We start from the raw sequence: 61,550 nt of genomic DNA, 5'->3' as shown, positions 1-61,550 counted from the left end.
TGGTCCTCTGCAGCAAGACGGCTGGTCATTTTTAGACTGCTGGCTGTTTGACTTTCTGTGGTTACTACGCCGAGGTTAGCCCGGTGCACACTTCATCCATCATTTGTCATGAAGGTAGATCTCGAATGTGTTGTCAGTCCTTGGAGGATCAGTGTGGATGAAGCACATTAACTGTAAGCCGGGCAAAGAGGTGCAACGTGTTGCACTGAAAATTAGAGCTGACACCTGTAAGCCACTAAAGTTTGCCTCCAGGCGAAATGAGCGAGCAGCTGAAGTTTCACTAGGCGAGAGACCTCCTACATGGGCCTAAATGATGTGTAAGACTGTTCCTCTGAAGTTGTTTTGTGGTTTCAAATGTTAATAAAAACTATGTAGAAAACTCAAAGTCATTGTTGTATATTACAGTAGTCAAAACCTCTAGGAAAAAAAGTTTGAAAACGGAGACATTTGATTGATTTAAAAGAAAACAATGTCAGTTTTTTAGTTGGATTATAGTCTATAATCAAAAAGTGTTTAAAAAAGTGTGTTGCATCATCTCTTTTAAAAGCACGCTGCAGCTTTCAGCTAAGGAGACAAATGTCTGCAGACTTGCTTGCTCCTCAGCAGCTGGGGGTATTCTTTGACCTGTTTTTGCATTTCATATAGGCCTATAATAAAATGCTTTCAGTTTCAGGCAGGCCACTTTCATGCCGTTAGGGTAAACTATGAGCAGAAATTGGCTTTGTGTTCTGGCTGAACTAGAGAGACATCCACCGGGTGGTAGCACACGTTAGTGCAGCAGCATCTTCTTATATTTATATATTTATTTTTCTTTGCATGGTAACATTTCAACATACATTTTGAAGATGCAGCAGAAGTTTTCACTGTTTCAGAATAGTAATGACTTCCACCAGAGTCATGTCTTATATTCAACACAGTGCTCTCAGGGACTTAAGGTCAGGACTAATCCATGCTGTTTTTCACTTTTGTAGCTTTAAACCGTTTATTAAAAAGTATCTAGATTTTTTCTTTATTTTATTTTTTTTATTTCTGCCATAAGTTGTAGGGACTTTAATTGGTTGGGAAAAGTTATGTGGAGTTTAATTTGCTCCAGGGTGTCCCAGTGACAGCAAGAACGTTCCAGGTTTGAGTCTTGGCTGGAGTTTGTTTCCTTGTTCTCTTCATGTCTGTGTGGGTTTCAAGAACGCTGGCTTCCTCTTATAGTCCAAAGTCGACTGTGATTTCTAAATGGTTTTTTAGAAGTGAGTATGAGCAGAGCATACACCGTTGTTGGCCTCGCTTGTCTCCGCGTGGCCCTCTGACAAACTATAGCAAGTGGTCATGGGTGAAGCTGCAACCCTGAAAAAGGCTGAAGTAAGTGGAAAAAGGAGCAGGTGGACGAATCCACAACTGATGGGAAACTGCAATTTTCTTCAATTGATGCATCAAAGAAAAGTGATCCGGTGGTCTCATCTTTTTTGATTAAATAAAACTTTGCTGTTCTTTACTTCCATTTTTGTCTACATGTATGATCTTAGTGCATTATTAAATTTAGTGTGAACTTGCAAACATTTTTTTAAGTGTACATAACAAATATAGACACATGGAACATTGACTCTGTTTAATTGGCCCATTATGGCCAAAATAGTCATTTATTTTCTTCTTTAAAAAAATAACAGACAATAAAAAAACATTATAAATTATCAACACAAAGCAGCAAAAGTATATTTTTAAATAATAGAACATCTACAATAACAATGAAAAAGATTATTTTACACCAAATCAGTAACAAATATATTTCTGAAACATATTATTTACAAAATGATGCTTCTCAAGAGTCAATATGACTTCAAATGATCAGAATCTCCACAGGAAAATTATAATCTGCGAAGAATAGTTTTAGTGTGATTCAACATTGGTGACAGAAAACACAGTATATTGTCTAAAAGGCTGGAATGGTCACTATTATCAGTGTTTACACAGTGTCTGTATCTGAACTTAGTTTACAACAACTCTACATACAGTTTTTAAACACTAATCTCAACACAATCTTGAGGAAAATTACTCTTAATTAAGTTACCATTTGGTCCCCAGCTTTGAGTTTGAAAGGTTTGCCTGGTTGGACTAAACTCACTGCTACATGCATCCTCTGCAGAGTTGGAGCAACCGTTGGGCTGCTTGGAGTTGAACGTGTTGTCCGAACCCCACAAAACAGCACGCAAACTCGGTAACGGCCCACATAGTTGACACCTGCCCGGTGAGGAGTCACAACTAGTTGGAAAATGCCTTAAGCCTCACAGCACGGTGGACAAGCTGGGGCTCGCTCTAGGACGCTCTCTTGATCAGGGCCTCCGGCTTTATACCGAAACAAGAAAATTGCATTGCCATAACAGAAACATTTCCACTGCACTCTTCATTTAACGTGATCTCTCTTCACTTCTGCTATGAGGACCTTGGCTCTGGTATGAGGTTTTCCTCATGGACAGACACGGAACGTTTTACCCCATAAATCATGCACAGTAAAAAAAGAAAGAGCATCCAGGATCTGGTTCCTCCCTCTCTCTTGTTTTGTTCTTGACCTTGGTCGTTGTATCTTTGTGCTTCTATGATCGATTCATTGTGATGGGGGCGATCATCATCGTGCTGGACTTCAGAGGGTAGTAGCGGCCTCTCCAGGTCTTCCAGAATATACCTTGTTTCCGCTGGTGCCGCTGCTTGGGAGGAGGGCTCTGGAAATATCTACCGTTTAGGTTTGAGCGACCGCAGTTACTGAACCACCAGCCACCTGTAACGGACAGAATGTTCATAGATCAGACACAGGACTGTTGTAGGACCTTGTGTGAGCAATGAAGCGAGTGTTTGCAGATTATTTATCATTGGCACTTACCAGAGAGGTGTGTGGCACAGTTGACGTCCACTTTGCGGTCATTGTCTTGGTCACGTGTGGTAAAAGGGAGACCGGAGACGGCGTCCATCCCCAGGGAGCTCTCCAGGGTGCTGAAGGTGCCAACCTCCTGAATCTGAAGCGAATACTTGGTTTCTGCTCCTCCAAGCTGGATAGGAAAGCTTACGGATGCCAAGTCCTCCCCCCAGTCCGAGAGCTTGATGTTGAGGATGTAGCCACCGTCTTTGGCAATAGAGTGGATTTTTTCAAGCCCCATCCAGAATTCTCCTGAAAGGAACAACGTGAGAAGAAAGGAAAAACAATTAGAATACAATGCAGTGCAAAGAGGCCTTCTTTCTGTTCCTGTTTTGATTTCTGCTTCTCCTTGATTGATTTCAATCTGATCAGTGGCAAAAATGACCAATTAATACCAGATAACGAGAGGGAAATATTACTCTAAAGAGCATTTACCATTCAGGTTGCCAAAGCCTTTCTCATAAGCCGGCCACAGCCGGTCAAAGTCCACCGAGCCATCTTGGCGCCTTTGGATGACTGTCCATCCACCATCTGAAGAGAGAGACGTGGAGCCGTTGATCATAACATACTTTTACAGACAAAACAGCGTATCAGAAACTGCACTGGGTTTTGCTCTCCTTACCAGTTGTCATCTCACAGAAGACTTCAAAGGGCTCGGAGTTCAGCGGCTGGATGGTGTAGACCGCGCTGGTGGTCTCTCCTCTCAGGAATAGTTCATGACAGTCCACTGCCATCACTACAAGAAGAAGAAATAGTAGCGTGGTCAGGTGTGGGAGGAGGACATCTGCATTAGTGCAAAGGAGCAAAGTCTGATCACCTTTCCCTGCTCTGCTATCCTTCAAGTGTTTGGTTTTTCTATTGAAACACCAAATCAGTTATTATCTGTTTTCTTTGTGTATATTTATTAATGCAGAATACTTTTTTAGGCCAGTGTAAAAATCAAACAAGTCATAAGATCATCCTTATTTTGTGTTTTCTGTTTCTTTTAGATGTTTGTGTATGCCGTGCAGAGTTAAATCATATCTGAAAGTGTCCTTTCTAAATCTTAACTTGTTTACTCCACCACGCTTTCATAAGTAGGTCAGTCACTGTTAAGTAACTTTACAACCGGTTTTTGGGAATAACAACATTACCAACGGCCCATGGGTGAACAGTAAGCTAATCAGACTCAGTCTGGAGGCATAAATAAAGCTTTTCAGCCAGCTTTATACAGTCAGCGTGTGCAACAATGGTTTTTCTGGGTTAGAAATTGACCTTTCTCCCACTTCTCAAGCAGAGTCGACCCCCCCGTCCCCTCCTCTACAGCTGCTTGGCCTTCCAGCCTATTGAGTTACATTCCTCGCCCCCCCCCTCCACTCCTTCTCCGTGTGTCTGATCCCCATCCCATTTAGCTAGTCATACCGCCCTCGCGTGCACAGCAGCCAACCGGTGACGTAGATGTGCATGGCTGCCACATGCATAGGGAGTGATCGGTTGGCGGGGTAGGGGGATGGGGTCTGTTTGGTTGTAAAGGGAGCTCAAGGAAAGCAATGACACGTTGCAGGGGACTCCGAGGCTCCAGTTTGAACTGTCATTTATCAAATGAGGTGCAACACTAATAGCACCTTTCCATGAATCCCCTTAATAAGTACGATATCACGTTCTGTGATGTTGAACAAGGCGTTAACATAAAATGCTAAAATAGACCATTGATGCTTTAACTTCTTTAGCTGTAATCCACCTTGTGATTACGGTGAAGAAAGCTCATCAGCTCTTCAAGGAATGAAAGTACCTTATCAGTGAGAAAAGGCCTTCCAACAAGAGCAATAAACTCTCGATGGATAGTTGTGGCTGCAGACTGTTTATAGGTTCAAGGGGTTTCCCTGAACTTTGGCACACTTCTTATTCATTACAATTGGACAAAGGGTGGAGAGCTTTGTGTGAGGATGGGGGAGGAGAGGATGCCTCGAGAGGAGAAGGAGGGATGTCACCGAGAGGGGGAGGAGGCAATGATCTTCAAAACAGTGGGGGGAATATGTCGACTTCAGGGATATATTTAGACTCCCTTCCCCTATTTTATCAATGAAAACACTGCATGTGAGATGTACAAAACCCTCCCCAGACCGATCCAGACATTTGCACATTTGCTTTCTCTCTCCACACTGAATTGATCAAGGTGAGCAGCTAATCTAATCCAGTTAAGAGGTATGACCCTGACTAAATGCCCTCACAGAGGTAAACTTTCTCCCAGTTGAAAGTTTGCCAATGAAACCTGTTATTTCTCCCTCATTCCTCAAAGCCTGCTGATGTCAGAGCTTTGAAGCGTTATTGTGATGTGTTCTGACTGGTGGACCTCAAGTGTTGCCTCGGGCACTTTTCACCTTTCACCTAGTTTGTTTCTGCAGCGATCTGAACCTGCAGCTTCACTTTAACTGCACAGTATATCCCCAGCGTCATTTATTTATAATCACGACGGGTGAACAATAATGTAGCGATTCCAAAGTGCAATGGACCAAGTTAAAATAAGAAAAGAAAAATAAATAATAAATGAAATCTGCTTTCCTCCATTTGAATCATATCCTGTTCAATGCACTCTGAATGAGTGTAGCCATTCATACCGTCCCCTCAGAGCGGCAGGGATGATGCTTACTGTGGCTAAAGATTCTCAATTACTGTAAATCATAACATGAGGGGAAGTGACTAAAATGAGTCACTTTGACAATAGCAGTTAACTCCCTTCAACTCCTCCAGCAGGTTATTTACACGGTTCCCTCTGGAGTCATTCATTTAAATTACACTCTAATCTGATCTAAATCAGTGTTGTTGTTTATAAAGTGATGGAATCAGGAGTATTTAACGTGTTATTGTTTATTCATAACACTTAATTGTCTAACCTAATAGGAGATATAAGACTAGGGGACCAAAAGGGCATGTAGAAAAGCCCGCTTGCTGGTCCTGCTGATGGCCCGCTGAGCGCAGCCATGATTAGGTTCACTGACTTTAATTGTTAGTGATTTAAGCTTCTTTATAGTCTCGCTTAACAGATGGTTCACCACTTTTTGCGTCAGATGTTGTCCAGTCCACTTAAGTAAGTGTCATGAAGGGATCTTTGTCGCTGTGCGACTTTACTCACCTATAGGCGAGTCACCCTGCTCCTCTGCTCTCTCCTGCGCGCCCTCGCCGCCAGTGCGCACGGAGGAGGATCTCTGTCTGGACTGCTGCACCTGAGGAAGAGGCCAGGCATAATCAGACACCACAACATGTGCAGGAAAACAAACACCTTATAACACTGTTGAGGAATAAGTACAAGCTGTTTGCTTGAATAGATGTCTATACTCACTTGACTCTGCAGTGTCCTGATGCGCACATTCTGTTTATCCAGCTTCTCCTGCTGGAGTCTGATGCGCTCCATCAGGTCATCCACGCGTCTGCTCTGAGCTTCCAGCAGGAGCTACAGGGGAAATGATAGAGAGGGACCACGCATTAGGCCGTGGACCAGCTTTATTGGACACATTGTGTGTGTGTGCGTAAAATGGAAAACACTTCAAAGACAAAAGCTCTGGCTCCTTATTCCAGCCAGTTGTAGTTATGTAACTTTCCCGGGACTTTCCCACCTCTCTTTCAAACTCGTTTACAAGCTTATAGGCTAATACTGAAAACCTGGATTTCATGAACACATTCAACTTTGCCACGAGGCTTTCCAAGTTATAAAATGTCACATCTGCGGATAATTATTCCCACATTATCGCAGCTGATTCCTGCAGATTTCCTTTTGTCAGCCATGAGTCTCCTTGCACGTACTGCACGCTCCCCTTTCATGACTACAAGCTGGCAGCAGTCGCCACCCACCTCACCTACTCAAACTGTGAGTTTGAATTTAGTGCAGGTTATATGCAAAATGCCATCACCCTACACAGCCAACAATCTAGTACATTCACAGTTTTAAATAGTAACTTCTGACCAGTTGAATGAAACTTTGTGGCAAGTTAAACATTTGAAGAGTTGGTAGTGTTTTGTATACTGTGGAAAACTTTCCCCAACAAGTGATCACCATCAGAGCACAAACACATTAAGGCTGATTTATGGTTCCGCGTTACACAAACGCAGAGGGTACGGCGTAGGCTCAGCGTCGTTTTAACGCGGAACCATAAATCAGGCTATAGGTTTAGATCGTGGGTTGGCAACCCGCGGCTCTAGAGCCGCATGTGGCTCTTTAGTGCTGCCCTAGTGGCTCCTGGAGCTTTTTCAAAAATATTTGACCTTTTTTTTTCTTTTTTTCTTCTTTTTTCCTTTTTTGTCTTTTTTTTCTTCCTTTTTCCTTTCCTTTTTGATCTCGACATCTAGAAATTTTGACTTTTTTCTCAACATTTCCACTTTTTTCTCGACATTTCCATTTTTTTCTTCACATTTCGACTTTTTTCTTGACATTTTTACTATTTCCTCAACATTTCGACTTTTTTCTCAACATTTCCACTTTTTTCTCGACATTTTGACTTTTTTTCTCAACATTTCTCCTTTCGCCATTTGCCTTCATTCTAAGGCTTATACAAGACGTTTCATTCTTTGCGGCTCCAGACATATTTGTTTTTTTGTGTTTTTGTTCCAATATGGCTCTTTCAACATTTTGGGTTGCAGACCTCTGGTTTATCTAGATGCTGACCTGGATGTTGCGCGCATCGCTGAAGTTGCTGGCCGCGGCGTTCATGTCCGGCAGCACCGCGTCCCCCTGCAGCATGCTGTCCACCCTCTCCTCCAGCCGGCTCATCCTCTCACTCATCGTCCTCCTCTCCTGCCGCATCTCCTCCGCCTTTTCCCTGAGCTCGGCCGTGACATTGAGCAGCGAGCCCTCCCGGTCCTCCAGCCCGCGGGCCCGCGCCCTCAGCGCTTCCCCCTCCGCCCGCACCCGCCGGCTCTCCTGCCCCAGCTCCGTCACCGTGCGGTTGAACACCTTGAGCTTGGTGAACACGTCCCTCATCTGCAGCTTGGTTTTGTCCACATGCTCCTTCAGCCCCTGGCCCAGCTGCAGCAGGCCGTGGGCGAGGACGTTCACATCATCCCACGCCGCGTACTGGACGCGCTTCTCCTTGGGAGGAGAAGACGCTCCTTTCCTCTCAAAGGGAAACGCCGTGGCCATCACCAGCACCAGGCACAGAGTCACAGTTGCAAAAGTAGTCTTCATTGCTGCTGCCTTTGGCTGAAAATAGATGAAATCTCGCCTCAAACTGTGCGTAATTTTGTTGCAGAAATGTGTCCAAGCCGCCTTGAGTCGTATCTAAGGTGTAATAAGCAGGCAGAGCTCTGCCATTATATACTTTCACAGCCCTGAAGTGTAAGCTTTAAGTTGGCTACCATTGGCCGGCTGAGCAGAGGGAGGGGAGCAGGGATTCTCAGGTTTCTGTTCCTCCTCCACCTCTCTGTCTGAGCTAAGGAGGGACATGATATAACAAAAAGAGCTTTTTTTTCCCCTCCTCTATCTAAATCTAATATCAGGCATGATTGCGCATGGAATCTAACCAGCTGATGCAGAAGTCTTGGTTTATTTTCAGCTTCTGGTTAAACAGTAATGGACTGAATACAGCTGATGTTTGTTAAGGCAAGTTAATCCATTATCCAGTTAGTGAGGTATAAAAGTAGAAACAGCGGTGTGAGGGCTGCTGGACGGGGACCACACACAGTGTTGCCAGTGGAAGATGAACCCATCCACACACACACACCATCACGAAGTCTGGGGCCTGATCGGAGCCTTTTCTTTTTAGTTTATAAGTTTGTACAATCAAAAAGTGAAGTTTCTACATCAGCTAAAATTCATCTCGATGAAATCTCTTCATTCAAGATGGGGATTGTGCAGTTATTGCCTTTTCTGCGTCTTTTATTCTCTCATTTTAGAGAATAACAAGGTGAAGTTTTATCCTACCTGTGGTGGACTGGTGACCTGTGAAGGGTGTACCCCATCAGGAGCTTCAGCAGGCCCAGGTGACCCTGGAAGAGGCTGAAGTGGCTAAAGGAGGTGGATGGATTTTAAAATTGAAGATTCCAGTAGAATCTCAATATTAATAGTTTTAAATGGCTCTTTTGTTATTTTATTAATTATGTGTTTCAGCTCTGAAATCTGAATGAATGAGGACCACTTCAAACACAATGAAACGGTGACTGGACAGCCTGTACGCGAGGATTTCTTCCCCATATCTGCTTGGATGTTAGAGGAGGACTGGGCCTGATTGTGCCTGAGGTGCTACTTCATAAAGATCGACTTTTTTCATGCCTGAGGACTGTGAGAATTAGGGGAAAGTTCACAGCACAGAGTAAGAGCAGGAGGGTTTTCTAACAGCCTCCGCCTGGTAACTTGCAGTCCCTAGTCTACGTGATTCATGACCAAAATACACACACAGACACACAAAAGCTTGGTTAACCCTATCCTGCCTGCAGTCTGCACTAAGTGGGTGAAAGGTCCCCGGGAGACAGCAGACAATACTGTGATGGAGATGGGAAACAGCCTGCTCATTCATGTATGTCGAATGTAAAGGAAAAAACGGCTTATTTTATATCAAAGCTTTGCGCAGAGACGGGTTTGCACTCAAAGACCACTTTGTTCCAGTTAAATATTTTGCCCCCCCTCAATCTATAGGAAAACTATGGCTAATGGAGCCAGATTTACTGTTGTGTGTTCAAACTGACAGACTTGTGCATCAGCATCAGGGCATTACCACTTATTCAATGTATTTATGTATTCAATGTCGGTGGTTTAGATGTATGACTGTAACACAGGTACACGCGGGATTACGGGGTGAGTTTGTGACCGGGTCGTGGTCACCATCGCCCTTGTGACGTTGCATAACTTCCCAAGGATGCAAGTATCCGTGTACCATTAGAAGGCAAGTGAGCATCCGTACTTGTGTGTGGCATACCAAGAAAAGATTTTTTTTAAAGGATAAAAGTAAAGGTCCAAAGACCCCTCTGATGTCAGCTTTGATCTGACATTAAAAGCACTTTGTGGTCGTTTAAGTAAGCTACAACCGCTTGCAGTCAGTTTGGGACCTTGTCTACAAAATACTGGAATAATACAACTGGTACTTGCTTATTATTGTTAAGTTGCAGCTGGCAGGTCTGGATATTCTATTTTAAGATAATAAAGGTGGTAAGGCTCGATCATTTTGTCTAAAACGTCACAAAAAGTGTTTTATTATTCTGAAAAGAAAAAGTCATACAGCTGCTACTTGTTGTATTTCTGCTTGTGCAGCATATTTTGTGAGATCTTGTGTTTTGTATATAAAATGTAATCTGAAAAGTGACTAAAAAGTGTGAAAGAATACTTTCTTGTTGAGGAAAGAGTTGCATCAAATGGACATAATATGCAGTATTAGTACATGCAAATACACCAAAATTTTGAGAGGGCTTAAGATTTGTAGGAATCTGTCTCCTTTTTATCCTCTTAACCAGTTTCTCAAGTTCTATGCATCTGATCATCACCGGATACGGATCTCGCCGCAGCTGCTTATTCGATTTCCCAAAGTGGCCACTCCCATCTGCAGTCAGCATGGCGACCTTTTACCCAGATTCCAAACACTGAACATCTGTAAATCCAACCCCCAGACTTAGTCATGTACAAGGGGATGGAAAGAAGAAGGAGTAAGAAAAAGAAAACAGGTGTTTAAAGCATTAAAAGCAGTAAGTCTGGAGTTCCCATAGTTACATGCAGATCTGTGATTTCTTTCCATTTTGGACCATTTCATGAGGTTTTAGGGAGTTATAGTTGCAGATTCTCCCACTTGTGCGTGCCAAGTGAGGAAACACAGAACAGTTCTGAATAAGATTAAAATAAAGATTTGGACCAATTTTGATAATCAAGGATAAGAACCTAATAAGATTATAAAATAACAACAAAAAAGAAAGATTTTAAACCACAAGCTCAGTTACGACACAGTTGCATCACATTTACATGTTTCTTGTTTCCTTGTTTCTGGGATCCAAAGATATTACTGAAGACTAGACGAGCTGTAACCTTTTGAGTGGACTTCCCAGTTAGGTAACAGCAGTTATAACTCTGTGACAGAGAGGCAACGTTAGTAATCAGTCACAGGAAGATGAACCTCGTTGAGCAGCAGGTTTAAACACAGAAGCAAACTGAACATCACACACTGATCTGGTCAAAGGAGTTTATTTTTCCGGGCTGGGGTTTACTAAGTATATAAGTCTGTTTTTACAGGTTTTTGCACTTGAAGTGTTCAGGTAATCCGTGTTAGTGAGTGTGATTGGAGTAAAAAAAACCCAGCAGGCATCTTGAAGTGCTATTTGATTCAAATGAATGACACGTATGCGTTCATTGCTTGTATAAAATGTTGCTCAGAGACATGTTTTTTTTTTTAAACAAATGACATTAAGCAGACTAGCTGTTACAGAGAACATTACTGCTTAATCAAGCCAAGACCTGCTAGCAGATAAACGCGGTCTGATTCATCCTGGCGTATGCACATAAAGAGGAATTATCTTGAACCTGCCTCTCACTTCCTGTATTGTACATGGGACAGCAGCCAGCCAGGAAGACACATCACTGCCTCCCAGTGGTCCACCTCGTGGGGATATGGCTTCTCTGGGTTCAGCCTTGCTCATTTGTCCAGGGAGGCCTCGCTCCTGGATATGCAGACTGACGCCAACACTGCACTACTGAATCAAAACCTGTGTTTCTTTGCTTGTTTTCTAGCTCCCAGCTGTTATTGGAGATGAGGTATGGCTTGCTTTCCTTCGGGCTCAGCTCACTGCAGAGTTGAGAGTCACACAGTTGACTCTTTTATTTGCATCTCCTGGCTGCTCCACATGTACAGACACATGCTGCACGTCATCTGTCAACGTCTTCCCATAAATACCTTTGCTTGTGTGACTGCTATGAAATACTTCAACCTGTCCGACCAGTTTTATAAATATACACGTATACATATATATACCGTATTTTCTGGACTATAAGCCGCTACTTTTTTCATAGGTTTTGAACCATGCGGCTTATACAAAGGTGCAACTATTCTGTGGATTTTTCTTCCACCACTCGGGGCGCTCTAACCGGAATTAGAATAAAAACTAAGACAAAATAAATGCAAAGAAGAATACACTACTTCTTCTTTAGCAGATAGAAGTAGGTAGAAGCAGATTTCAAACAGATAAATGGATAAATAAATACTGGTTATTTTCTCTTGGTTCTGTCCCGTTTTAATCAGCAAAGTTGCTGCCCTGTTAAAATACACTGTTAGGAAAGGATCTATTTAGGTACAAACATGTACATCATTTACAGTTCTAAATCCTTCTGTACATGTTTAAATATCTAATCTAACAACATAAATATCTGCGGCTTGCATATCTTTTTATTTTAAATAGAGCGGATGCGGCTTATATACAGGTGCGGCTTATAGTCCAGAAAATACGGTATATATATATATATATATATATATATATATATATATATATATATATATATATATATATATATAACAGTTGGCATTAATAGATCTTTAAATACGAACCGCCTACACAAACAAAAGTTATTTTATCACGTGGGAGGGTTCAACGCCCAAGATGTCTTAGGTGTTGTTTTTTTAAGATTTTTTTAAAGAGGAGGGTTTTAAAACTAGTAATTAGGTTAATAACTGCAATGTATTATATGAAATAATGAGAGATTTATAACTGTAAGCATATTCCCTCTTGCTAAGACTTTGATGCACTGTAAAGAGGCATTTTACATACACACATACACACACACATGTATACATATATATAAGTATATATATGTATATATATATATATATACACACACATACATACATACATACACACACACACACACACACACACACACACACACACACACACACACACACACACACACACACACACACACACACACACACACACACACACACACACACACACACACACACACACATACATACATACATACATACATGTGGGGCAAAAAAGTATTTATTCAGCCACCAATTGAGCAAGTTCTCCCACTTAAAAAGATGAGAGGGGCCTGATTTTTACTGAATTCATTGTTAAATTCCTGGGTAAAATAAATATTTGGTCACCTACAAACAAGAAAGATTTCTGGCTTTCACAGACCTGTAACTTCTTCTTTAAGAGGCCGCTCTGTCCTCCACTCGTTACCTGTATTAATGGCACCTGTTTTAACTGGTTATCAGTATAAAAGACACCTGTCCACAACCTCAAACAGTCTCACTCCAAACTCCACTATGGCCAAGACCAAAGAGCTGTCAAAGGACCTGAGGAAACAAAATTGTAGACCTGCACCAGACTGGGATGACTGAATCTGCAATAGGTAAGCAGCTTGGTGTGAAGAAATCAACTGTGGCAGTAATTATTAGAAAATGGAAGACATACAAGATCACTGATAATCTCCCTCCATCTGTGGGGTAAAAATGATCACAAGAACGGTGAGTAAAGATCCCAGAACCACATGGGGGACGTAGTGAATGACCTGCAGAGAGCTGGGACCAGAGTAACAAACGTACCATCAGGAACACACTACGCCGTCAGGGACTCAGATGCTGCAGGGCCAGATGTGTCCAGGCCCGTCTGAAGTTTGCTAGAGAGCATTTGGATGATGCAGAATAGAATTGGGAGAATGTTATATTTTGGTTTCATCTGACCATATACTCTAACATTTTCCCAATCCTTTTCTGCATCATAGTGTCACAACACTATTTTCAATGACAGTTAAAGAAACCTAACAATTAATTTAATCAGAGCATTTACTTAAGTTTACCACATCAAAACTAAGTGCAAATTGTTGCACTAGTTGTATCAGTTAGATTCAGATGCTTTAATTTTACATTGGTTAATATATAAATAAGGTGTCTTAAACCTTTACTGGACAAAATACCATATTCAGTAACCTAAGTTGCCATATGTAAAACGAAAAATAAAGAAAATCAAAATTGTAAAAATGTCTAATATTCTCCAATGATGGTAAAAATTAGGCATTTCCAAGTATTTCATTGGATGTGCCCTATAAAGGGTTAAATGTAAAGTGTGTATTTTTAGCTTACCCATGGCTAAGTATTTCTCAATATGTGAAATGTAAATTGCTTTTACAGAGCTCTTATGAAACATACGAGACCCCTCCTGTGACAAAGGATGTATCCCACGCTAAATGCTGTGCATATACATAAATAAAACACATACTTATATTATCTTGGGATTCTGAGCTAATGAGGCAGCTGTGGACGCTCAGCGAGTTCTCCACAAGCCATGTCTGAAATCTCATGGACTTATGTCTAAAGTAATACGTTTAAGAAGCTGTAACTGTACATCTCCCCGGAGTTTCAGAGGATGCAGCTTTGTTCTGTATTTGATCCAAAATGAGCCCCATGGCGTGATCCCCAGTTAATAATCCTGATTCCCATGAACTAATTGGCCAAATGTTAAACATTCAAGCATGCGTGCAAAGTTCAGCGTATTTAAGTTACACGTGAACAATGCAACTATTTCTTTGCCACAGTCATTCTAATTAACGGTATTGGTGGATGATTGGATGGAGGAGACACTCGAGCTGGAGTGGGGTCTAAACTTGAACGAGGAAGAATGAGGGCACTAGCAGACAATCTCTGCCGAGTGCTGAGCAGCTGGTGGTTTGGAGACGTGGAAGTGAGAAAAGGCTGTCCAGGAGCCCCACTGGGAGCGAGGAACAGAACATTTCGGGAAGAGCACTTTATAAAACATTCTCCCAGAAACGTGGGGGTCCGAGACAGCAGCTGTGCACTCTTAAGCTGTTCTGCAGCAGAGATGCTTTTGCCTCTTGTTCCTGTTTCAAAAAACTATAATATGCTGTCAGTATGTTTGCAGACCACAAATATCAAGGCTTTTGTGCATTACAAAAACTCTTCGAATATTAGCAGGACTTTATTGACTTTTTGGAAAATATGAAGGAAAACAAAATGCTTGGAGAGGTTTAAGTGGAAGCAGCCAGATTTTGGTTTTGTTGGTTATAGCTAACTAAAACCCAATTTAGCTCTTAACACATATGAATCTTAAAATACACCACTATAATTTCATTAGAAAATGCTAGTGATCACTTTTGTGATGAGTTGAGCCATGACCACCATCCATCTGGTGAGTCACACCATGAAAATCCCAGCTTTCTTCAATTACCGCCTTAATCCACGTTAATCTTAAATCTGATGTTCAAGCTGAGTTGAAGAGACAATGAAAAGTAGCTTTGTGACTGGCTGCTATTTTTTGTCCCCCCAAATATACTAGACAGTGTTTGGAGCGGTTAGCGTGAGGATGGCCACGGCTGGTCAGGAGTCCTGGACAGAAGCAGCTCTCTAACTGCACTAATCACAGCACTTCAACATTAGCAGGGATTTTATTCAAGCCAAAATGACACTTGGCAAGTTATCAGCTATTTTGTGGTATTTCATTTCATTCTGGCATGTTAAAACTAAAAGAAACAGGACTGATTAGTAACGACCGTGCTGATAACTATTTACTCAAGGAAGAAATACCTTCTCCCTCCCAAGATCATGGTAATTATATCTGAGCAGATAATGACACTTGTGTCCTCAGACTGATAAGATAAGTACGTGTGTGTGTGTGTGCGCTTCTTTCCCACAAAACAATCAGAGAACTGAACAGTCACCTAGGAAACAGGACAGAAACAACATCAATACAACTTTTCATCCTGATAAATACTTCAAAAGTACAAAACTTTGTAGTGCTGAAACTCTTTGATACATGTGATATATTTAAAAACAAACAGGCTATGTTCAGTTCAATAATCATTTTATTCATGTTTTAATGAGCTTTTATATATTATCTGAACTTGCTTCATGTTTACAAGATTATATTTGACCGGTTTTTCCAAGTCAATGTGTGCAAATAAATCAGAGCTCGATCACCTGACAGAAAGCATCTCTTGCTCAACAGCCGTGGGGAAGTGAAGTGCAGATTACTGCGGGAAAGTGGGCACGCGTTATCAAGTGAGGGTTAGCCCGAAGCCACCTTTAAATTCCACAGCCCCGCGACAGGACGCCTTAAAACAAGCCTGATCACATAAGGTTTGTCCTCAGTGCCACGCAAGCATTTTCACCACGGGAAAAATCCCTCGCCGTCTGTCAGGCAGCCCCTGAAATAAAAGTGTTTGCTTGAGGTTTCCAGCCGTTCAGATTTTCCCCACATTTTACATTATGATCAGCTACCAGGATTCAAACCCCGTCACATCTTGGGACTGTGGACGTGCTGCAGTGTACTGGTGGAGGATTTTGTAAGTCATGTGCTCTGCAGGGGTTGGTGCCTTGAAAAATAAACCAAAGGTTTGCTTTTTTGTCCTTCACACCACGCGGTCTCCCCCTTTTGCACTTTCGCTTACATAGAAGTAAATAAAGCATGTTCACACTGTGTTTCAGTGTTTGGAGTTATCCTTCAAGCCGTCTTCAATTTTTTTGTTTTCTTTTTTTTTTCAGTAGTACATTATTTTTGCTCAGGCAAAAATCAGTATCTTTATTCAAAACTGATTTCTTTCAATTTTCTAAACACCGAACTGAGCCTAAGCCTTCTGGCACGCAGTTAATCATCAAGTACAACATCCTCCATCTTTGGCAATTTGCTGATCCGGAGCGTTCAGGTCTGGACGAACACAGGGTCAAGGAGGAAAGACATCAGCAATGATCTTAGAGAAGCACTTGTTGCTCTTCACCAATCTGTTGAAGGTTATGAGGCCATTTCCCAGCGACTCTGTGGAGATCCTACCTCAATGAGAAACATCCACAAGTGGAAAGCATTCGAGACAGTTGCCAAGTCTTGCCAGAACTGGACATCCCACTAAGCTCACACCTAGGAAACGGTATGCCGAGGAATTACCTAAAATAAAGTGAGACGAAACAAAATAAAATAGAAAAGCTGAGCTCTAGCTATATGACTCTTCACACCTCCACCAGGAGAAAGTCTATTCCCTTGGTTGTTTCTCAGCAGACCAAATGCTTCTGGAGGGATCTTTTATGGACAGATGAGACTGAAATACAAGTTACTCCATGATGGAGGGGTCGCCACAGCAGAGCATCATCGTCCCATATCGGTTTTGCACAGCTTTTATGCTGGATGCCTTTCCTGATGCAACTCCACAAGCCACAAGGGAGAACACACAATCCCACTAATCCCACTGGGAGTTGATCCAGGAACCTTTCCTCTGTGAGGCATCAGCACCAACCATTCAGTCAACCACTCAGTCGCCACAATCCCTTTTGGCAATATGATGTGAAAACCAAACACAATACAACTGCAAAACGTAGCAGAGGGAGGATAATTTGAGCAAGTTTTGCAGTCATTTATCAAGTTGTCCGTTTAGCAACGTGTCAAATATGAGGCTGAAACTGCGTCATGCAATAGGCCATGGATCCCAGACACCTCAGTGGATCCACAACAGAAGGGATGAAAGAGGAATAAAGAAGCTGCAGCGGCCTCGTCTATGGTGAGACCTGAAATGAAGGACTGAGATGGCTATAGATGAACAGTTGCCAACAAACATTATTAAACATATTGGACTGTGCTGATTCATGCAGAGTACTTAGTCTTTTATGCACAGTTTCACCATTTTGCCTTAGTTTTATTACATTAATGATGACATGCTGCTAATGTTGATGTGTTAGTCATTTTAAGACCTGGTAGGAACCAGACAAGGCTTTATTGTGTCATAAAATGTTAAATGTCAAGGCTGAAAGTGGGCATACCTGTTTTTTTATGACTCACAGTGTTCAGGGAGTTAATAACGCTAATTTGAACGAATGTTCAGTAGTTACATTGGTCATCAAAAGGAACATGGGATGAATAATAAAATGTTTTACTGACCAGAGAGATTGGACAGGAACCAGCGGAGGGAGAGAAAATGACCTCCAGTTCACTCGGGGGGCTTTAACTTTTTCCATTATGTCCTGCAGGCCCCATTTGCAGATCCTGGACGTGTGACCTAAGACTCTGGGGTCAGAGTTTGTGAATCAAGCGCTGCGGAAGTGAAGCCTTTGGTGATACATGACCCAGGAGGCCGGGCCGAGGCCCGCATCGCTCCAGTCTGGTTCTCCTTAGATTAAGGCTAAACTACAGGAACATTATGGAAGGTCATTTCAAACATAATTAGATAAATAAATACTTAACCCATAAGGACCCATACATCATTACAGTGGCAGGGAGTTTTCCCCATTAATTTTCCATAAAATGTGATCTGATATTAATCTAATTCACATTAACACACAAATACAATGTGCTTCAGCTGATAACATGCAAAATGTTATGATTTCCTTCATCTTTTTTTTAATCATGCACTTATTGAACATTCACAGTCAATCCACAGCATAATTAATTCAACAAAAGATAATTGGAGTCAGTAGTTTGCACATATGGAGTTCAGGTGAGGATGAAATGGTCTAGAGATGTGGTTTGGAGCAACTCTCACGGATTTAAAAAGTAACAACACACAAACAAAAACTAAACTAAACAATGAAACACTCAAACTAATTGATCTGTGTGTTCTTCTTTACTCAGTCTGCCCACAAGTGACAGTTAGAGACAACTGGAGAGACAGATAAAACTAACAAGCAAGTAGAACAGGATTACATCTCTTTTTACGAATAAACCATAGGCAAGTCATTGAACAGCCAGGGTGTCCATGGCAACACCATAGAAGAAGTTGGTGCTCTGCAGTAATAAATAAATAAATTAAAACATTTTTAAAATAATTGTTTTAAAAATAAGACGGTACGCATGAAGACGTTTGCCAATGACTATTTTGGTGACCCAAAATGTTATGGGGTTCATGTTTTATGAACTGATGACCTAAAAATGTGATGGGGGGAGCATCATGATTTGGCATCCTCTGGGGAAAATTAATTTCCCGGTACGGCTGCACAATATTTGAGAAACGTGATAAAATAGTTGAAAATTGTCTTTGTGTTTTTATGCTTTTCAGCTTAAATGGGCCATTGACAGTAAGCAGTCTATGCAAACATGAAAAATTAATTGTGATAATGTTTTTATTACATGGTTTAAAGAAAGAAAACTGACTAAACTGCTTCGTGCAACTACAACACTGTTCATGTAAACTGGTATCTGCCCTAACCAGCCACTAGGTACACCCGTCCAACTGCTCATTAACACAAATTTCTAATCAGCCAATAACATGGCAGCAACTCAATGCATTTAAGCATGTAGACGTGGTCAAGACGATCTGCTACAGTTCAAACCAGCATCAGAATGGGGAAGAAATTTAAGTGACTTTGAACATGGCATGGTTGTTGGTGCCAGATGGGCTGGTCTGAGTTTTTCAGAAACTGTTGATCTACTGGGATTTTCACCCACAACCATCTCTAGGGTTTACAGAGAATGGTCTGAAAAAGAGAAAATATTCAGTGAGCGGCAGTTCTGTGGGCGCAAATGTCTTGTTGATCCCTGATGTCAGAGGAGCAAAACAATAAAACAAAAAACCTGTTCTATCGGTTCAAGTTGTTTCTACAATTTTATAATCTACAATTGTAGAAACCTTGTTGGGGAATAACCTACTCTGCACCAGCAGAGAGATGAAACTTTTCAACTTTTGTCCACCAGTACAGTTCATTCGTAGTGGTATCACATATGAGGTCATAATCATTACAATTGAATTAGACAAGTAATGTATTTAAGGAACATTGGATCAAATAGTTGCTTTTTCTCCTCCCAGTTCTCATGATTGCAAGAACTTGCTAGACCAGTAACAAAGTCATTAACTTTGAAGAAAATAATGCATAAATTATTGTAGAGAAAATAGTGTTTTAGGCTTAAAATGTCAGTACAAATGTGTAGTAGCTGCGCTGGCACCCCTGCAAAATTTCATGATTTCAAAAAGTCATAAATGCTCAACTAAAGCTGATAAAAAGTCAAAACGTTGACATGAACTGTCTCAATGTTTAAGAAAACAACTCAATTCAGCTTTGTGGCCAAGTTTTGTTTGATAAAATCCTTAATTAAACATGTAAACTGCTCTTATTCTGCTTTTATTTGTGTTATCGCGTTAAGGCAACGGGTTAGTCCAAACTGCTGGTTGCTTTACTAAGTGCGATAGCGTGGTGATTATAGACGAGAAAGTAATAGTGGCTGGCCATTGGCTGAGTCAACCCTCATTCAGTCATAGTAGAATTAACTTTATTCTTTTTAATAAACTCTCCTGCCGTGGTGCAGGAGATGGGAAGATTCACTCCCCCTTGTCATGGACATCAAATGTTTGAGACAGAAACGTCTTTCAAACCAGCTCGTAAATATGTTTAGTTGGACATTTGTAGTTTGTAGCATTTCAGTTGGGCATAGGTATTCACCTATGCACTTCTTATGCATCATTTACTATGTTAGTTTTACAGTCAGGTTAACAGGGTTTCTTAAATGGACGAGCTAGAAAGCGCAAATGTTTTATCCTCAACTGGTTCTGCAGACATGTGGACAATGTAAATACATTCATGTAACATGTAAGTACCAGTTTGTGTAAAACTACGTGCACCCCCTGACTTAATATCCTCAAAAACCTTAAGGAACTCTTATCTTTATCACGTCACTATTCTAAACAACACCCCTTAGTTTTATTGTGTGGATTCATTTCTGAACCCATAAGAACCCAGAGACAATTCTACTTGAGGAAAACATATGGGGTCATAACAGAGATGATGGGGGCTATATCTGCGCCAGGAACCTCCCAGGACATTAGCAGCAGTGACACCTGTGTCACCGTGGGTCCTTATTAATAAATAGCTCATAAAATAAATAAAGATGACACTAAAATGTGGAAAGTGCCACAATTAAGTGGATAAATGCAGTACTGAATAAACAATGAAACGTGTCAGAGTGATGGTGGAAACTGGGTTCCTGCAGGTTGAGGAAGGAGGAGAGGAGGAAGGTGTGTTCATAGGGAGAGAGAGAAGAAGGAAGTCAAGAGGCGAGGACTGAGAGTTGGGCCTTTGAATGTAGGTGCTAGGTGAGACCAGCGATGTTGTTGGGTTTAGAGATCGTAGCACTGAGGAAAGGACAGGAGGCAGAGCTGGAGGTAGCAGAAATGAAGATGTTGAGGTTCTCTTTGGGAGGGACGGCACATGTTAGAGGTGTTGGAGATAAAGTCATAGAGGCCAGACTGAGATGGTTTGGACATGTACAGAGGGGGAATATTGAGTTTATTGGGAAGAAGATGCTAAAGTGGGAACTGCCAGAGAGGAGATTAAAGAGGAGATTGATGGATGTAGTGAAGGAGGACATGAGGTTGGTTGGTGTGAGAGAAGAGAATGCAGATGGAGACGGATGGCTTGCTGTGGCGACCCCTGAAGGGAGCAGCCAAAAGGAAAAGAAGAAGATTATTTAAAATTATAATTAATATGATTTCATTTTATGTAAAATCATATAATTTTTTCACCATTTAATTATTTCATGCTCGCCTTGTTGCAGCACCACATGAATTAAATTGGGCGGCACTAATGTTGAGAGGGTATAAACCAGATGTTGGTTCTCTGCAAAAATCAGCTTCATTCATGGAGGTCTTTGAGCTCTCCCACAACTTGGTCAGATATATTTTAGGCTTGGTGGGGAATGTGAACCGAGGAGTTGCTGACCCAGATCTTGAGGCGAGCAAAGCAGAGGGGACAGCGATCTAAAAGGCTCTGTCCCCTCTGAGCTTAGACCTCGGTATCTGCAGAAGGAGCTGCAGCTAAGTATCTTACAAAACAGAGAGACCCTTATTCAGAAAACATGTTCAGAGATGTTCTGTTCAGAAAAGTTCATGTTTTGGCAGAATAGGGATAAAAAACAACCTCACTGCCAGATGTATTAAAATGTTTAATTCATTCTAACTTCAAGATACGGTTCAGTTATTTTCCGCTCAGGTTCCTGAAGAGATGGACTGGAACGGGCCTTCACAGTCCACTTGGAGGAACTGTATCCCTGACATCCAGCTGGACCGCAGGCTCTTGGATGAAGATGTTGCCTTTTTGCCAGTTCCAGGATCTTTTACTGATCCAACTGGGTCATACTTGGAGAATCATCGGAGACTGATATCTGACCCAAGCTTTTTGTATCCAGAGCGCCGATACAAACATGAACTGAAACTGAACCGAGGGACAGTTTTCAGAACAGAAAACGTTTCTCAGACTGAGGAAAACTTGGCAAACCAAAAACTTTAAGTAATTTTTCTTTTGAAGCTCTCCCATCATTACTGTTGTGAACTGATGGACTTATTTCATTAGTAAAACATTTGAAATAAATCTGCTGTTCTGTTGTAAATAACTGAACACAGAAGTCCAAATATATTGTTTGGTCATTGCAAGTGAAAAAAATAATAAAACAAAGCTTTTAAATCTGCTATGAAACAATGAACTTATGTCCCATTGACCAGCTGGAAGTCGCGTGCAATGGGAGCGCTACCTGAGTGCAGTTACACAGGTCCAGATTGTGCACTATTGATGGCAGAAACAAGCACTTCTGCAAAGTCCCTGTAGGTCCTGAAATGGGCAGCTTCAGTGTTTTGAAGCATGTCGGTAACGTGGGAAAGGTTCCCCCGGAGATCTCTGCCCTGAGCTCGGGAGGAACAGCTGCGCCTGATGATGCTAAAGAGTTATGGCATTAATGCCAGGAACAAAATAATAATAATAATGGTTCAAAATGTTGCAATCCAACTGTTAAAAGTCAGTTTGAGGGACATGGAGGCAACTGTACACGTCACCTGTTTCGATGAACATCCTTGATTTGATTGATTTTGATTGATTGATTTGAGTTTTTTTATTTCGGTCCATTTGGATACAACATAGTACAACATAAAAAAAAAAGGTCCAATATTTTAAGTGGCACCGAAAAGGTATAGGCTGAAGCCAAGGCTTATTATGCCTACCCTTTTATGAACCTCGACTCAGGAGGTTTTATACAAAACAAAACTAATAATTTGAGTTCAAACATTGAAAAAGAATGGATATATTGGACAAGTAACAAGTAAGCAAAGACAAAAAAAACAAAGACGAAAACAAAACTAAAAAACATACTATAAATTGCAAGAAGTGATAAATTAAGTGGTTCTTGGCAAGAGACTGTACAGCGCGGAGAGCAGAAGTTAAGAGTAGGGCGTGTAAAAAAGAGAAAAAATTATAATTTTTGAACATACCAAGTGGCTTACAGGGACCTGGTATGATGTGGTGCTGCTTCACCAACTCCTCGGCTAAACGGCCGCAGAGAGCGGTCATGCAAACACTTGCTTCGATTTGCTACTATCATTGTATTATTATAATATTATCATATCAATGTTTTATATTTATTTAATATTTTATTTTTGAACTTATTTTTGAATTTGGTTACAGTAGTGCATAGTTTTAGTTCATTTTCCAAATTATTCCATAGCTGGACCCCCTTTATTGATATACAGTTGCTCTTCGTATTGGTCCGTACACCCATTTTCTTAAAAATACATGACCCCCTAAGTGGATATTTGGACTCCCTAACTTCAAACAGCTCCTGCATGCAGGGTGGGAGTATATTATTGTGTGCCTTGTACATGATTAAAACTGTAATGTCCACTAGGTCCTCCAATTTTAGGGTGTTTGTTTTAATAAAGAGTGGGTTGGTTGGAGCAAGGTAGTCTGCATGGTTTATAGTTCGTATTGCTTTCTTTTGCAGCATGTATAGTGGTTTGATGTTTGTTTTGTAGGTGCTCCCCCATAATTCCTTAGGAAACCATGATGTGGCACGTAGACTTAATGTCTTATTCTTAACACTATACTCAGTGTTATGTGTTGTAATGAAAGCCGGATTCTTCAGCACTTGTGAATATGCAGAATACAGTCATGGTCAATGTAAAAATAACCGGCTTAGGTTTTTACAGTTACATAAGTCTTGAAAAGTCCCTCATAAGTCCTGCAAATTCTAAAGTATTTAATTACCCGGGGTGTGAAGAGCATTTCTAGCATTCTGGTGAAAAGAAGCGGGACCACATCTGGTCGAGACGTCAGCCGGGGCCGTGCCATCACATCTTTTATTCCTTTTCTCAGCTGTTTGAGGCCTCATCCTCCCAATGACCTGATAGACAGACACAACTCACATTACACTCAACAGTAACCCATACAACATAGTTTTACAAAGTAAAGAAAATGATTTGATCCATTTGACATTCTTGTTCAGTGAAACCACATATGGTATTTATGAATTATCAGCAGAGGGACGAATAGGAATTACAGCAGGACTTGGTCCAGTGAAATGGGCCATCGTGCAAAACAGAGTGGGCTCACATCCTTCCAGCAACCCGGCAAGGTTGCTCTCGATGAGGAGATCTGATGCTGCTGGAACGAGACGGTCAGGCTCACCCTCACAAAGCAGCCTCTAACTCCTATACGTCTAAGTTAAAGTTTATGTCTAAAGTCCAAATTTAAGTCTTAAGTTTAAAGTGAGTACAAACTGAAGTTTAGATATTTTTGTGGTCAGACGGTACCGCATCACTCCGTGACTGACAGCAGCATCACCTGGGATTAAAATAGCTTGCTGGTATTTCATAACAATCAAATTATGGAAAAAACGTGACACGTCAGATTTCTCTAAGTAAAAATCGAATGGTTTTTTAAGCTAGGATCCAATTTTTGCATTAATCTGATAAACCTATGAAGGTCCAGAGTGACGGACAGTCAAAGAAGAAAGCGTGAAAGCTTTAACCATCTGGTAGATTGTGACCCGGCCAATGCAGATGATCAGATTCCTCTGAACTGGGTCCATTCCTGGATTTCACCAGGCTAATAAGCAGGAAACAAAGTACTGCGCCCATCAAAAGGTGTCGGCTTTAACAAGGAGAACTTCTCTGTCTCTGCGTAGGAACACATTTGGAAATGATGTTTCTGTGTAGCAACAGGTCAATAAATGAGACAACTAGGACGAGGTTAAGAGCAGTCCAACTCATTATGAACAGTGATGGACCATCATTGTCCAGATCTCCACCCACGGAGAATTGTCTCCCAGAGAAGTCGGTGTGACTTTCCTTTTTTGGTCAGGCAGTTGGAACAGTTCACATCAACCAAATCAAATCATCCAACGGGATCAGATAAAACAATCACATAAGGCCTTTAATGTTACATGATATTGTTATATAACTGTTCAAAGAAGTGGGCATGCCCGTCCCTGTCCGTGTTTATAGAAGGAGAGAGGTGCCTGCTGCCTGTCCTCCTCAGCATCCCTGACGTCCATCTACCATCGAAGCTTGAGCTGGTTCTTTAATAAACATCTGTTCTAAACAGCAATAAAGAAACAATATAGTTGACTATTCCAGAGAGACGTTTACATGTCATATGTAGACATGTCCTCGATGAACCAAGAGCAGAAACACCTGACAAATGTGAATTCATTTAACAGAGTCTTGAAAAGATTAAGTACAGTCAAAACACTCAAATGAACTCAGCTTCATTCAGAGGCGTGATTGTGCAGAGATGTTTGTTGCGCTGTACTAAAACAAACATATTATAAACGTCAGTGTATACTGACAGGTAAGAGCACCAACAGTTTTGGAAGATGTCACTCATAGACATTGATGTAATAAAGATAACATGAAGACTGAAGCTTCTTAAATAAGCTCAGGACTGAGTTCATGTGAAATGGCAAAAGCACAGTCTGACCGCAGCTAGAGGAAGGGGACACAAATCGTTGCCAGGTTCTTTGTGATCAAACTGCTCCCTCTCGATCCCAGCTGGTATCACTGCAATTCTGAGAGATGTTTCTGAAGCTCCAGGCCTCACTGTTTTGGGAACACTTCCATCAGTTTCATGGATATAGCCGTGGGGTGTGTCTCTAACTGCATTCAAGCAAAAGAAAAAACTATTATTATAATAACGTCATTACCTAAAGCTATGAAAAAACGGCTGTGATAACTCTGAGGGGTTTAATTAAATACTACAGACCTTAAAAAAGACTCTTTAAGACTGCTTTATGCGTCATGCTCTGAACTTTATTGGCCTTGTGGTCAACCAAACAACAGAAAGCATGAGCGTAGCTTCTTGTGACTACTGGCCTGCGTACCAGTCGTCTCATCATCTCCTGGTCCCACCAGTCTGAGGAGCAGAGAGCCTCGTCACCTCAGTTGTTTCAGGACAAATGATCACCAATCAGCTACACCGGCGCAATCCACGATTTTAAAATGAGCTGCTTTGAGGAACAGAAATGTACTTTTCCACATTTCAGGGTCATGTTTCAGGACCATTTATTAATTTAAGCGTCTTTGAGATCTTTTAAAAGTGCTCTATAAATAAAATGGATTATTATTACTATGGCTTTGATTATGAATGAAACGGTGCTTCATAGAAAATAGACTTGTTTTATTAATACTTTCTGAGGCGAGTAAAAACAGAGGGAACAATATAAACCTCTCTTGACTTAAGCATTGCTTACATTTGGATTAAACTGATACCTTTCTTTATCTTTAAGATCAAGATGACAAAGCCAGACTTAAGAGATGCTGATTCAGAGTTGTGATTCAAAAAAAGAGTTTGTCAAGGTAGATTTTGATTTAATGGTAGTATGTATAAAAGTTAAAGAGCCTTAAATTAAAGGAAGACTGTATGATAAACGTTTTAATCATGTGAAAAGAAGAAAAAGCTCTGAAACTGTCTTGAAATGGAAAATGTCCTCCCAAGCATGTGTAGAATAAATATTTTAGAAAGCAGTGGAGCATCCCTAAATCGACAAGAGTCAGCTAAATGCTGCTGTACAAGCTTGTGTAACACAGGAAGTGCTGTGATGGAGACTTCTTGACAGATGGGACAGTAAACTGTCAAACTCTTTCATCTCTGGCCTTTCAATGCTATTTTTGACTAATATAACTATTTTAACATGTGGAAAAAAAGAGTTTCCCACCTCTGCCTTGGAGACTCTGTGACCCCCGTGCTGCACATCCTGTTTCCCAGAACAGAAGAAACACGACTGAAGTCCTGGTCCGTTTACAGAACTACTGTAAACGGTACTACAGCACATACCAGACTGATGTTTGTGAGTAACGTAAATATAATTGAACTTTAGTCATTTCTCCTTTTTGCCAGATATGTGGTAAAGTAGCGCAGCATGGTGGTTTGGTTAGCGCTGCTCCTCCACCGCAAGGATCCTGGTCCAACTCCCAGTAGGGGTGTTTCTGTGTGGAGTCTGAATGTTCTCCCCATGCTGAGTTTTCTCCAGGAATTCATAGCTGCAGCTGCAGGACCAGACTAGAGCAGCTGGTCTGAAACAGAGCTTCATCCTAGAGATGCTGCTATAGAGCTACGCTGCAGGGGGACTCCAACATGATCCACTGAGCGGTGCTCATCACCCTTCCTTCTCTTTCCTTTCTCAGTTATTAATTATAAGTATTTCATAGCCAGCATTGTTGTCCATTGTTCTTCTAGTTTGTTGTGCTGGTCTGCCATCCCCCACCCCCGTCTTTTTCTCTTTTGTGTATGTTTGCAGGCCAGAGCTTCAGGAGCTGCCTGCTGACCTGCAGCCTTCTGATCATCCCACTGCTGCTTCCACCTGTCCGTGTGAATGTCTGGTAGATGCCTACTGACATCCTGACCTGCAGTCCCCCCCACCTCTGTCTGCTGTCTACATCTACTTATATAGTCATCCCTGTACTGCACTAGCTAGCCATTGGGTCTGTGTCTCTCCTTTCTCTGTTCTTCATTCTCTCTGTCTGTTCTCTCTTTTCCTGCTCTGCCCAGCTGGCCACCAGCAGCAGGGTCCCCCCTTAAGATCCAGGTCCTGCTCAAGGTTCCTGGAAACCGCCTAGAGACAACTTCTATTGTAATGGACGTATTGTAATGGATGCTATCTAAATGCAACTGAACTGAATTGAATTAAAAAACAAACTAATGGACAAATGAGTTGGTACCCCTGAAAAAGATTGAAAACAATGTGACCACATTGACCTGTTAAAATATAAAGTGTGTCCTGTAATCAGCATCACAGGTGTCTTCAGTCTTCCAGTCAGTCAGTTTGCACATTTACTGTAAATGGGGAAAAATCGCCAGTCTGCTGTTTGGTATCAAGGTGTTCACCACACTGAACACGGACCAAAGAAGGCGAAAGAGAAGGTTGTCTGGCAGGATCAGAACGATGATTATAGACAAGCATGTTAAAGGGGAAGAACAGAAGACCACCTCTGAGCAGCCTGATGTATGCGTGGCATGTTCAGAGGTTTAAGGTCCACGGGAGCCAACCTCCCCAACTGCAAGAGGACAACTGATGATGAATGGAAGAGACGGATGATGTATGACAACTAAAGAGCCAGGAAAAATTTCTAAGGAGGTTTAAGATCAACTCTAAGGTCACGGAACATCTGTGTGAGATCAACCATCCAACCAACCTAAAGTGGTGCTAAAGTGGACTTGATGGACGATGACCAAGCAGGACTCCACCGTCACAAAAAAGCCAGACTTGAATTTGCCAAACTGCATGTTGACGAGCCACAAAGGTTCTGGGGGCAGGCCATCTTATATCCGTGCAGATAAAATTAAAACTCCAGTGTATCAAGGTGTTCTGGAGTGAAATGGGCCGTGAAGTGTTTGTAGGTCTCAGTCACAGGTCATGAATCCTCCGGGAGGATAATGACCTAAAACACAAAAGTGTCCCTCTCTGAGTCCTGATCTACATCCTGTTGAACATCTTTGGAAACATCTGGAACATGCAGTCTGGAAGAGAAACCCCTTCCCACCTGAGACATCTGGGGGTGTTTGGGCCAGAACACCTTTCTACAGGTGCACAAGTCTCACTGAGAGTTACAGACACCACCTGCGGTACCTTCATTTTTGTCTCGGTCAGATTCTTTAGTGCTTTTTTTCATGATTCTGTTGGACCACAACTCAAAAGCAATGTCTGATGTTAGTTGATGATTCAGTAAGTCATTTTTACTTTTGTAGGTTTCAAGCCTTTTTAGTGACCAGTGTGGGGTTTTTCTGTCTTTAATGGAAAGATACCAATACATGTGTCCAGGTGTGTTATACATTTATATAATTTATTCTTTTATCTATCGTTTTTTTGGCAGTGTTTCAGATCGAACAGACAAACGGAGGTGGACTGCTGTTGTTTTTGCCTGACTGAGACCTTGGTGGCACACAGACAGACAGACGGACGGACAGACAGACAGACGGACAGACAGACGGACAGACGGACGGGCAGACAGACAGAGAGACAGACAGGGAGTGGCCTTGCAGCAGATCAGTTGCTGGTGTGGTGTATTTCTGTTTCAGGAGAGAGGTGGGGGACCCAAGGGAGACGGGGAGTTGGTAAACACATGCCACATGCAGGTTTTGATGACAGTACAGGGTCCCGGGGACACAATATGTGTTTGTGCAGAGAGCTGCGTGAAAACGCAGCACAACAAAACAATAGTTTTAAGACAGATGCAATTTATGCTGAATGAAATCCGGACTTCTTTATGAAAAGCTTCTCTTTTTCTCCGTCCTGGTTTTTATCAATGCAACAAGGCGACCTTGTTTGTGAGTAAGTCTCATTATCTGTGTCAGGTCGTCTTTCCAAGCACGCCTAACAAGTGCCAGCATGCTTTGGCTCTTGAATCCTGAGTAGCTGTCAGGAATTGAGTTGCAGTTGGTGTCAGTTTTCCTCGCTGGCTGGTACACACTTGTTGATGTCCTTGTTGGAGCCCCGGGGATCCCTTGCGGTTTAAGGTACTAACATTCGGAGGTAATCACTATGACAAAGACATTTTTTGCAGTTTACTACACAGTGAAACTATTTCAATTTACTGGGTTTGAGCTTAACACGGCAGCTTCAAAGGCAACTTCAAGGTTTGGAAGTGATATCAACTGTAAATCAAAGAATTTGAATATCTTATAAGCATTTTATTAACAAAAGCACAAAGAAAACATCAAATGTTGAAAGTGAGGCACTTTACCATGTTGTTGAAAAACATAAACTCATTGTGAATTTGATGGCGCCAACAAATCTGAAAAAATGGACCTGGACAACTAAAGGCTGGAAAAGTAAGCGAGGTGTGAAAGAGTCACCTGGAGGAAAATCTTGATAATCCGTTGGCGACTGGTTAGTCACATGACTGGGTGCAAAAAGAGCATTGTGAGGGCCAGAGTCTCAGAAGTACAGATGAGTAGTTGTTCACCAGTCGGCATAAAAAGTGGGTTTACAAAAAATGATGAAATAATTTCAGCCTAACGTTCCTCAGTAATAATGTTTCATCATCTACACACTACGTAAGAAATCTCTGTGTGCATGGTCGAGGACTGGAGGTCGATTGATGCCTGTGATCTTTGGAGAAAGACCTAGACTGATCAGTTACACGCTTGACATTTTCCAGACGTAGTGCATCAAGTCAGAAATCTGGGACTGGTTCTGGACTCAGACCTGAACTTTAACAGCCACATTAAGACGGTAGTGAAGTCTGTTATCACCTAAAGAACATCTGGAGGATTAAAGGACTGATGTCTCAGCAGGACTTGGAAGACCTGGTCCAGCTTTTATCTTCAGTAGACTGGACTACTGTAATGCTGGTCTCACGGGTCTCTAGAACCTCCATCAACCAGCTGCAGTTAGTCCAGAACCTGCTGCCCAAGTCCTGAGACCAAGAGACCCGAGTCCTCTGGTCCATGATGAACCAACCAGAACCCTCAGGTCGTCAAGGACACGCCTACTTTCTGAACCCAGAGTTAGAACCAAACAGGTGAGGCAGCGTTCAGCTTTTATACTCCTCACCTGTGGAACAAACTCCCAGAATGCATCAGGGCTGCTGAACCTGTCAGTTGCTTTAAGTCAAAGTTGAAAACCTTTTTATTTACTGCTGCATTTCAGTAATCGACCATAACACCATACATTTCTGCTTTTAAACTCTTTTACTTTGCCTTTTTCCAGAATATTTTCATGTAAAGCACTCTGAACCGTCTAACCGTCACAAATAAACATACCTTGCCTTACCACTCTTGTTTCTTTCATACTACAGATTGTGCTGTTAGTCACGTCTTGTCCTGCGTTATTGAAAAATCAGCTTGTTCTAGCCGTGTAACATGTGGTCTTAAAAATGGCCTCTGCCACATTCACCGCACCGGTTGGTACCAGGTTTTCAGCACCTTCCACAAGTCCAGGTTAAAGGGTTATCATGCACAAAGAGGTTGTAATCAATTCAATTTAATTCAGTTCAAAAATACTTCATTAATCCCCAAAGGTAAATTAATTGTTGCACAAGAGTCTTTCAAGAGTCATTGTAGAGGTTAATAGCTGTGGGCAGGAAGGATCTCCCGTAGCGGTCTGTGCTACAGCACATCTGAACCTCTGACTGAAGACTCTGTTGACGAATCACTGTGTTGTGAAGAGGATGCTCATATCCAGAAACACTGTCACCTCACTTCACTTCACTTTATTAATTGTATAATATATTAATAACCAGACCTCTGGACCAAAGCTCATGTAAACTGGACTCAGGACAGACAGACAAACTAAAATCTGAGAATCTCTTTGGATAGCATGGACACGACATCCTCCAGACTAAAGAGTGGGACCGTCTGCCTTTTTACCAGTGAGTTCAAAAGCCAACATCTCTGATGGTTGGGTCTGAATTATCTCCTGTGGAAAAGACAGGCTGCACATAAGATACGAAACATCAACGCCGTGGACCTCTCAAACAGTGAAAACATTGAAATGTACAGTGTCCCAGGTTGTTGTGGAATTGAGGCTTTGCATGAGTAAAGTCGTGTGCAGGGCAACACCAGGCAACGCTACAGGACTCTTTTCTGCACCTGTGTGAACAGTTTTAGGCTCTAGGGGATCAATATGAAAGAACATGCCAGGAATCATAAACCTTTGAGATTGTTGAGAGGAAATTCAAGAAAGATAAAGCCTTGAGCTAAATCCCCTTGGTAGAAAACATCTGCTGAGGTGTAGCAGCGATACCCTGATACCAAACAGCAAAATGGGATCGCATTGGGCGTTTATTTCAGTTACTAACTCAGTAACGCTCTCACAGCACTGTCATTGTTTGTCCACCACAGTGATGTCAGTTAGGTGACGTGTCAGACAATACAGGATTCAGAGAAACCCAACCCATTAAAGCCACACTTCCACGTTGCAGGTGATCCAGACATTTATCTGCTTTACAACCAGACGGAGGAGGAATTTCTTCCCTCGGGCTTTGAGTCTGAATTTATTGCAATCATTTATATTTGTGACTTAAAAATGAACTCATTTTCTTATCTTTTTTTTTAACAGTAACATAAATTTCCTCGTGTAAGCTCCAGTTGAACAGCGACAGCTAAATGTTGAACACCGGTGGGAAGTGCAGGCCGTTTGAGCTGCATTTGTCAAACAGTTGTGAAAAAACTTGCAAAAGGTGATGTTTTATGCAATCATATATGTTCGTCTAGAGAGCAGAAGCTAAAATAAATAAATGACTACCAGTAAATATAAATTATGTAAGTTGGAAAGTCAGCTGAAATTGAGACTAAATATCACTGGGCACATAATTATACCTGATATTTAATTGATCAACTCAACAAATGTTCATTCTCAGCACCAGTGCACAATTGATTTGTGAAAATGACTACATAAACTCAAAATCTTATCATTTTGATTCTTACTTTAATATGAATTATGTTCTCACAAAACGTCTTAGAAATAAGGTCATCAAACCAAAGGCCGGAGTCACACAGACATATTTGTGCTTAAGTTGCTCCAGTACCCAAGTTTTCTTATCAACCCTAAACTGGACTTTAGCCAAACGCCTTCACTATTTAACAAAACAAAACATTGTCCTGTCATGTGTAATAAAATTAACTGAAAAATCACTTTATGATTCATAATTGTCTGCAAGATGGATTCAAAGACTCATATTTCTCCAAAACCAGGGCAGCTACGATCATCTGTCCATCAGGAGGTTGGCGGTTTGATTCCTGGCCTGGACGACAATTCTTAAATGAGTGCCCTTGAGCAAGAACCAAAGCTCTGAAACTCAGATGATGCATTCATCAGCATGATGGTGTAAATGATGGAAAAAGGCACTGTGTAGACTCAGTAGACAAGAAGTCTGTGTGATGTTTAATAGATTAAGTGCTGTATTTATGTGAGTGACTCACACCATCGACCCAACCCTTAGAGACATGAACTTTAAGCAACATCACCAGACACGGGTCTACGTGCTGGGGAGCCACATCTCCAACAGGATTGGTCCTCATGGACGTGACTGGTCCCTTGTCCTCATCATCACAAAGCCTGACCTGTGTAGTTGTGGCGGGGAACCAAACCGATGACTTGTCTGAGCAGACACCGCCAGTAATTTGGGAAAATTAGTGTTTGAAAGACAACTGTGTTTCTGCAGAGCAACAATATCTGTAAAATGTTTCGTTTGGTCCGTATAAGAATGACAGCAGGATTTGCCGGCTTGCACCATGAAATAAACATTTCAGTGTTTTGCTGCCCTCTTCTGGGGGGAATATGAACTGCAGCCAATTAAATATAATTCCCAGTTTCAACAGTTGGACACTGAACTTTTTGTAAATGTCAAAAAAAACAAACATTTGTTTTCTCTTGTGACATTCGGTTGTTTTGAAAGTTATGAGGTGGAGAGGGACATTATGCTAGCTTCTATTTAAAAGTATAGGTGCATTTTATACCTTCAGTGGATCATTTTAGAGAATGTCCACATTTCAAAAAGGTTAAATCGAACAGCCCCAGTAGAAGGCTGAATTTTACAGTAATACACCTACTAAAATTAACATGTGAATCTGTAAATTGAGAATATTTAAAACCAATGCACCTTAACCTTATATCTAAATCAAGTTATACATTTGTATGAAAGCATGTTGTCTCAATGCCTCACTTCCTGATAATTATTGTCATTTCTGTTGTCTTTCTCAATTCAGTTCACCCCTACAAAGACATGTTATTCCACCATGTGAAAGGACAAAATCCACCAAAAGAACTGGTACAATAAATAATCACAGGACCGTGAAACTCATCTCAATATCCAATTTTATTTCAAAACATCTGAAAAGGAGATCTAGTCCATGGTGAACCCGACGGCATCAACTCCTGGATCGGCACCCCAATTTCAGCGGGCACTGTGAAAATAAAGAGCTGGGTCACATAAAATCTTAACCACAATCAGCTTGCAACGAAACATCTGATAATACTTCATAAACTCAAAATGACAAGAAAGCAAAGGACACAGTGGGAGCTGTCCTGAAGGCAGCAACCTATAGTGCTGCTGACCCCCATAAAATGTAAGAGCCAGACACCAAAAAAAAAAACTGTATAAACAATGCAAGCATCCACACTAGTAAACTTGTTCTGTGATGCTGTTCCTCACTCCTACACAACAAAATGGGCACATGGTTTGCTGTTCATAAAAGTCAAATACACGAGGAATTGGGGGGATCTAAAAGATATCACAAAACCTGATGTCTTGAGGACGACCGGGCTCAAAGTAAAGTAAAAATCTCTGGTAAGACTTTCCCAACGCTGACAGTAATACGGCAGGTTCCCATTAGCAGGGGTCTAGGGTCAAACTTAGGAGACAAGAACAGTAAAGGGCGGATCTTTTCCGTTCTTATAGCCGTTATTGCCTCATCGAGGACTTCAACAGGACCCACTGAGCTGACGAACCAACATCACCTTACAGTTGGTGGAAGGCTGGCTTTTACTAAAAATAACAGATCAATGTGCAGGAGCTGATATATGGTGGCAATGATTAAGAATATAAGACTTTACAACTCAGGAAATATTAGGAGGGCTAAAAGTCATTTCGAACTACAGCATAGCCGATGAGCATCAAGTCAAACCCGAGTGCTGTCTGCAGTTTTTGGGGCTACGCTTAAGTACCTTGTTCAAGGAAGGAAACATGTACAAGTTCATGAAAATTCTCGTCAAGGGGACATTCCTGTTAACGGAAATGTGCCAATGGTTGAGCTCCACCAACGTAAACCTGCCATCAGTAATGTCTGTCTAAAACGTGGGTTTCTCTCTTCTCACCTATCGCAGCCTCCTGGCTTCTCTTTCGGACTCGAGGAGGGTTAACACATCTCCTTCTCTGACTGGGCCCTTCACATTCCTGATGATGGAGCGGTTGCTGTCATCCATGAACTCCACACGGACCTAGAGGTCAACACAGAATACAAGAGACATTTAAATGTTGCAAACTTTTGATTTATACAGGATTTTTTATTAAAAACACTTATTTAAAAAAATACATTAATTCAGTTGTGGCTCAACCTTTTCTCCGGGTTGTTACCTTACGGCTCTAGTTATTCATATTTACAATAAAGCTAACAGAATTTTCCTCATTTACATCCTTTGATACACAATTACGCTGTGACACACAGATGGTCAAAATAGCTGCCAATACGTTTAGCGAATGACTTTCCTCTGATCACTGAAGGTTCTCTGAGGTTGTTTTCAGTGTGAGGGACTTGTCTTGCACAAACTGATTCCCTCCTCAAATGTCTTCAGTTCTTACTTTATTCATATGCCGAGGGAGGTTTAACAGTGTTTTCCAGAAAACCTTCGGGTTTTATAAATCTTTAAGGAATCGGTGTGTTAAACTACGTATTTCCACCACTAGTTTTAAATCGCTCTGTATTTGTTATGCTGCAGAAATTTCATTTTCCATTGTATTTTTTATTTCATTCAAAAATAAAAAACAATTCAATACAAATAACACAAATGTTCCTAAATTGTGAATGAAAACGGAGCAGAAAGAAGAATCTTATCTAATCCGCCCCTTTTTTTTTTTTAAATAACAAATTAAAAATGTAAAAACAACTAAGTAAATAAAAAACTAAAATAAAATAACTGCCGGCTATGGGTATGTCAATCAAACTTAACTAACATTTTTCATTATATTTACTTAACATACACGCTTTAATTGTTCTTTTGAATGTAATGTTTGATTTGGATTATTTGTTTTCTTTATTCAGATTCTTCCATAAACTGATTCCTTTCACAGAAACACAACGTTCCATCAATTTAGTCCTGAATCTTGTTTTTTCTTTTAAATCTCTGTTCCTTTTAAGTTATACTTGGGCCCAATCCCAATTCTCCTTCACTCGCCCTTCTTTTCTCCACTCGCACTTCTTTTCTTCCCTAAGCCCTAAAAAAGAAGGGGGAGATTTTAGGGCACTTGAGATCTAGGGCACTTGGCCCAGGTGCCTGTCCCAATTCTCCCCCTACCCCTCGTTTTCGTCCCTAACCTGATCAGGAAGCAGAGAGCCAAAAGCTGTTTTAATTTCAGCTGTAGCGCTGTTAATATGGCACATTATTAAGTTTTAATATTTTTTCAGGTATAATGGTAACCTTAAGATCCCCAACCGGGGCTCAGTTTATCCAAATAACGCCTGTTAAGAAATTTGACCCGATGTTTTCGGAGATGAGAAGAGCCGCCGGCCCCGGGGAGCAGCCTCAGCTCACAGCCCGAGAAGAGACGTCTCCGCCGGGTCAGGCTGCTCCGTCAGCCCCGGGAGAGACGCTCTCTCCCGGGACGCAGCTCTGTTGAGAATCACGCCGGCTGAAATAAATCATTTAGGAATATGTTGGTTTAATAGATGAAATCTAACAGTTGTAGCTACGCCTGTTAAGAAATTTGCTCCGAAATTTAGAGATTTCTGTCTGCCGGGTCCGGAGCTTGGGTCCGCGCTAAATCGACGCAGAGCCTACGGCGTAGGTTGCGTAACCTCCGCCGTAGGATCTGCGTTGGTGTAACGCGGAACCATAAATCCCTTTATTCTGGCGTGATCTTCCGCAACTTTATCTGAAAGTGTGTAAATTACCCAGATAACAGCTGGATTACTTTGTGGTTTCTGAAGACTATTATATCAGAAACATCCAAAACAAATCTGACGAGTCACAGGATTATTTCTCTCTATTTCTCTGAGACCAGTCTGCCTGTTTGCCTTGTCGGCGAGTCAAATCGACGCAGAGCCTCTTTTTTTCATACCCCCTCGCTCGCCAAGTCAGCATCTGAAATCCCTCGATTTGAAGGGGCTATTCTCAGCCCCTAGCCCTCGTTATGCCCCCTCCCCCTAGGTGAAAAGAGGAATTGGGACACCACTACCTTCACGGGAACGCGCAAAAGTTAGGGTTAGGGAAGAAAAGGAGGGCGAGGGGGAGTATTGGGACGCACCCTTGCTTTCTCTTTTTTTCAAATCTTTTTTGAATGTTGATTGGTAAAGTTTTTTTTATGAGCTTTAAACATAATTTGCAGAATACTAGTCTACTAATTCATGAAATTTCAACAATTTTAACTGAAGGAATAATGGATTTGTTGGATCTCTATATCGTTTTCTACTGATTATTCTTATGCAGTTTAAATTCAAACGGTTCACCCAGAAGTTTCATTATTTACAGCCGTGGCTCAAACAGTTGTGCATTGGATCATTTTGGGGGACATTTTAACAACCATAATCATTCCACTTTAAATATGTCACATCTCCCTTAAATGATGGAGATGACCAGATAAAAATGTCAACTTCAGCCTGACGGAAAGGTCATGCAGCTTTCTGTGACCATATTGGCCCGTTATGATCCAGGTCCTGCTCAAGGTTTCTTCCCTCCTAATGGGAGGTTTTTTTTTACCTGCCATTTTTTATATAATAATTGTTCTGGGTCTCTGGAAAGCGCATAGAGACAACGTCTGTTGTAATAGACGCTATCAGAGGTGTCAAGTAACGAAGTACAAATACTTTGTTACCTTACTTAAGTAGAAATTTTGGTTATCTATACTTCACTGGAGTAATTATTTTTCAGACGACTTTTTACTTTTACTCCTTACATTTTCACGCAATTATCAGTACTTTTTACTCCTTACATTTTAAAAACAGCCTCGTTACTCTATTTCATTTCGGCCTTAAACAAAAACTATCCAGTTAAATTGCTCCATCCGGATAGAGTGAATTTGGTTGTGGTTGTTTCAGATGTTCTTGTCCAGTTTTGTTCTTACATCCGTTCCCTCAGATTCCTGCAACTAAACTTGGATGTACATTCCAATAAATGTTAGGATAAATGATAACATGCCTCTGAAGTTTGACTTTTTGCACCATTACAATACTTATAGGCAACTAGTCATCATATCTTCTCTCTCTGAAACACATGTTAATGCTCAATAGTACACATATATGGTTCTTTAATATATTTGCATTATACTAAGACGCATTCATTTTCAATGACTTTTGTCCTTAATGGCTTTTTCCCCCCCTTACATTACTTTTACTTTTATACTTTAAGTAGTTTTGAAACCAGTACTTTTATACTTTTACTTGAGTAAAAAACTTGAGTTGATACTTCAACTTCTACAGGAGTATTTTTAAACTCTAGTATCTATACTTCTACCTGAGTAATGAATGTGAATACTTTTGACACCTCTGGACGCTATATAAATAAAATTGAATATTCTAACAATTATATTCTAACAGCTAGTTGTGTTTTTTTTATAATTAGCACCCAACGAACTTGTTTTTGTCTTTTTTTTCCTGGTGAAACACAACTTTACATCCAAAAGGAGCTTGGAAAAAACGTATGATCGGATATTTAAGGACAACATTGACCAACTTTGGCCGTGGCATCGGCCGTCCTTCAATATTCCACATGTATTATTATATATTTCAACCTCACAGAAATATATAATAACCTTACAGAGAGACAGAGTTGCCATGCTTACCTGTGTACATTGTCCCTGGGAACCAGTTCTGCCGAGCACTTTGGTGACCTGCAATTAAGCAAAAACGCAAACATTAAAACATGTGTACCCAGCTGCTCATTTGTTAATGTGTATATTTATCAAACTAGGGGAAAGGCAGAGGCCGAGACCGGAGCACACGCGGCCTCCATGATGGAGGAACGAGAAACACCGAGACAGGCTCAAATACGTGCAAATAACTGGTTTTAAATTCAAAATCTCGTTACCGGTAAGAACATTACTTATTAACGTAACTGTATAGCCAACCAATTGTGGTCAATGTGAGGGATTTATATATTTTCTTACTCTTGCGAGCTTGATCGGCTGCACGCGGCTGGCGTCCATGTTGTCAGCTTAGAGCAGAAAGGAAGTCACGTGGTGCCCCCGCGGTTCATATGGACACCGGAATATCCAAGTTTACATACATTTTTATTTTTTATTTTAACCATCATTAAAAACAAACACACAATGAATTATAAATATAAGTAAAAACAACACAAATATAAAATAATATTAAAAAATATTTTAAAATTTAATTTTTCATTCCAACTTCCTGTTCCGGTGATTTGGGCGATACCATTCACAAACCGTCGAGGTGGAAACATGGAACATACCACTGCTCTTTGTTAGTTTGGCTTTATAGCGTTTTTACATTTGTATGTATCATTCAGTTTATATAACTAGGTTTGTTAGTGTATATTCACCAGCGTTTTATTTATCATGTATAAAATACATTAATATTAAGTTCCATAAGTTTTACAAAAATATTTTTCATTGATTATTTAAGTTTGTAATAAAAAGTTGTATGTAATGAAAAGTTTGCTCATAATGTAGACAATATATAAAAAGGGAATTATTATTGATGTTACAGAAAAACATGTACTGTATGTATTTAAAAACATGTTTGACCTTAACAGTTCAGTAAAAGTTGAAGTGGACCTCAGCTGACAAAAGGAAAAAAAAACAACTCAAACTTTAATTTATCTGTAGTATAGTATAAACACCTGTGGAAAAAAAGTTCTCCACAGCGTTATAAGTAATGCAATGCTTTCGTCACTCAAATCACTCTGCCTTCCCTTCTCTATGAGAACTCAAAGACTTAAATCACAGCACTAATCCTTGCGGACAGTATTTTTAACTTGCGTTGGGGCAGAAGAACTGCAATTGGATTAGAGAATCAGAGAAGGGACTGATTCCCTAACTCATACAGCTGATCTTCTTGCATGCTGACTGAAAAGCTTCATATGGCTTCCTTTATTTTATTTTAAACTGAGCATTTCTTGTGGAATATCCTATTTGGATTTATTTTTAAATGATCTTTAAACAAACCTGAAACAAAACTCTTCAACTGCTTCGTTGGCTAAGGATCTGACATAATGGCGTCTATAGCTCCCAAGTTGAAAGTGCTGAAAAAGCGTCGCTCCAGTCTTTTTGCAAGCGTAAAGCGGGATGTCAGCTTTTCACAGAGCGCTGATGAAGAAGAGCATGACTTCCCTTTTTCACAGGACAGCTCAGTGAAAGCGTGGACTTCCATGGACAACCTTGACAACCCTGACAGGAAAAAAGAACAGAAAAAAAATGTACCAAAGCTGTACCTAAGGAGACCAAACATTGTCAATCTGAATGTCGGCGGAAAGGTGTTTCACATCCCCAAGCATTTAGTCATCAGATATCCGACGACCAGAATTGGAGTCCTTGCTCTCTGTGAGGATCCAGGAAAGCTTTTGGCGCTCTGTGACGACTACAATGTTCAGAACGACGAGTTCTTCTTCGACAGGGACCCCATGTTTTTCCATTACATATTTCACTTCTATTGCAGCAATGTCCTCTGGGTGATGGACAGTCTTTGCCCTGTCAACTTTGAAGAAGAGCTGTCGTTCTGGGGGCTCAAACTGAAGGACACTCCAAGGTATATTGTAGATATTTGGTAATCACTGTTTTGTGTACTGCTGCTATCGTTGGCTATTTGTGTGTTTCAACCATGTTTCTGTGAGATACGTGTAAAAAATAATGTACTCCGTCTCAGGTGCTGCCGCATTCTGTTTGAGGAGAAGGTGGATGACATCAGAGACCAGCTGAAGGTCAACCAGGAGCTGATTGACGAGATTAAGCCTCACCACGATGACCAAACTTACAAGAGAATGTTTCTTGGGAACTTCCGTAAAGCCCTCTGGGACCTGATGGAGAATCCCTACTCCTCTCTATCAGCCAAAGCCTTCGCTGTGTTTTCCAGTCTCTTTGTTCTTATCTCTATTGTTGCCATGACGATGAATACAGTCAAGGAACTTCGGTATTACAAATTAGGTGGCAAAACCTACATGGAGTGGGTGGAAGTTTCTTCCATCCTCTTCTTCACTTTGGAGTATTTTTTGCGGTTAGTCACCACATCCAACATCAAACATTTCCTCAAGAGTGCCCTTAACTTTGTTGACGTCGTCGCCGTCATGCCCTACTTCCTCCAGATCATGTTTGAGACTTTTGTCATAGATTCAGAGGACCTGAGTGCACAGGAGGATCTTAAGGCCATATCGAGAGTCAGCAAGGTCAGCAAGGTGCTCAAGGTGGTCAAGCTGATGCGCATCTTCCGCATCCTGAAGCTCGCCCGTCACTCCACGGGCATGAGGGCGTTCGGGTTCACCATCCGCCAGTGCTCCGAGCAGGTATGGAGGAACATCAGTGGGGGGCAACGCATACTCTTACCTTCAATTCAATTCAATTCAATCCGATTTTACATTTATATAGCGTTTATTACAACAGAAATTGTCTCTAAGCGCTTTCCAGAGACCCAGAACATGACCCCCGAGCAATTATTACATAAACATAAACAGTGGCAGGTAAAAACTCCACTAGTGGGAGAAAAACCTTAAAGGGGACCTATTATGGCATCTAATACCTATTTTAAACAGGCCTTGAGTGTCTTAAAAACAGGTTTTTGATTGTTTTTGCTAAATAAATTAGAAATCCAGCCTCTGAGCCATGTCTTTATCTTCCCAGTCTCTAACCTCATTATCTATGAGCGGCGGAGTTAGTTGTGGGCGTGGTTTCATACATCGCTCATGCCGTTACGTAACGACATGAGCAGAATCTGAACGGCTCGTAGAAGCAACATGACACTGGACGGCTCATCCGGGCGGCTGAACAGACACTGCAGAATTTAGTTGCTTTCCTCCTTCTCTGAGTTGGCAGGCTGAGGGGAGACCACTTTATATATGTTAAAGCAAGAAAAACATGTTTTTAATAGGTCCCCTTTAAGCCAAACAGTGGCAGGTAAAAACTCCCCTTTAGGAGGGAAGAAACCTGGACCAGGACCTGGATGATAAGGGGGGACCCTCCTGCCGGAGGCCAGCTGGGCAGAGCAGGAAAAGAGAGAAGAAGAGAGAATGAAGAACAGAGAAAGGAGACCTTCAACTACAACTTCACTAATACGAAGCTTTTCAAATACAGGAAAACCAAGACTCAAAAATAGATTGTCAAAATTTATAAGAATCATTAACAACACTCAGTATTTGGGACAATATTTACACAGAAATGCAGCAAACCTTTATTCCTTTGTGTCAAATATAGTATAGAATAAATAAAACGTTGGGTTATTCCCCAATCACAACAAGCCCCCTCCTGTACTCCAGGATGCAAAACCACGTTACAGAGGGCAGTGACCTTCCTGTGTTTACCACTTGTGAAATGTTTGTTTAACAATATAAAATGTCATCACCTCATTTTCTTATATATGTCGATGGATTCATACCAAAACTTAAAGGAGCATGAGGCAGGATTGAGGCAGGATTTATGAAAAAAATTCGTATACGTTTTAAGTTTTCTAGTAATAATGTCAGATGAAGCGTTCCAAACCAAAAAAAATTGGGCCCTCTAGTGTATCTCTCCGTTGCCTTGAACAGTCTGTGTGCTGCAAAATGTGCTGCAATTGTGACCGGAATTTCCCGCGCGTGGCTGTGGATGTGACGTCAAATGACGTTGCATGCACGTTCTCCCCGTTCTCCTGTGCCGGCTTCACTGTTGGCTGCAGTACCCCCAACGGCCGTCGTGGTGAAGGGTGGCGCTAATGAGTCTCATTTCTTAAATGGAGCCTCATGCTCTTTTAAAGAGTTGCTAATAAACAAAATAGTACATCATGTAGGAATGTATTTGATATACGCCACAGTATCAGTGAAAGCCGCCGCCAACACGCGCCCTCCTGTCCCGCAGGTCTGCTGTCTGTTCCTGTTCATCGCCATGGGCATCTTCACCTTTTCTGCCCTGATGCATTCTGTGGAGGTGGATCAGCCCGGGACGCCGTTCAGCAGCATCCCGGACGCCTGGTGGTGGGCTGCGGTGAGTGAAGGACCCACATCAGCATCCCAGCTTGTGCTGTTTGAGCCTCCAAATGTTCTTTTAATGAAGCTTCAGAAAAAAAGGAGGACATTATTAGGAAAGCAAAAATGATGACGATAATGATGATGATGATGACTGTGATTATGTATCCATCCATCCATCCATCCATCCATCCATCCATCCATCCATCCATCCATCCATCCATCCATCCATCCATCCATCCATCCATCCATCATCCATCATCCATCATCCATCATCCATCATCCATCCATCCATCCATCCATCATCCATCATCCATCATCCATCATCCATCATCCATCATCCATCATCCATCATCCATCCATCCATCCATCCATCCATCCATCCATCCATCCATCCATCCATCCATCCATCCATCCATCCATCCAACCAAAAGTCCAGTCTGGCTACACAACACCTCCTTTGACCTCATAAGGAGAAATATCCCTCTCTTCCTAATCGTTGGGGATGGTAATATTTTACTGCACACAGAGGATGTGGGTGGTTTTTACAGCACTCTGGTACTCAGATTCGTCTGGATCATATTAAATTGGTCGTGAACTTTGATAATCTGCTCTCCTTTACAGCACTTAGGAAAAGCTCAGCTGGGGGTCGGTGTCAGCGTGATCAAGCAGTGCATTGCATTTTGAGTATCAAGGATTAACCTCTGGTGCCGTCTGCCTCGTATGACACGCACGAGTAGACGGCTGCAAAGCAGAACCAATCCCCGTGCTACTATGTGACTCTAAAAGGCGGTCAACTCAACCGCTCAATCGATTTCAAGGGTTCATATCCTGCTGGGTGGCTGAATCAGCTTTTAGAGATCAGAAATCAGATTTAGCCGTCAAGGGTTTACAGTCAGTCTCAAGTTGTTGGACAACCTCTTCTTCTGAGATATAATTTATATTCCCATTTATAAGTGGCTGAGGATCATCAAGCTGATGTATGGTTACTTGATTACTTGAGTAAAAGCCTCAATCATGTCACAAGTCCAGTTTTCTCACTCTGATTTAAGGATCTGGGGGTGTTATTTATCCAGTGGCAGCTGTTAATTTACGTGTCTAATCCCCAACATGGTGTAATGCTTCTCATTTGTGGCCAGATCCAGAGAGAGAGAAGGCACGATGTCCCAGCGTATCTGTTTCATCGTCTTCATCATCAACTTACAAAACACACTGACCACATAAAACAAGAAAAAAAGATCCTCATGAGGCTACAAGAATTAAGCAAAGTTGGGAAGACTAAACATCTGTCTTTTGAAGTGATGCTACTGTTTTCTGCCCACAGGTGAGCATCTCCACAGTCGGCTACGGGGACGTGGTCCCGATCTCCTACCTGGGCCGCTGCGTGGCGTTCGGCTGCATCTCTTTTGGCATCATCCTTAATGGCATGCCCATCTCAATTCTCTTCAACAAGTTCTCAGACTACTATGCGAAACTGAAGGAGCAGGAATACACGTGTACCAACACTGAGCGCACCTTCAAGCTCAAGAAACGTCTGAGGCGTAAGTGCGACAACTGCTTCGCGCCCCAGCTGGAAGACTCTGACGATGACATTCACTATCGACCCGGCGGGAGACAAGCCAACCATGAGACGGAGGAATGAGGGAAGCTGCGTCAGAGTGACTTTGCGAAGCCCAAATGGCCTTATCACTCGTGGGTTTGGAAAGTTTGTGACTTGTGAGTTTAACCACCTGAGGGGGGGATGTTGAAGCAGTTCAGATAAGATTGAAGCTATGCTTTACCATCGGTACTGTTTGCACACTATGGATGATGATTCTTCTGTCAGACGGACAGAGATCTGTCACCGGATGTTTCTAAGAATAGCTCCCGTCTGCTATCAGTGCTGACCGAACTGAGATAAATGATGGGGACAAAGGGGTCAAGCTGTAACATGATTAATGATGCTTTCAAGAGGCTGTGACGTGATCGTCTCTGTTTTGGACATCTACGAGGCATCTTCCACCTATATCACTGATACTCTGGACAAAAAAAACAGCACTACTTTGAGTTTGTGACATGCCATTAACTGATTGCACATGATGGTGACTTCTGTTTGTTGTCGTTCCTTTTTTTAGTTTGAGAGTTATAGATATAGATGTAGAGTTATTTCCAAAGGATCATTGCAAAACTCCTCCACATGGCATGCACTATATCACCTAAAAAGCACTTTTTTTCACCCTATTTTCAATGTGGCACATGATGTCACCTAAGTGGGATAGGTGCATGGGTGTCAGTTCAGGAGCCACTGTTTGACTTTGCTCTCAGGGATTACCGGGATTTTCTCTTGTACCTCCTGTCTCGGTGAAAGTCTCTCATGCACTGTGCTATTTTTGTGGCACAGAATATCTGATCGTGTGCAAGCAATCGGGCTTTAATTGAGGACTTAAAGGGTACCTTAGTGTACGTCAGTTTGCTTCATGCTTTTATTCACACTTACATACTGTATGGACGGTGGTAGTTCTGTAATATTAATGCTCCGTGTTCAGCAGGAAGAGGTCTGAACAAGTCTGGTCTTATCAGGCTGTCTGTGTGTCGTGCTGCTCTCTGTGTTTAACTGTTCTCCTGATCTTTAATCCATTAAGACCTGCTGCATCATGTGAGTGGACCCCCACCCATGTTTAAAGAGTGTATCAGGTCTTTATATGCTGACCAAAACCCACGATCTCTGTTTCATTATGTAAACATTATCATTTATTGTCACTTTCTGTTTCAAAACCTTCATAAACTGCTCTAATATTCACCAGGCTTCACACAGTTAACACGTCACCTAACTGTGGCCATGCAGATCGGCTGGGAAACATGACTGTAACATTACTGATGTTTTATCCACCTTGACCTCTTTTAGAGAACTGAGACAGTAATTAAACAGTCTAAAGTACTTGTACATTTTTTCTCATGTTAAATTACAGTAACTGCAAGAAGATACACATTTATAACAAGATATCCAGATGTTTGGTTTGGGTAGAAGCTGCACTGATTTAGATGTGAGAATAAGTAATGATAATAATAATTAATTATTATAATTACAGATTTCTTTTCAGCGTTTTGGTGCATGTGTGGTATATTTACTTTCTTGTTTAAAAAATGTCTTCAGTTGTTGTAAAAACTCATATACAAGTACTGTGTAATGACTGACCGTGTTGTTCTTACATGAGTTTATAGTAACACAGCAAATTTAAAACATGTATGTACATATTTCCTAGATGCTTTATGATTTAAGGCAAAACATTGCTTAATAAAAGTATTTTAATCTACACAGCATAACAACCAACAGTGCTTTTAGGTGTCACACGTTTGTATCTGACCCGTCTCCAAGAGCAGACAGGCGTCCTCTTTGTCTGACAGACGACGGCCGGCTGTCTAATAGTTTTATAGGATAAGGAAGCTGGGGAGATGCCAGGGGCTCGATGGCGCTGGCAGCATCAACCGAGAGACACTTCTTAACATTCAGGTCCAGAGGGACAAGAATAGATACAGTCAAGAACAGGATAGAGAGGTAAAACGGCAGATTAAAAGTAACTGACGTTGTAGTTGTAAATTTTCCTACTGTCTCCTGTGTGTGTGTATGTGTGTGTGTGTGTGTGTGTGTGTGTGTGTGTGTGTGTGTGTGTGTGTGTGTGTGTGTGTGTGTGTGTGTGAGTGTGTGTGTGTGTGTGTGTGTGTGTGTGTGTGTGTGTGTGTGTGTGTGTGTGTGTGTGTGTGTGTGTGTGTGTGTGTGTGTGTGTGTGTGTGAAGGAAGGTGACTTGAAAGCAGGATTCCCAGGAAGCAGGAGAGGCTCCAGGAGATTAGTTTATTACAAAAACTCCAATTAACTGCGTGGTTGGGGGTCTGAAAATAACTTAATGTGAACGAGAAAGTCCAGAAAGATTGTGAAATGAAGGAGCAACAGCAGAGGGGAGCAGAGCAAAGAAGAAAGGATCTGAGGTGAAGAAATAGATACGAGTTTAGTCTAAATCATAGCAAGGATCATGTAGAGCAGTGTAGAGCAGTGGTCCTGTCCTGCATGTTTCAGATGTTGCCATGTCCATCATCACACCTGACTCTAACCAACGGTCGTCATCACCTTGTCATCACACACACACACACACACACACACACACACACACACACACACACACACACACACACACACACACACACACACACACACACACACACACACACACACACACACACACACACACACACACACACACACACACACACACATCTGAATTGCTATTTATAGATACAGTTTGTCCACCCTTTTGGAGACTTGCATATACTGTATATATATGTTCTAATCCATACGACAAAAATTAAACATTTTCAGCAGAGGAAAAATCACTTTACAAATACACACAATACAAACTCTCCATCAAAATAGCTATACTCATGAATAATTTATTAATCTAATGAAAGTCTAGATGGACCAGCTTTTATTTATTCAGTTATTGTATTTATCTGTAATTTTCCTCTGTGGTCCCTTGGCAGATAAAACTTAACATAAAACAACTCAATAATATATAGTTAACAAAATACTAAGTCAGTACACTCTCTCTCTCTCTCTCTCTCTCTCTCTCTCTCTCTCTCTCTCTCTCTCTCTCTCTCTCTCTCTCTCTCTCTCTATATATATATATATATATATATATATGTATATATATATATATATATATATATATATATATATATATATATATATATATATATAATATATATGCAGCATCCTTTGTTGATCTGCCAGAAACTGAAGATGTGAGTCAGAAGTTCACCCACACTCACGTGCATCAGCTTGTTTCTTAACTACAGCTGACAGTAATGAAACTGCTCATCACTAACTTGTCATTCAAGGTTCAAACGCCAACAGACATTGAACATTGAAGACGTTTGCAGGGGTCAAACGAAGCGGTCCCCTCTGGTTTGAATGTGCAGCTGAAGCGTCACTCAGGTTCACCTTGTGAGAGAATAGTTACATCAGCATCCTCGACAGCCTTGTCCGCTCACCTCCAGTTCGCTCCCATTCGTCACGATTCCGATAAGATGCACCTAGAACTCAAATTCAAGGAGAGAGAGTTTTTTTTTTTTAAACTTTAACCCTAGTATAATATTCAATAAAATATGCTTAATTGATCTGTGCAAAATATAAGTTTATAGATTCCTTAAAAAACAAAACCCTGGTGTGTGTTATGATCAAAGACGATGCTCTTGTGACTCTCGCTGATCCGAAACCATCAACAAAATGTTCCCCTGATGGGTAAACAGTTACTTTGAAAGTAAGGCAAGGTCTTCATCTCAGTGACAGTTTCATCCTTGAGCCCTTGAATTATTTTTGTACCTAAGATCAGGACATGCTTTTCCTCCCATCAAGGCTGATTGCATCTCTTGAACAATCTGTGTCAACACTTTTATGACCACACTCATGGTAAAAAACAGGGACTATATAGACACCCCCAGGTTCCTCTCACAAGTCACCAGACTCTCATCCGTCATCGGCTTCGTTCATCCTCTGCTTGTTCTGGCCAAACGGAGCGCGTCAACACTTTGTCCAATGAAGACTACCAAGTGCTTGTTGTCTCTGATGGTGGTGCTGGGGGCGGTGGGGTGTGCAGCTAAGGAACAGGACAGGATTAAGATGTGTGGGAGAGAGCTGATCCGACTGGCCGTCTCCTACTGTGGCAACTCTCGACTGAGGAGGAGCATCCCGGATGCAGAACTGGTCCAAAACCACTACACAACTCGCTGTAAGTTCTCCCTTTTCCTGCTTACTTGGTTTAAAAGATGTAAGCTACCATACTTTTAAAAGTTGAACGCAGGTCTTCAAAGACGTCACTGCAACGTGTGAAGTGATCAGTGTGTCCTCAGCTGGGTGCCGGAGGACGCTTCCAGTGGTTTCTCTCTAAATCCTGCTTTCATTACTCACCTCTGCGCAGGGGGCCAGGATGTCTACCCTGAGGAACACCAAGCTTCAGCGACCGCCCCCGTCCCCTCGCAGCCTGACGGAAGGAAGGACGTCTTCTCTTCGGCTCCTCACTTGTACCCCATGTCCTTTCGGATCAGAAGAGCTCCTGGAAAAATATCCGACATCTGCTGTGAGAAAGGATGCAGCTTGAAAGAACTGATTCAGTTTTGCTAAATTTGTGATGTGAAGTTGCAAGTTGTTGAATCGCTGAGACATATTTTTGGTGATGAAACGCTTAAAACAACTACTATAGGTCCTCAATCGTAATCATTCAGTTGTTTTCTATGCCACATATTTATACATAAGTTAAAATCATACTGTACCAAGGTTTTATGGTTGTTTATTTTGTGTGAATAAAATGTGTTCATCTGAATAAAGTTGAAAAAGATTTGATTGATTTGCAACCCCCAAGTATATTTTCGGTATTTACAAAGTTGAATCTGTTTAATCTTGTCCAACAAAGCAAATATTATAATATGCTTTTAGTGAATGAGCCTTTAGATCATATATAATGAATTCACTTTTCTTCTCATCAGATGAAGACTTGTTTAACGTATAAGTGCCTACGCTGCAGAACTCATTTGAAATGTTTACTGCAGTGCGCTGGAGTAAACCGTTTCTCTCTGAGATGACATCTGTTGGCTAGATTCACTCTGTAGCTGCTGAGTTATGTCAGTTAATTAGTCTAAAATCTTAAAGAAATCAACTTTAAATTCGCAAATGGGCTCTGTCAACTACTGCGTATGATTAAATATAATCTCACTTGGCTAATAACCAAACAAGCTATAGGATCTACAACAGCCTGCTCCGTTTGATAGAGTTAAATCAAACTGAGAGTACTGGCCAAGCCATTCAGCTACATAATGACTGAAATAATCCCTGTTACCCAGCCAGTTTCCCACACTGTGGACAGATAATCAAATGTGTTGCTGATTATCTGCCAGTATGCTGCAGCCTGCACTAAATGAGTCCTAATAGCAAATGAAATCAGCCTCAGCGACTGATTGGTTCATTTGTTTTCATCGGGGAAGGATGGGTCCCATTATACATGCAATTAGTCTTTGTATAATTGGTTTTATTTGCTGTATTATTGTGGAAAAAAAAGCAACAATGAATGCTTACTTTTGATTGATTTTTGAGCAGATTATTTCGATTTTTAAACACTATTAAAGATACTTTAGCAAAACAGTGGTGATATTTCTTAAAATAATGGATTAAACTGAGTCAGCTCTTCATGTGTTTTTTCTTCACAACAAAACAGTTGTTAGTTTTGTCCATATTGGTTTCTGTATATTGGTATAGAGCAAGACACACATTTATGTATTAAAAATGGTAAGCAATTAAACAAAATTATATCAGCTCACAAGATCTGGGAAGTTTTCCTTAAAAATGTTCTTGAAAGAAACATTTGAAAGTCAAATTGAGACATCATGTCCATAGGCCTTTAAAGTTAGTATAATGTGTAATTTAAAGAAAGGGTGTAAACAGAATAATTATAATTATTATAATAATTTAGAATAATAGTTTAATAAATATTAATATTAATAGGTTTTTTTCAGCACCAGAAAAGAAAAAACATTATATTATTTATTATACTAGCTCACCAAATTGAATTACCATGATATGATAATATCATGCAATTCAATTCAATTCAATTCAATTCAATTCAATTCAATTCAATTCAATTCAATTCAATTCAATTCAATTCAATTCAATTCAATTCAATTCAATTCAATTTTATTTATATAGCGTCTACTACAACAGAAGTTGTCTCTGCAACATGACGCCCGAGCAATTATTAGATAACATAACATAAACACTGGCAGGTAAAAAACTCCCCATTAAGAGGAAATAAAACCTAATCAGGACCTAGATCATAAGGGGGGAGGGCCGTCCTCCCGGAGACCAGCTGGGCAGAGCAGGAAAAGAGAAAATAGACAGAGAGAATGAAGAACAGAGAAAGGAGAGACACAGACACAATGGTAACTTGGTGAATTACAGAGACCACTATATCAACAAGTGTAGACAGCACACAGTGAGGTGGGACTGCAAGTCAGCTTGCAGCTCCTGAAGCTCTGGCCAGCAAACATGTACAGAAGAGAAAAGGAGGGGGCAGACCAGCTCAACAAACTACAAGAACAATGGAGAACAATTATGGTTATGAGATACTAATAATTAATAACTGAGGGTTGATCTGGAGGAAGAAAAGAGAAGAAGAACAAGAGAGAAGGAGGGGTGAGGGGTACCGCTCAGTGGATCATCATTAGCATTTTTTTGTATGCATTCCCACCTGTGTCAACTGACGCACCATTGCTGAGCTCGCCGCTGCTAAAAAAATATAGGCTACCACCACCACCCCTCTGCATCCACCTGTAGGCTCCAGCTGCACCCGCACTGTCTCAGTGTAGGTGTTATCTCTGGGGGGTGCTGTGGTTGGAATAAAGACATGAGTGAGAGCTGATTGACAAATGCACATATTCTTTCATTATCAAATGTATTAAAATAATGCTTGAAGAGGAGATATGCAGTACTGGAGTTGAGGGGGGATGAGTGGGGATGGCACCCCCCCCTGAAAAACTACCATCCCCCCTTTCCATCCCTTATGTCATTTCATCAATGAATGTGATATTACATTTATTTCAACATTTAGAGAAAATAACACCAGAAAAATAACTTATTTGACAATTTTCACCTGTTTCAAGTAAATTTTCACTTGAAATAAGTAGAAAAATCTGCCAGTGGGACAAGATCTTTTATTACAAGCAAAAAGATCTTGTTCCACTGGCAGATTTTTCTACTTATTTTAAGTGAAAATCTACTTGAAACAGGTGAAAATTGTTGTTTTTTCCAGTGATGAGTCTTGTTTTAAGTGTAATGAGATTTTTTTACTAAAATGAGACATTTTAACTAGAAATAGGACAAATATTCTTGTTAAGATTTTAAATTTTTGCAGTGATCCATTTTACTTATCCTGTGAAGGACAGAGGCATATTGATAAGTTCAGAAAACTTTTTTATTGTTGTGTTTTGATGTATTTGATGTAAGCCCAGTGGATATTTAAAGCTTACAGAAGGCTGCATTTAACTGCTGCTATGTCATTCCTGCAGTATTTCTGCAGGTGTTTTGGTCACTGCTATTATTTGTAATATATTATATTATTTGTAATCAGCACAAATTATCTGTCCCCATATGATAAAATCCACCATCCCCCCTGATTTTTTTTTTTACAACTCGAGTACTGGAGATATGCATCTGACAAAAGTCAAGACTTCCCAGCTTTTCAGCAACATCTAAATACAGCATCTGTAGCTGCGAAGGAGCTGAGTAAAAGAATGTGGTACTGCAAACATGCAGTACCACATCCCAACCAGCAGAGAGCAACACACATCTAAAGTTGAGAGAGCCACTGGCCTGGTCTCCATCATGGGAGCTCACCGCTCACCCATCACAGGTGACCCTCTGAGCAGCGCTGGGCAAGACTGGCAGCTTAAGAGTACTGGAGTTGAACGGAGCCGTATCCAGCTCTGTCCTCTCAGTTTGCATCTCAGTCACATCTACTCTCCGTCACTAACGCCGAGCCTCTCACAGCTCATTACTGTTAAATGCTCAATCACCTCAAGTGAACTCCTACCTCCTTATGACAAGAAGAGTTGCTGCTCAGAGGACACTCGTAGGCCTCATCCCACCCTCATCCAGAGCCAACACGACAACACAAAGGCTGTTTTGTCAACGGAAAAGGTGCTAAACCAAATATGGAGAAAGAAATCTTAAGACTCCGTCTATTTCTGTCCTCTCTTTGGACGAATGTCAGTGTTCTTGTTTCCAACAAAGTGAAGATGCCACATTATCTGTACGCCGTGTGCGTATGCTCATCGCATGTTTTCACATGTGTGTATTTGCGAATGCGTGTGTCCTGCGCACACTGATACTGCATGTGTGCGTGGATATGAAAAGCAGGGCAACCAATTTAATTCCATGGCAATACTTCTCCAAGAGATCATTGCGCATGTTGTTAGAGTTATATTTGGAGCCAGGAAACACATGTGGGAGTTTGGAGAGGAGCAGGAGTCAGGCTGATGACTGACATGCTCATTTTAGTGTTTCCATTATTCTGCATGTTTCAGGCATGTTTCTGCGTATGCTGTCAAAGAAAGCCTCAGTGATGATGTGAGCATATTCACCTTTTATAACAAACAAGAGATCACAGCTACTACTTATGCATGTGGAACATAAATAAAGCATCCGAATGAAGTGATATAAAATTACAATTGAAAACATGGAAACAGAATTGTCTTGTATTTCTGGCAGGTTTGATGTCAGATACGGTGACTATGTTTGGCAGCACCCAGTTAGTCTCAAACACACCTCTGTGAGCTCCTCTAATGTTCCTCTAACTTTTCATTGTGTTTCTGAAAAAGATATCTTGTTGATTATCAAACAACTTCTTTTTTTATTTGAATCATCTCAGGAGAAGCGCAGGTGTAACTAATAACTAACAGTGGCTTAATTCGACTTATCTGCGTCCACATCAGAAAGCTCGCTGATGCAAAGAAGTAAAAAAGATATCATTTTAGATGAACTTAGGCTTTGGGAGTGTTGAAAAATCAACGAGAGTAAGAAAAGTGCACACACTGATCATTTCAATTCAGAGCTTTGTCGCCTTTTTGAAAAAAATTGGTTGTCACAGCGGATCAAAGTTTTCCAGCCAGTGATTTCATATGGGTTTTATGTCAGATGGCCTTTCTGACTTGACCCGCCTCATATATCTGGACTCTGCACTGAACACTGGCTTGTTAGCCTTCAGTGGGAGGGTTTTACAATGCAGGGTTCAGTGCCCCGCCCAAGGACACATAACGGGACTGGGGATCAAGGCTAATCAACTTAACTCAAAATCATGGTCTGGTCATTGGGACCCATAAAACTTATACACCTAAAAATAAAAACAGGTCCTGAAACTGAAAGCTCAACAAAAGAGAGAGGGACCTAGAGAGAGAGAGAGAGCGAGAGAGACACAGACAGAGAGAACACTCAAGTCCTGGATTCATCTTAAAAACTAGTTCACCATTCCATAAACTGAAACTTTCTGTCTTTCCATCAGTGCTCTGCCAACTCATCTGATGAAGTGACCGGCCTGTCTCCTCTCCCTGACAACGTTTCGACGGCCTAACCGGCAGTAACGTGCTCTGGAGTGTCGTGTGATCAGACGCTGCTCCCAGGGGAAGAAGGAACGGAAGACAGGGCTACTAAAATAGCTTTTATTGGTGTCTTTTGATGTCCTGTTGTTCCCTCTCATATACATAGCTGCATGACCGCTTCACTATCTTTAGCTCTGTTACTATGAGATTCAGAAGATGAAGTGTTTGCCACTTAAAGTAGCTTTAACAAAAAACATCTATACGCACTTAGGGACCAGATGCCCCATAATACGATGATGCTTAGTATTCTGTATTTTCTTTATTTACAACTGTAGTTATTACAATACAAACATTCTACCGATTTATCACTTTATCTATCATCTCTGCTCTATTTTCAGTAAATTGCTGCAACAGACCTTTCTCTCCTTCAAATCCCTTTACACCCGGTAGTATTACTTGTCTGTATAATCAAGTATAAGCACAGCAATGTTTGGTTTGCTTTACTTAAGAATGTTTTGTTAATTAGTTTAAAGTCCCTCAGTAAAATAGTCTTAGTTTTGTGTCTCACACACACACACACACACACACACACACACACACACACACACACACACACACACACACACACACACACACACACACACACACACACACACACACACACACACACACACACACACACACAGACAGACAGACATTAACTGGCCTTTTGTCACAACTTGGGGGTCAGAGCAGCCGCTGGAGCTGAACTAATAGAGCGGAGTTGGTAGAGGACAGTGTCGTAGTGGAAGTCGATAAACCACTGCCAGATGAGTTTTCTGCAGCTGCACAGCTCAACGCCACAGTGCAGCTTTGACACTCCAAGTCACTGCTTAGAGCTAAAAATGACAGCACTGCTTCATATTTACAAAACACTTTTGAGTTCAACTCTAATATGTTTTGTTGGCGATCTTCGACACGTTTATTGTTTTGTTCCGTCATCGTATGAAAACAGATAGCTAAAATTGATGAACCAGTTACATTTACACTTACACTTCACTCCCAAAAAAGCTACACCTATACTTGTAAAAACTTTGGGCTCATTTGCTTATTTCATTTAATGTTAAGAAATGAATCCAAATCATAAACTCTGATCAGTTAAAGAACAATTTGGATGTGGTTTTCTTAAGATCTTCAGTCCACGTGTTAAGATAGGGACAGAAGCGTCATACCACTTCAGTTTTTACAGACAGCAAGCATCTTTGACCTTTGTTTCTTCAGCTCCTGAAGTTTACTTTCTTGACCTGAAGGCTTGCAGCTGTACCTTTTACTTACCAGCCTGTTCTCAGGATTCTCCTCTCAATTACATCAGCCCCCTGTGCAGGGGGCTCTGCTAAGCAAGGGGTTTTAATTATTTTGATTCTCTCACATGGAACGACTCAGTAACAACAAGTAGCATGTTTGCTGTTTTAACCATTTAATAATTGCATTGCTTGAGAAATTGAGACTAATTGTGATTAACTGTTCAGTTTATACATGCAGCCCTTAGGAAGTATCATCCAAAACCACAGCATCAAATTTCATAGCTATGCTGATGATACGCAGCTGTAATTGTGTATGAAGCCAGGTGTAACAGAACCGTTAGCCTGGCTGTCCACACCTCTTTGCTTTTAAATTCTGATAAAACAGAGGTTATTATTTTTGATCCCAAAGATCTTAGAGATTAGATGATATTGTGATGGCCTCTGGTACTACTGTGTGAAACCATGGAGTTATATTGAATCAGTTTGTTTGTCTTTTAAGCAACATATTAATCAGGTTTGTAATATTGCAAAGATTAGAAACATCCCCTCCACAAATAATGCATTTGTATCTTCTAGACTAGATTACTGTAATGTATTATTAGCAGGATGTCCAAGTAATTCTCTAAATATCCTCCAGCTGATTGAAGGAATAAACAAGAGAGAACACATCTTTCCAGTGTTAACCTCACTCCTTGGGCTCCCTGTTAAATTTCCAATCCAATTTCAAATTCTGTTACTTCCTTAGAAAGTCCTAAATGACCTAGCTCTGCGATATTTGCAAGACCTGATAGTACCTTATGTTCCTAACAGAGCTCTCCAGGTTTACTTGTAGTTCCTAGAGTATCCAAATGTAAGTTCCTGATATCTGCTACCAGGAACCTTTACTATGGAACCAACTTCCAGTTCGGGTTAAGGAGGTTGACACCACCTCCATATATAAAACCAAACTTAAAACGTTTCTGTTTAGTAAAACCTCTAGTTAGTGTAAACTCTAGTGTGTTAGGGCCAGTAGTCACAGCTGCAGCTACAGGACAAGAAAAGAGCAGCTGGTTTTAAAAAGAGCTTCATCCTACATATGCTGCTACAGATATTTATTAGAAGTATCTCATAAGTATAATTGGGCTCCATTTTGTCCACAATCAAACTTCAAACAAACAAAACACAAACAAATTTCCATTTTGTTGTGTTCGTCTGCCCCCTGTTTGTCTCTTCTGTACATGTTTGCAGGCCAGAGCCTCAGGAGCTGCCGGCTGACCTTTAGTCCCCCCTCTATCTGTGTCTCTCTTCTCTCTGTTCTTCATTCTCTCTTTCTTATCTCCCTTTTCCTGCTCTATCCAGCTGGTCTTCAGCAGGAGGGCCCCCCCTGATGATCCAGGTCCAGGTCCAGGTTTCTTCCCTCCTAAAGGGGAGTTTTCCTTGACACTGTTTGGCTTGAGGTTTTTTTTCTCCCACTAGGGGAGTTTTTACCTGTTTATGTAATAATTGCTCGGGGGTCATGTTCTGCATCTCTGGAAAGCACCAAGAGACAACTTGCATATTAATAGTGGCTATATGAATAAAATTAATTTGAATTGTGTTTTTTTCTTCGGACCAGGCCTTTGTGTTGGGTTAGCCTTAAAATAAATTGCTGCCATAAAATATAGTTCTCTTTAAGGAAGTGTATGTGGGCATCTTCCACCATGTGTTTTTGCACGGATACCTGTGCGAACGCTGCAAAAAGAAGAATGAACTCATCTAGTCGCAAAGAGTACTTACACAAGCAAAACCGAAAATCAGACTGCAATGTAATGATGAATAGATGAATGAATGAATTGGAAAGCTGTTAAATTTGGTAATCACGGCTACTGAAGTGGCTAAGACAACGGACCTCCGAGAGGCATGCAGGAGCTGGGAGTGCATTTTGCTGTTGAACTTTATTACGTTCAGCAAGCATCACCGGCATGCAGCTGAAACACAGGAGACAGCAATGATGTCTAGTAAGACAGAATAAACAAAATCAGCATACTCATCTGCTCACAGATGTAACCAAATATTCTGAACAAAATCATCCTTGGAATTAAAGCATCAAATTAGAATTAATATCCAACCAAATAATCATTACATGTATGGACTTTACGTAGCCTGATACACATCAACACTAAAGGGCTTCCTACATTTCTGGTCCGACATTAGCCTCAGCGTTATATTTAGAACTACAGAAAGCACGAAATTTAGACTGCTCAAAGTTTGGTGCACATTGTGACCTGCACATGATACAACAACAGCATATCAGTTCACACTTACAGTCACTTACAGGGATCATGGACCCATAAACTACTTCCTGCCCCGACCCCTTAGATGTCCTGCTCACTGCCTAACTGCATGGGTACAGTATTATTAATACAAGTCTGCAATCTCGTGGTAGACAAAGAACAGGATGAATGAACAAAGGTGCATGTGAGTACTTCTTGCGCTGGGCAGGCACAGAAAAAGTGAGTATTCGGACTGAATTTGTTGAAAACTGCTCCCATATGCTGCATCGTAGCTCTGTTTTTCCGTTGTTTCTACACAACACCCCCTGCATCTTCTTCTTTGATCTTATCCTTCCATAGACTCATGTGGGACTGAGCTCTTTATAGCTGTACTAATCTTGACAAAATGCTCCTCAGTTGGAGTACTTAGCTCCTGCAGAACAATTTCACAAATAAATTAAATATTTCAAATTGTAAAGAGGTAGCTGTCAAACGATGTAGGTGACTGAATGGTGGAACAAGAAGAGACATCCTGACAGATGAATGACTAATCCTTACTCCATAAATAACAGATTCATTGTACCCGGAAAGACTCGCAGCACGAACACACTGTATTGCTGTTCTCCTTCAATATTCCCATCACTGTTATCAGCCGGGTTTGTCTCAGGAGGCACATTGCTCTTAAAACATGAGCACTGTCCATTTAATACACTTTACTTAATCAAAGCTAAGCTTCTTGTGTAACTTCCAGGTCTCCGGTCCTGATGGGTGATAGAGACGTACTGAGAGTGCATGGGCTTCCTGGCAGGCTGCGATGTGACGAGTTTCTCTGCACATGTCCTGTGATGCGTTAAGACCATATATCGTTCGCTTCTGTGTGTGACCAACATATTAGTCCACTTAAGCCCGGTAGTAAGTAAATAAACCAGAAGCAGGGAAGTCAGCACACTGAAGCAGCATTTGAAGGAGGTGAACTGCTGATTTTTTGTTCCTTCCAGTAAGTTGAGTCATCAACAACGAGAGGTCTAAAATGTCAAGATCTCGGTCCCAGGGTGATAAATATGCCTTTAAACGGGTTTCACCAGAACTTTCCATGGGAAAAAAGATGGAGAGGGGGCAGTCCTCTTTAAAAGTTAAACTGCAGACCCAACATAAAATTAAAATATAAAATACTAAACATTACCTTTGATGCTAAATGTGTTGATATGTATGGAACCATTTCCACATTGTTCATGAGCCTCATGACATCATGGCCCATTTTTTTGATGACAAGCTCTTGCTTTTACTTTCAGTTCGTACTAGCAGGTGTGTGTTACATCTGATAAGATGACATGATGAGTTACATGTGTTTTCTGTGATTTTCTTTTCTCACATTCATTCATTTCCGAACGTATTTTTCCTTTTTATGTTTGGTTTCATGGACTGCCTTTTTTCACCTTTGTAATATTGGTCAAATTAGGGACATCCTGTCTCAGAGTGATACAGAAAAGCTGATTTATTACTTCGAAACTGGACTATTGTAATTCTTTATTATAGGCTCGTCCTAAAAATTCACTAACAAACCTCCAGCTCATCCAAAATGCTGCAGCCAGGGATCTGACGAGGACTAGCAGGAAAGATAATGGCTCCGGTGCCCTGAAACATCCCTTAGTTAAGTCTCTGTGGGCCCAGACTGCTGGGGGACCTCCCATGATGCACCTCTGCTCACACTGCTATCTTCTACTGCAACTCTGTTAATAACATCATTGTTGTTGTTATTAACCCGTGTTCCTTCTCCCCAGTAGGTGTTCCTGATCTGTTGTTGTTCTTCCTCTCTCCTGTTTCCCGTCCTCACAAACCAGCTGAATGGTCGTCCTCCCTGAGTCTGGTTCTGCCACAGGCTTGGTGCTTGCTCAGGACGGGGGAAGTATTGAAGAAAAGTTTTGATGCAATCTGTTGGATTCTTTAACGAAGCAATAATCATTGTTGTTATTTCATTGGCTTCGTATTAATTGGACTAATTTGGAACGATTTGAACTGTGTTGTTGAAGTGCTTTGAGATGACATTTTCTTCATGATTTGATGCCACATAAAAAAGCTGAATTGAATTGAAAATATTATTATTGTTCGGTTATTGTTTGGTGATCATAGCAGAATAAAGCCAAGCCAATTTCAACTCTCTTGACAACATTATGTATATCTAAAGGTTTCACCACCTCCAACCAGCCTCTAGCGCTGAAGAACCCCACCAACCCCCCACCTCCCCACCACCCACGCTCTCATCTTCTTACTCAACTTCCTTGCCCTTCCCACTCTTCTCCCTTCATCCACCTATCTTCAGCTCTATTTCTCCAGCTGCCCCTGCATACATAATTAATCCTTAAGTGAACATGTACCCCCCAATACCAAACACACACACACACACACACACACACACACACACACACACACAGCATCATATTGCTCGTCCTGTCCTCTCCTTCCCCTTCCTTTCTTACCTTACCACCTGATGTATTTGGGACAGTACCGGGGCCGTGTTTCAGACTTGTCCTGATAAGTGATAACATTAAAATGCTAAATCGCACCGCTGCAGCAAACACTGTTTGTGCCGACCACAATCTTATCCTGTGCAGGGTCTCCAGTTTCCTCTGTGCTGTCATTGTATCCAGTTGCAGTCACTGATACGCGATGTAAAAGCTCCACCAGCCCCTCCAACAGGAGAAAGGTGATGCTTGAGGCATGATCAGTGCCATGATCAGCGCCATGTTAATGTAAATGAGGCTAAAGTGACAGACTCCCATCTTTCTTTCAGTTTCATGAGTTTTTAATTAAAAACATTTGCTGAAGCTCACTAGCACCTTCATAAAGCTCAATGCAGGAGCTCACTGTTAAACCTGTAAGAGTGTTTATTAACTTGATACGCAATCAGGTTTTGTGAATGTGAACTTCTTTATAAATGAAGTTATAATTCTAAGCCTTTACCTCATGATTCAATTAAAGTCGAACCTCCATCATATCAAATAACTTCTTGTTTATTATTATAGGTTCATAATCAGGGCCCGAGCACTTACAGTGCGAAGGCCCTATTGTATCTGTAGGAATGGTTTTCCTCGTTTTTCTTCCGATGAAATGAAGGCCTTTTTGCCCCCCTAAACGTGCCCCAAAAGTCACCAAATTTTGCACGCAAGCCAGGCCTGGCAAGAAATTTGATATTTAATGGTTTGCATTAATGGGCGTGGCAAAATGGCTCAACAGCGCCCCCTAGAAAATTTTGTGCCTCAAGCCCCACAATCCGGTTTGACGTACATGCACGAAAATTGGTACACACCTGTATCATGTCGCAACTTAAAGAAAAGTCTCTTGGCGTCATGGCCGAAACCAAACAGGAAGTCGGCCATTTTGAATTAATCGTGTAATTTTGGCACAATTTATGCCATTTCTTTGGCCGTTAATGCGGCCCGAACCGTAACGTGCACCCAGGTCTGTTATACATCAAAATGTGCGTCTTGATCCTACGACGATGCCCATTACTTTTCTCAGTCAAAAACGTTACCGTGGCAACGCTAGACGCCAAAAAGCGCGCCCCCCCCTTCATCTGATTGGTCCATATTTGATAGTTCCTACTTTCTGCCATAACTTTTGAATGGTTTGACATAAAGACTTGTGGGTGGTGTCATCGGACTCAGTTTTGAGTCCTTGAACATAATTGGTGCAAATTATCCCCACCCCTTCTTGCAGCTTTAATTTTTGATTTTTTTCCCGACGAAATGAGGGCCTTTTTGCCCCCCTAAACGTGCCCCAAAAGTCACCAAATTTTGCCCGCAAGCCAGGCCTGGCGAAAAATTTGATATTTAATGGTTTGCATTACTGGGCGTGGCCTAATGGCTCAACAGCGCCCCCTAGAAAACTTCGTGCCTCAAGCCCCACAATACGGTTTGACGTACATGCACGGAAATCGGTACACAGCTGTATCATGTCGCAACTTAAAGAAAAGTCTCTTGGCGCCATAGCCGAAACCGAACAGGAAGTCGGCCATTTTGAATTAATCGTGTAATTTTGGCGCAATTTATGCCATTTCTTCGGCC

The 61,550-nt window shown here is 41.2% G+C and overlaps 4 protein-coding genes across 4 annotated transcripts; 2 read left to right on the top strand and 2 right to left on the bottom strand.

Moving 5' to 3' along the window:
- Positions 1-1,595: 1,595 nt before the first annotated feature.
- Positions 1,596-8,188, bottom strand: angptl4 (angiopoietin-like 4). Its single transcript, XM_061732658.1, has 7 exons — positions 7,539-8,188; positions 6,219-6,329; positions 6,012-6,102; positions 3,522-3,635; positions 3,335-3,430; positions 2,867-3,151; positions 1,596-2,764 (listed from the first exon to the last, which is right to left on the bottom strand). Exons 1-7 carry the CDS (start codon positions 8,055-8,057, stop codon positions 2,583-2,585), a joined length of 1,398 nt encoding a protein of 465 aa, XP_061588642.1. The 5' UTR covers positions 8,058-8,188; the 3' UTR covers positions 1,596-2,582.
- A 25,648-nt stretch (positions 8,189-33,836) lies between these two features.
- Positions 33,837-38,931, bottom strand: rps28 (ribosomal protein S28). Its single transcript, XM_061731219.1, has 4 exons — positions 38,856-38,931; positions 38,532-38,579; positions 34,853-34,975; positions 33,837-33,942 (listed from the first exon to the last, which is right to left on the bottom strand). The coding sequence occupies exons 1-3, from the start codon at positions 38,892-38,894 to the stop codon at positions 34,853-34,855; spliced, it is 210 nt and encodes a 69-aa protein (XP_061587203.1). The 5' UTR covers positions 38,895-38,931; the 3' UTR covers positions 33,837-33,942.
- A 748-nt stretch (positions 38,932-39,679) lies between these two features.
- On the top strand, positions 39,680-46,073 carry si:rp71-39b20.4 (potassium voltage-gated channel subfamily V member 2). Its single transcript, XM_061732653.1, has 4 exons — positions 39,680-40,458; positions 40,576-41,209; positions 42,753-42,878; positions 44,184-46,073. The coding sequence occupies exons 1-4, from the start codon at positions 39,926-39,928 to the stop codon at positions 44,499-44,501; spliced, it is 1,611 nt and encodes a 536-aa protein (XP_061588637.1). The 5' UTR covers positions 39,680-39,925; the 3' UTR covers positions 44,502-46,073.
- Positions 46,074-48,426: 2,353 nt separating this feature from the next.
- insl3 (insulin-like 3 (Leydig cell)) lies at positions 48,427-49,011 on the top strand. The gene is made up of 2 exons (XM_061731218.1): positions 48,427-48,619; positions 48,809-49,011. Exons 1-2 carry the CDS (start codon positions 48,427-48,429, stop codon positions 49,009-49,011), a joined length of 396 nt encoding a protein of 131 aa, XP_061587202.1.
- The last annotated feature ends 12,539 nt before the right edge of the window (positions 49,012-61,550 follow it).

Source organism: Cololabis saira, chromosome 10, assembly GCF_033807715.1.
Source record: "Cololabis saira isolate AMF1-May2022 chromosome 10, fColSai1.1, whole genome shotgun sequence".
In the NCBI taxonomy this organism is placed as follows: Eukaryota; Metazoa; Chordata; class Actinopteri; order Beloniformes; family Belonidae; genus Cololabis; species Cololabis saira.
The sequence above is the reverse complement of the archived record's forward strand: the minus strand, read 5'-3'. Positions and strand labels throughout refer to the sequence as shown.

What these genes read in the sequence shown, in the direction of transcription:
- insl3 (XM_061731218.1), top strand. Translation starts at nt 48,427, where the DNA reads ATGAAGACTACCAAGTGCTTGTTGTCTCTGATGGTGGTGCTGGGGGCG. An exon ending in AAACCACTACACAACTCGCT is followed by an intron (nt 48,620 to 48,808) that starts GTAAGTTCTCCC and finishes ACCTCTGCGCAG; the next exon opens with GGGGCCAGGATGTCTACCCT.
- angptl4 (XM_061732658.1), bottom strand. Translation starts at nt 8,057, where the DNA reads ATGAAGACTACTTTTGCAACTGTGACTCTGTGCCTGGTGCTGGTGATG. An exon ending in GCGATGCGCGCAACATCCAG is followed by an intron (nt 6,330 to 7,538) that starts GTCAGCATCTAG and finishes TTTCCCCTGTAG; the next exon opens with CTCCTGCTGGAAGCTCAGAG. An exon ending in TCAGGACACTGCAGAGTCAA is followed by an intron (nt 6,103 to 6,218) that starts GTGAGTATAGAC and finishes CCTCTTCCTCAG; the next exon opens with GTGCAGCAGTCCAGACAGAG.
- rps28 (XM_061731219.1), bottom strand. Translation starts at nt 38,894, where the DNA reads ATGGACGCCAGCCGCGTGCAGCCGATCAAGCTCGCAAGA. An exon ending in AGCCGATCAAGCTCGCAAGA is followed by an intron (nt 38,580 to 38,855) that starts GTAAGAAAATAT and finishes GCTTAATTGCAG; the next exon opens with GTCACCAAAGTGCTCGGCAG. An exon ending in CCCAGGGACAATGTACACAG is followed by an intron (nt 34,976 to 38,531) that starts GTAAGCATGGCA and finishes GTTGACCTCTAG; the next exon opens with GTCCGTGTGGAGTTCATGGA.
- si:rp71-39b20.4 (XM_061732653.1), top strand. Translation starts at nt 39,926, where the DNA reads ATGGCGTCTATAGCTCCCAAGTTGAAAGTGCTGAAAAAGCGTCGCTCC. An exon ending in AAACTGAAGGACACTCCAAG is followed by an intron (nt 40,459 to 40,575) that starts GTATATTGTAGA and finishes ACTCCGTCTCAG; the next exon opens with GTGCTGCCGCATTCTGTTTG. An exon ending in ACGCCTGGTGGTGGGCTGCG is followed by an intron (nt 42,879 to 44,183) that starts GTGAGTGAAGGA and finishes TTCTGCCCACAG; the next exon opens with GTGAGCATCTCCACAGTCGG.